The 72,089-nt window shown below is 48.6% G+C and overlaps 1 protein-coding gene across 1 annotated transcript; it reads right to left on the bottom strand.

The window, feature by feature from the left end:
* Window positions 1-20,383: 20,383 nt before the first annotated feature.
* On the bottom strand, window positions 20,384-42,991 carry KLHL11 (kelch like family member 11). Its single transcript, XM_075350029.1, has 2 exons — window positions 42,436-42,991; window positions 20,384-27,179 (listed from the first exon to the last, which is right to left on the bottom strand). The coding sequence occupies exons 1-2, from the start codon at window positions 42,864-42,866 to the stop codon at window positions 25,598-25,600; spliced, it is 2,013 nt and encodes a 670-aa protein (XP_075206144.1). The 5' UTR covers window positions 42,867-42,991; the 3' UTR covers window positions 20,384-25,597.
* Window positions 42,992-72,089: the final 29,098 nt, after the last annotated feature.

Below are 72,089 nucleotides of genomic sequence, written 5' to 3'. Positions count from 1 at the left end.
AGCCTCTCCAGATGGAGATAAACCTGGAAGAGCAGTTGTGAGAAACAACATGATCAATATCACCGAACATCACAGCCGCAGCAAAGAGAAGCAGCTTCAGCCACCACAGTGGGGGTGAATTAATTAATTGTTTGACCAAATATAGCAGAGTGGTTTTTGAAGTTGATAATTTGGTGCGGCCCCCGAAGGTTGGTAGAAAATTCCAAAGGCCCCCCGGCAGTAACAAGGTTCCCCACCCCTGCACTACAGCAATGTCTTTAACTGAGTTGATCACCAGAAACTTTAGAATACCATGAAAGATATGGGTGTGCCAAACCATTTGATCAGCTTCATCAGGAGCCTTTACATCGACTAAGAAGCAACAGTCCAAACGGAACACGATTACACGGAATGGTTCAAAGTAGAGCGAAGCATCAAACAAGGCTACATCCTGTTACCATTTCTTTTCAGTTTATATGAAGAAGCTATTTTCAGGAAGGCTGGACTTGCCGAAACAGAAGGAATCAAAATTGCTGGACAAATCATCAACAATCTTAACTACACAGATGATACAACATTGATAGCATAAAGCATACAGTAGATGGAATGAAGGACTTTTTACAGCTAGGGATGAGCGAACCCAAACGGTAAAGTGTCCAGCACTTGACCTCAAACACAGACTTTTAAAAAAAAGCCTGTGTCAGAATTTGGGTACTGTTTGTATGCTAATAAGGTTTGTTGAACGGCTGCAGCACAGAAAATGAACAAGCTTTGTTGCATGCAGAAGATATCTGTACGCTGCGATGCACAATAAAGAAAAGGAAAAAAATTACGTGAGCTCCCACCTATTTTCAATAACTAGCACAGGTAAACCAGACATCTGGGGCCTGCAGCCCTCAAATGTCGGCTTTACCTCGGCTGGTTATCAAAGATAGGTGGGACCCCACGTCATTTTTTTTATTTATTCCTTATCCATATTTGTTTGCAGGGCAATTGCCCCCATTTTGCTTCCTTTTACCTCTCCTAACCCTTACTACGACCATTTTACAGCACAGACGTTTGAGTCTCCATTGACTTATATGGAGTTCGGGGTCAAGTCTTGGTGCCAAACAGGAGTGGAACAATCGCGGTCGCAGGGGTCATGACTGGACCCGGGGATTGGGGAGCCACCAACCTCAGCTCCTGCTTTAGCTAGATGTGCATCCAAGGGAGCACATTCAGTTGAAATGCATTGCAGCACAGAGACCATTGGATCCGTGCACTGCAAATTGCAGAGGCGCAAGGTCACAGAAATCAGCAGCCGGCGCTGGAACTAACATATGAGCCTGCTGCTAAAGAAAATGCATATGGATATTAATTATTTTTAATAGCAGCACACGTGATCACCCAGCCACCGGCTTCCTGCAGCTGCTGGGCAATCACGTGTGCTAAAGAGAACGATTATTCATTGCTCTCCACGCCCATAATCCCAGGCATGGGGAGCAGCGAAGATATGCCTGCTGATGATGCAGGTGTAAGTGGGCGCGCATGGCAGTGATATCATGCACGGCACCACTTACACGCTGAAGTCAGTTGCCAGTATCAGAAGAGGACACTGCACACCGGGGTAGCAGAGGGAAGATGAGAAGAATCGTTATTTTTTTGGGAATCATATGTACCAGGATGGGGCCATATAACATATATATGAGGATGGGGGAAAAGATACATGTATGGATGGGAAAGCTAAGTGCTGAGGGAAAGAGGCTCTTTCTCTCAGCACCCAGCTTTCCCATGTTCTGCTATACATCTTTCCCTCAACACCCAGCTTTCCCATGATCTAATAATGGGAAATCTAGGTGCTGAGGGAAAGAAGTATACCAGAGCATGGGAAAGCTGGTTGTTGAGGGAAAGATGTATAGCAGAGCATGGGAAAGTTGGGTTCTGAGGTCAAGATGGATATTAAAACAAAGATAAGCTGGGTGCTGAAGGAAATATGTATAGCAGAGCATGAGAAAGCTGAATGCTGAGGACAAAATGGATATCAGAACATAGGAAAGCTGGGTGTTGAGGGAAAGATGTATAGCAGAGCATGGGAAAACCGGGTGCTGAGGGAAAGAGCTCAGTGTCAGCATCATTATCCTGTACCTCGAGTGTCAGCATTATCCTGTACCCTGAGTGTTAGTGTTATTATCCTGTACCCCCAGTGTCAGCGTCATTATCGTGTACCCTGAGTGTCACTGTCATTATACCATAACCAAAGTGTCAGCGCCATTATGCTGTACTCAAGTGTCAGTGTCATTATTGTTGAAAAGATCAGGATGGCGGACTTAATTATTGTATGGGGGCCAGATTGAGGAACATGCATTATTAGTTTTTGTTGGTAATTGGGGGATATACAGTGCCTACAAGTAGTATTCAACCCCCTGCAGATTTAGCAGGTTTACACATTCGGAATTAACTTGGCATTGTGACATTTGGACTGTAGATCAGCCTGGAAGTGTGAAATGCACTGCAGCAAAAAAGAATGTTATTTCTTTTTTTATTTTTTTTTTTTAAATTGTGAAAAGTTTATTCAGAGGGTCATTTATTATTCAACCCCTCAAACCACAAGAATTCTGTTTGGTTCCCCTAAAGTATTAAGAAGTATTTCAGGCACAAAGAACAATGAGCTTCATGTTTGGATTAATTATCTCTTTTTCCAGCCTTTTCTGACTAATTAAGACCCTCCCCAAACTTGTGAACAGCACTCATACTTGGTCAACATGGGAAAGACAAAGGAGCATTCCAAAGCCATCAGAGACAAGATCGTGGAGGGTCACAAGGCTGGCAAGGGGTACAAAACCCTTTCCAAGGAGTTGGGCCTACCTGTCTCCACTGTTGGGAGTATCATCCGGAAGTGGAAGGCTTATGGAACTACTGTTAGCCTTCCACGGCCTGGACAGCCTTTGAAAGTTTCCACCCGTGCCGAGGCCAGGCTTGTCCGAAGAGTCAAGGCTAACCCAAGGACAACAAGGAAGGAGCTCCGGGAAGATCTCATGGCAGTGGGGACATTGGTTTCAGTCAATACCATAAGTAACGTACTCCACCGCAATGGTCTCCGTTCCAGACGAGCCCGTAAGGCACCTTTACTTTCAAAGCGTCATGTCAAGGCTCGTCTACAGTTTGTTGATGATCACTTGGAGGACTCTGAGACAGACTGGTTCAAGGTTCTCTGGTCTGATGAGACCAAGATCGAGATCTTTGGTGCCAACCATACACGTGACGTTTGGAGACTGGATGGCACTGCATACGACCCCAAGAATACCATCCCTACAGTCAAGCATGGTGGTGGCAGCATCATGCTGTGGGGCTGTTTCTCAGCCAAGGGGCCTGGCCATCTGGTCCGCATCCATGGGAAGATGGATAGCACGGCCTACCTGGAGATTTTGGACAAGAACCTCCGCTCCTCCATCAAGGATCTTAAGATGGGTCGTCATTTCATCTTCCAACAAGACAACGACCCAAAGCACACAGCCAAGAAAACCAAGGCCTGGTTCAAGAGGGAAAAAATCAAGGTGTTGCAGTGGCCTAGTCAGTCTCCTGACCTTAACCCAATTGAAAACTTGTGGAAGGAGCTCAAGATTAAAGTCCACATGAGACACCCAAAGAACCTAGATAACTTGTAGAAGATCTGCATGGAGGAGTGGGCCAAGATAACTCCAGAGACCTGTGCCGGCCTGATCAGGTCTTATAAAAGACGATTATTAGCTGTAATTGCAAACAAGGGTTATTCCACAAAATATTAAACCTAGGGGTTGAATAATAATTGACCCACACTTTTATGTTGAAAATGTATTAAAATTTAACTGAGCAACATAACTTGTTGGTTTGTAAGATTTATGCATCTGTTAATAAGTCCTGCTCTTGTTTGAAGTTTGCAGGCTCTAACTTATTTGCATCTTATCAAACCTGCTAAATCTGCAGGGGGTTGAATACTACTTGTAGGCACTGTAATTACTGTAGGAGCAAATTAAGGGACATTATTACTGTTGTAATATAGTTTACTTTTAAGGATACTGTTTTCAATGGAAGGGAGCTCCTGTTACTGTGCAGGGTGGCACTATGTCGCTTTTTTTTCCATCATCTAACGTAGTATAGAAATTGGAGAAAAAGTGGGAAATGGGCTCTAGAAGTGATCAGTGATAAATGACTGTGTGTTATTTTCTGCAGAGATAAGTCCTAGCTGGAAGAAGTGATAGCGGTCTCCGTTAGATGAAGAGGAAAAGCGAAAATGAACAACTTCACCTAGAGATGTCACTGGAAAGTCACAGTATTACCTGTACACTTACACTATACACTATATGCTGTACAGTGTGTCCACCCATATCCTGTCCACCGCCATTAACATGAGAACAGCGGCAGCTATAGGCATAGAAGTGGTGTCTAGTTATAGTAAAGTAGCCATGCACTACGCAATGAAACCACCTATAGCGCCACATGGTGGAAAACAACGGAGTTAGCATTTTTATCTCGAAAACGGAACGAGATAGAGAAAAAAAGTGAATTACAAAGTTGTAGGGCATTATCAATTCAATATGAATCGACACCTTGCATACAGAAATGCTACGATTAGAATGTATAAAACTCACAAGGCTGCGGAAGTGAAGCGATACCTCATGGAGACCTTCCTACAAGTCATTGGGTATGGTGGCTGCGTTGAGTGGCCTCCACGCTCACCTGACCTGACCCCATTGGACTTCTTTCTGTGAGGTCACATCAAACAGCAGGTGTATGCGACCCCTCCACCAACATTGCAGGACCTACGATGACGTATTACAGATGCTTGTGCAAATGTGTCACCTACCATATTGCACAATGTGCAGTAAGATACAGTATGCTGTCCAGAGTCCAGATGTGCATGGCATCAAAGTTAAATGAGCGCCATATGAGTGACCAGCATTCAATGTTTTGGGGGGGGGGGTCATGGGTTTCATATCATAGCATTTCTGTATGCAAGGTGTTGATTCATACTGAATTGATGATGCCCTACAATTTTGTAATTCACTTTTTGCTCTATCTCGTTCCGTTTTCGAGATAAAAATGCTAACTGCATTGTTTTCCACCAGGTGGCACTAAAGGTGGTTTTATTGCGTAGTGCATAGCTACTTTACTATACCTACACTCCACTTCTATGCCTATAGCTGCCGCCGTTCTCAAGTTAATGGGGGTGGATAAGATATGGGTGGACACACTGTATACAAAGCTCCAGTGTATAATGTCACTAATAGTAATGTTAGTGTTATTGGTATTGTGGTTTTTGTTATTACTACAGCGGTGGTAATATGTTGTCTGGTCATGGTGTAGCAGAATTTATATATTGTATGTGGGAATATTCAGTCACTAGTTAGTAGTAATATGTGGTCTGGACTACCAGGCCAGATATACATATGCGGTAGCTATATGCTGTCCCCCTCCAGACGTCTCAGAACCTGATCCCCTCCTGGACTTGCTACAGCACACAAAAAAAAGGTAGAGGTGGAGTAAATCACCTTAGGAGATCACCTCACCCCAGCACAATCCAGTCAACTATGGCAGTTATTAGACCAGTATTGTGGGCTCTTCTATAACCAGCATGACCTAACCACTCTCACTGAACATCGGGTGGACATGAGGACAGCAAGGCCAATTCGACAGGTGCTATACCGAGTGGCATCCAAAGTTTAGCAGATGATTTGGAAGGAAGTGGATGAAATGTTGGAGTTGGAAGTGGTGGTCCCATGGTGCAGTCCCTAGGCAGCCAGCGCAGTCATTGTCCCCAAAAACGATGCTGAATGATGCATACCCCATATGCTGAATAGATGATCTGTCATACCAGATTGGGGAGCAACATTTGCATCTATCCTAGATCTCAGTAAGGCTACTGGCAAGACATCGGGTGCCCAGGAGCATTCAACCTTCTTCACCCCTTTGGTCTGTTCAAATATACAGTAATGCCATTTAGGATGAAGAATGCGCCAGCGACCTTTCAGCGAATGGTGGATGCTATACTTGCACGCTGTCAGGAGTTCTCCCAGGCTTATCTGGATGACATTCCCACATTCAGTAAGACCTGGGAGGAACACCTGTAGCATGTAGCGGAGATACTCCAGTGCATTCAGCAGGCTGTTAATCCATTATCCTTTGGCGGCCAAGTGCCAAATGGGGATGGTGAGGTCTAGTGCCTAGGACACTAAGGAGGAAGAGAACAATAAGCCACGTGTTTGGTCAGTAAGTTGGTGCTGTGACATAGAGGGGCGAGAAACTGTTGTTGTGGCCAGGTCCTGGTGTCCATGAATGAACTATAAAGATTGGAGCCTGATACAAGTGCTATGGTCGTCATTTCTGTTGTCTGAATTTAAGGAACTATCCTAAGGACTGTTGATGCCAGTCGAAGCTGGATACAATTGCTATAGTTGTAGTATCTGTCGGCTGGAGGAGTATAGGTTGTGACTGCAGTCTATGCTGGTGGGGGGTACAGAAGCTGTGGGCCAACCAAAAGTTGTGAGACAGTGGATATCACCTTGAACGGGAGCAGTGAAACTACTGCTCCCAGTTTGGGATCTTGTGGACTGCAGGCACCACATTGTGGCCATCGACGCAGAGTTGCTGTAAGGGGCACTTTGCACACTACGACCTCGCAGGTGCGATGTCGGTGGGGTCAAATTGAAAGTGACGCACATCTGGCATCGCAGGCGATATTGTAATGTGTAAAGCCTTTTTGATACGATTAACAAGCGCAAAATCGTCGTAATCGTATCATCAGTGTAGCCTCGGTCATTTCCATAATTTGGAAATGACCGATGTTACGATGTTGTTCCTCGTTCCTGCGGCAGCACACATCGCTGTGTGTGAAGCCGCAGGAGCGAGGAACATCTCCTACCTGCGTCCTGCGGCTCACGCCAGCTATGCGGAAGGAAGGAGGTGGGCGGGATGTTTACGTCCCGCTCATCTCCGCCCCTCCGCTTCTATTGGCCGCCTGCCGTGTGACGTCGCTATGACGCCGCACGACCCGCCCCCTTAATAAGGAGGCGGGTTGCCGGCCAGAGCGACGTCGCAGGGCAGGTGAGTGCATGTGAAGCTGGCGTAGCGATAATGTTCGCTACGCCAGCTATCACCATGATATCGCAGCTGCGACGAGGGCGGGGACTATCGCGCTCGGCATCGCAAGCATCGGCTTGCGATGTCGTAGTGTGCAAAGTGCCCCTAAGACCGTGTATGGAAGAAATAAAAATTGTTGCATTGCTAACCTGCCTAGGTGATTAATACAATTCACTACCTCAGAGCTTCACAACGTCACAAAGGGCAGCAGTGGAGTGGACAGCTCGATCATTGAGCCAGTGGTTGCAGTGCAGAGTTGACTGACAAATTCTTCCCTAGCGAGATAAAGTCTGGAACTTGGTGTGATATCTCTGGGGGGTGATGGTAGAGTGTCCTTAACAGTCCCATAGTCACATAGTTCAGATAGTCCTGAGGCCCAAGTGATTGTACAGCATTCTGGGCCCAGCCAGTCAAACTAGATCACATGCATTTGGTCTAATCAGCTGTGGGCAACAGGTGCATCAGCATCAGGGTATCAAAACTTTGCAGGTGGTCATCAACCTCAGTGCTGGACTCATTAACAATGGCACATACAGTAATCTATAGTGGAGATGATTTCCTTTTGTGGTGGACCATCTTGGAGGAAGGGGCCGAGGCTGGCGGTAAGGGAACTGGAACTTTAAAACTGATTCCGTAACACAAGACCTCTCCCCACTTGACGCTCCAGGCCCCAATGCGACCAAAAACTCCTGGATGCAGGCTGCTTGGAACTGGGTTGTTGATTTGAGACTGCCACTGGATCCTTGATCTGCCACACAGTTTAATTCCTGTAGGTCAACCTCAGCATTGTCTTCGTCATCCTCTATGACATTCTGGGCATCCCAACAGATCAATTCCTGGATCAAATCCGATCGGGTATTGATGGCCCAGTATTTGATGTTTCGAAGCTGGCACAACTCCTGTAGTTGACATTTTTTGTTGCAGCTCTATATCCAGTTCAGTCTTATTTGCAAGGCCAAGCTGGTGGGGTTGGACATGTTGGCGTCCGAAACCTGCTGTGTAAGCCTCACCAATGGCTTACACAGCAGGAAAGGGAACTTAAAAATAAATTTATACTAAAACTTTATTCCTGTATATACTATATTTTCTGCACCTCCTAGTCATCAATATGGTGGATACATATATCTCTTAATATGTTGCACCTCTTAGTGATCCATATGATGGACACACGTATCACCCTATGAGATGATTTATTATACAGTTAGGTCCAGAAATATTTGGACAGTGACACAATTTTCGCGAGTTGGGCTCTGCATGCCACCACATTGGATTTGAAATGAAACCTCTACAACAGAATTCAAGTGCAGATTGTAACGTTTCATTTGAAGGTTTGAACAAAAATATCTGATAGAAATTGTAGGAATTGTACACATTTCTTTACAAACACTCCACATTTTAGGAGGTCAAAAGTAATTGGACAAATAAACCAAACCCAAACAAAATATTTTTATTTTCAATATTTTGTTGCGAATCCTTTGGAGGCAATCACTGCCTTAAGTCTGGAACCCATGGACATCACCAAACGCTGGGTTTCCTCCTTCTTAATGCTTTGCCAGGCCTTTACAGCCGCAGCCTTCAGGTCTTGCTTGTTTGTGGGTCTTTCCGTCTTAAGTCTGGATTTGAGCAAGTGAAATGCATGCTCAATTGGGTTAAGATCTGGTGATTGACTTGGCCATTGCAGAATGTTCCACTTTTTTGCACTCATGAATTCCTGGGTAGCTTTGGCTGTATGCTTGGGGTCATTGTCCATCTGTACTATGAAGCGCCGTCCGATCAACTTTGCGGCATTTGGCTGAATCTGGGCTGAACGTATATCCCTGTACACTTCAGAATTCATCCGGCTACTCTTGTCTGCTGTTATGTCATCAATAAACACAAGTGACCCAGTGCCATTGAAAGCCATGCATGCCCATGCCATCACGTTGCCTCCACCATGTTTTACAGAGGATGTGGTGTGCCTTGGATCATGTGCCGTTCCCTTTCTTCTCCAAACTTTTTTCTTCCCATCATTCTGGTACAGGTTGATCTTTGTCTCATCTGTCCATAGAATACTTTTCCAGAACTGAGCTGGCTTCATGAGGTGTTTTTCAGCAAATTTAACTCTGGCCTGTCTATTTTTGGAATTGATGAATGGTTTGCATCTAGATGTGAACCCTTTGTATTTACTTTCATGGAGTCTTCTCTTTACTGTTGACTTAGAGACAGATACACCTACTTCACTGAGAGTGTTCTGGACTTCAGTTGATGTTGTGAACGGGTTCTTCTTCAGCAAAGAAAGTATGCGGCGATCATCCGCCACTGTTGTCATCCGTGGACGCCCAGGCCTTTTTGAGTTCCCAAGCTCACCAGTCAATTCCTTTTTCTCAGAATGTACCCGACTGTTGATTTTGCTACTCCAAGCATGTCTGCTATCTCTCTGATGGATTTTTTCTTTTTTTTCAGCCTCAGGATGTTCTGCTTCACCTCAATTGAAAGTTCCTTAGACCGCATGTTGTCTGGTCACAGCAACAGCTTCCAAATGCAAAACCACACACCTGTAATCAACCCCAGACCTTTTAACTACTTCATTGATTACAGGTTAATGAGGGAGATGCCTTCAGAGTTAATTGCAGCCCTTAGAGACCCTTGTCCAATTACTTTTGGTCCCTTGAAAAAGAGGAGGCTATGCATTACAGAGCTATGATTCCTAAACCCTTTCTCCGATTTGGATGTGAAAACTCTCATATTGCAGCTGGGAGTGTGCACTTTCAGCCCATATTATATATATAATTGTATTTCTGAACATGTTTTTGTAAACAGCTAAAATAACAAAACTTGTGTCACTGTCCAAATATTTCTGGCCCTGACTGTATATATACTATACTTGCTGCATGTGTTTGTCATCAATATGGTGGATGCCTATATCCTGGAATATATTATATATGTTGCACCTCCTAATTATCTGCAAATTTGTCAGTTGCACAAGGGTTGAAGGGTGAAAATGGACCTCAAAATTCATTGCGCAATTTCTCCCGAACACAGTGATGCCCTATAAGTCATCAGAAACTACTGCTTGGCCACATGGCAGACCTGAGCAAGAAGAAGCACTATTTGGCTTTTTGAGCACATACTCTGCTAGAATAGTTTGCAGTCACCTCAAAAGTGACCCGAATTGTAGAAATTGTACCTCTCAAATAATTTATCTACAGCTGCAGTTGTGGTGCCCCTGAGGCTCTGGTCGCTACAGGGTACTGCACTCCACTTAGGGTGTAGTACTGATCTTGGATACAGTGGAGGTCGGCGCTGGCTTCACCATACACAACCACATACACACACGTGTTGCCCCTTCCCTACGGGAACTGGGCTAGTGTCGGGCACCGAAGGGGTCGCCTACAGTGTGGCATTTAAAGGATGCCGTCACAACTGGGGACCCAATCTACTAGCTTAGGACCTGGGAGTGGGGAGGGATGACCACTAGGGGGAGTTAGGAGTCGCAGACAGCAATATTGGGGAGTTCTCCAGCAGGAGTGACAGTGAGCAATGTTTTTTCCTGTAGCTCCTATGGGACATAGGAGTTTAACGGTCGCTGTGGAGGATACCGTGTCAGTTCCCCCCGGGGCCAGCGCAGTTCAGGGTGCCGCACCCTAAGGTGGTGCAGTTCCAAGTTGCACCATCAGACTCTGGCGGACAGAGAGGTTTTATAACTCTCTGACCACACAAGTTTCCAGAGCCAAGTGGCACCAGGATTCCAGGGCCTAGATCATGGTCAGTCTCAAGGGGATCCACGCTACTGACATAGGGAACAGTACTCTACCTAGTACGGAAGGGACTCTAAGTGCTTCAAGCCACAGGGACCTGCACAACAAAAGCGCAGTAAGGAAGGGCCCACAGACTACCGCACCGGTTCCGACCTCCCACGGATCCAGGATCGGCTGGAGCCCATTATGGCGGTTACCAGTGCTTCGGGGCTGGCAACTGAAGTTGTGAGTAAAGACAACTTGAACCCGCAGAGACTGTGTCGGGTTGTAATTACCGGCGTTGCCGCCCCGTGCTTAAGTGCCGACCGCCATTTACTCCCTCATCAACCACCCAGGGCCCACTCCGCTTGTGGGGAGCAACACCATCCCAGCTGCCATAACTCCTGCCCCAGCGAGGAATTCTGTAGTGGCGGCTGTTCCCTGGCCGCATACCACAGGTGGCGTCACAACAAACTTTCCCCAACACCCCGCCTTCCCCTCCATTTACTGCACGCCTCGGGGCAACGGAACTCGGCAAGGCTACCCGTGACATCACCTGACCTGACCCGCGACTGCCCGTCAACGAGAGGGTTAAGCACCTGCCCCGTGGGGCGCTGCATTTGGCGTCACAAACAGGATATCGTGCCCATGATAACCGGGTACTGTGCGCCTTATGGACTACCTAGTTCTGGACTGTTTATTTGAAAAAGTTACACTTCAGCGGCCATTAGAAGACAACAAGTGACCAGGGCGTGCCTGCACTTCATGCTTTGGCGGAACAGAGTGGCGTAAAGGTCTGGGCCCGCCCCTTCCCATGTTCCACAAAGAGAAACAAAACTAATAGAGAATGTGGGCGGAACAAACTCTACTGGAGACTGGAAGAGAAGAAAAGAGTTCAGAGAGTCGAGAGTTGGGAGAGCACGGGTGCGGACGTACCAGACCCAACAGAGGTGCAGGGTATCAGCCATGGCATACCCTGGCCGCAAAGGGGGTTCACCGGTGCGCCAAATGTTCTGGAGTGCTTGGGAGATGGAGGAAGAAGTACAGCGGGTAACTCAGGAACTTCAGCGAGCTCAGCTGGGCATCATCCGTGACTGGAGGGCATTCATGCTGGGGATGGTGGGGACCATGTGGGCCTACGAGGAATGGCTGCCACCGATCCTGGATGAGGAGTTGTCGAAGGAAGGGTCTGTGGTGGAGGTGGCCGAGACTCCAGTCACCACTTCAACCAGTGACACCCTCCAGGATCCCTCACTGAAGACCCGGCAGCCGCCATTGAAGTTGCCAAGAACCTGAGAGCCACCCCACTGGTCGCGGAAGACCTGGCGACCGCCCCCCAGGTTGCTGAAGTACCAGTGACCATCCCCCAGGTCATGGAAAGATCCGGCGACCCCCCCCCAGTTGCTGAAGAACCAGCAACTGTTCCCCAGGTCACGGAGGATCCGGTGACCATTTCCCAAGAGACTGTAGACTCGTCTAAGACCAACCAGCTACCGGGAGCTGAGGCATGCACCGAGGCGTCGGGAGAACCCATGCCCGGTCTGGTGTGGGAGAAGGGGCAGTTTCAGCTAAGCTGGGAGACAACAATGAACTGGACCGCTTATCTGGACACCGTTGCCCAGCTGGCCGTGGAGGAGCGGCGTCAACAGAAACAGAGGCTAGCAGTGGAGACCCGAAACCTGGCAGGTAAACACCGGGCCCGCTAGTTCCATTTATCAGAGCGGAGTCCACTACAAAGAGGCACTGTGACCCGGTTTGATCTTGAGCGGGGGTGGGGATTCAGTTCGGAGCCGGGGCTCAGCAAGGAAGTGTTTGTGTCCTGGCTTGATTTTGAATCACACCACCAGCGGGGCCATCCTTGCCGGGATCTCTACCTCGGGGCCTGAGTTGTCTATACAAGGCACAGGGGAGAGCGGGGCTGGTATGCCCTGGATGTGGGACTTTGTCGTCAGTAGGGGGCTGAAACTGAAGCAGAACCCGCTCCAGTCAGGTATCCAGATTCAGTCCCTGCTTCCCACTCAGCACCTCGTGTACTTTGTGTACAGGATCAGTGTATCCAAACTGATGGGGAGGACTCCCGTAGACCGGCTGGTCAGAAGCCAACCAGTCCGCAGTAACATTGTTTTCTGAAACGCCTGACATGATCATGGTTTAATGAACATTTGTGCCACAGGACTGTGGGTGGCCAGGACTCTTCTTGTAAATAATGCATCTGTTGTGCACCGTACCAGAATTAGGGTGACAAAGAACTTAGCTCAGAACAAAAGATGTTTAATAATAGTGAGCGGCACACTGACAAGTGTACATTGTGACTCCGCCATTTTTTATCTGCATTACCAAGCTAATCTGAAAGTGTTTTTGCCTGTCTTATACTTGCACTGTTTTTTTTATTATGATGTAAGAAGATTAATGCTGACATTGATAATGTGCTGATACCTTGTTGAAACTGTTAGAAACATTTGAAATCATTGCTGTCTCCCATAAAGGCATGGGTCCCCAATTCCAGTCCTCAAGGGCCGCCAACAGTGCAGGTTTTCAGGATTTCCTTAGTATTGCACAGGTGATAATTTAATCACATGCACAGTTGATGATTCCAACACCCATGCAATGCTAAGGAAATCCTGAAAACATGCACTGTTGGCGTCCCTCGAGGACTGGAGTTGGGGAACCCTGCATAAAGGGATAAATGTTTTCTGTTGACGTGTTGCATGCATGCATATAAAAATTGCGGTGTTTACTGTGTTTTGTTGCTGCCCGGGAGTGCTGCCATTTGCCGTGGGGAATATGGCGACCCGGAGGCTCTGGTCACCACAGGGTACTGCACTCCACTTAGGGTGTAGTACTGATCATGAATTCAGGGGAGGTTGGTGCCAGTTTCACCATACACAACCACATACACACACGGGTTGTCCTTTCCCTACGGGAACTGGGCTAGGGTCGGGTACCAAAGGGGTCGCCTACAGTGTGGCATGTAAAGGATGCCATCACAACTGGGGCCTCAATCCACTAGCTTAGGACCTGGTAGTGGGGAGGTGCGACCACCGGGGGAGTTAGGAGTCGCACACAGCATTAGTGGGGAGTTCTCCAGCAACAGTAACAGTGAGCAGACGTCTTTTCCGGTAGCTCCTGTGGGACATAGGAGTTTAACGGTTGCTGTAGAGGATACTGTTTAAGTTCCCCCAGGGCCAGCACAGTTCAGGGTGCAGCACCCTAAGGTGGTGCAATTCCAAGTTGCACTATCAGACTCTGCCGGACGGAGAGGTTTTATGCCTCTCCGACCATACAAGTTTCCTGAGCAAAATGGCATCAGGATTCCAGGGCCTAGATCACGGTCAGACTCAAGGGGATCCACACTACTGACATAGGGAACAGTACTCCACCAAATACGGAAGGGATTCTAAGTGCTTCAAGCCACAGAGACCCGCACAACAAAAGCGCAGCTAGGAAGGGCCCACAGACTACCGCACCGGATCTAACCTCCCACGGATCCAGAATCGGCTGGAGCCCATTACGGCGGTGACCAGTGCTACGGGGCTGGCGACTGAAGTTGTGAGTAAAAACACCTTGAACCCGCTTAGACTGTGTCGGCTTGTCCTTACCGGCGTCGCCGCCCCGTGCTTAGGCGTTGACCGCCATTTTCCCCCTCATCAACCACCCAGGGCTCGCTCTGACTGTGGGGAGCAACACCATCCCGGCTGCCATAACACCTGCCCTGGCGAGGAATTCTGCAGCGGCGGCTACTCCCTGGCCACATACCACAGGTGATGTCATGACAAACTTTCTCAAACACCCCGCCTTCCCCTCCGTTTACTGCACGCCTCGGGGCAACAGAACCAAGCAAGGCCACCCGTGACATCGCCTGACCCGACCCGTGACTGTCTAGCAACGAGTAGGTTAACCACCTACCTCTGGGGCACTGCACAGTGACTACTTTTTAGTATCAATGCCACGCTCTTTGTCTGGCGAATTACAAATATGCCAGTTTAGTGCCGATACATTGTGCAGTGATCCTATTACATTGTGCCCAGCTTCTGCTTCTAGAGACACACACCCCATAAATTAATTGCGCTCTCCCCACTACAATAATGACACACATATGGCCGCTTACTGTGGTTTAGCCACAGGGGGGCTCAGAAGGAGAGGGGCATTTGGATTTGATAAATGTCAGCAGCGCCTTATTACGATTTTTGGGAGGTAGAATGAACAAATAGACAGCAATACAAGAACAGGGTTTTTTTTTTTTTATTTATGCATGGTTCACCGTATTAGGCCTGTCACACTCACGTGAAAATCACGCACGTGCCGTGAGACACGTATTTTCCTTGCGTGTTGCGTTAGGTAAGTACGTGTCTCCGGTACGTGTGTGCCATGTGTGTTCTACATGTGCTATCTGAAAGGAGAACCGGCAATTAACATACTCACGTGGTCCTTGCTGCTGTCCAGGGTAGTGATCTTCGGCTCCAGCCCCGCCCACTCCCCGCTGATGTTGCTACCGGCCGAGCGGAGGGGCGGAGATTTGCACCCGTGACAGCATGCCCACCTCCTGAACACGCTCATAATTAGCGTCGGTCGGCAGCAACTGTTTGCAGCGGAATATTCAGCAAGGATTATGGAGGTGTGTTTTTTTTATTTTAAAATAATGACACATTTTTCTCCGGCGCATGTCACACGGGACCGCATCCACACTACATCTGTGTGGTACGAGTGCGGGCCGTGTGACATCCGTGATGCCGGAGAAAAACGGACATGTCGGCGTTTTTTAAACACGTACAATCCACACGGATACACGTTCCGTGTGGATTTACGTTAATGTGCCTGTTACCATAGGGTAACATTGGTGTATGTGTGTACGTGTCTCCGATACGTGAAAAAACTGCCAAACACATACCGGAGGCACGAACAGGTGACAGAGGCCTTAGTGATAGGACGGATTTACCAGATACCAGATTTACCGATACCAGATTTAGATAGAAGCAGAAACGTAAAAAAAACCTATCGCACAGTAAAAATGTTTGTTTCTTTTAACAAATTTATACACAAGAAATTTGTTAACAGGATTAGGCCCCTCCAGGCTATCATAACATGCGGAATTAGGTGATGCATAAATTGTCTGTACAAAAAAAGGGAGCAATTGTTATGATATGATATTTTATACATTGTTTTGATTAGCATTTAAGTAATTTATATATCTTTGATAACTTTGTGTTGTATTATTCAGAAAAGCTATGACATAGCATATTTTACTTTGTATTGTTACATTCATGGTTGGTTTTAGCTAGTTCTTCTCTTTGAAGAAATTCAGCATACTCTATGTTTTATGGCCTTTTTGCTGTGAAACGTATATGCTTTTGGATAAGTACTAAGCTATCCTATTGTTCTGTGGATGTAATAAATACTTGTTTCTTGGGGTCTAAAGGCCCCTTTACACACAACGATATCACTAACGATATGTCATCGGGGGTCACGGAATTCGTGAAGCACATCCGGCGTCGTTAGCGACGTCGTTGCGTGTAACAGCTCCGAGCAAGTGTTAACAATCAAAAATAGTCACCTAATCGTTGACACCGTTCATTTTCAAAATCTCTTTGGTCGTTGTGGACATAGGTTATTCGTCGTTCCTGAGGCAGCACACATCGCTACGTGTGACACCCCGGAAACGATGAACAACGGCTTACCTGCGTCCTCCTGCAATGAGGTGGGCTTGTCGTTAATGCGGCTGGTCTCCACCCCTCCACTTCTATTGGTTGGCCGCTGTTTGACGTCGCTGTGACGGCGCATGAACCTCCCCCTTAACAAAGAGGTTGTTCACCGCCCACAGTAACGTCGCTAGGAAGGTAGGTGTGGCGGGTGTTAGTGATATTGTGCGCTACGGGCAGCGATTTGCCGGTGACGCACAAACGACGGGGGCGGGTACGCTCACTAGCGATATCGTAGCGTGTAAATGGGCCTTTAGTCCAGACAAGCTTATACACTGACAGACAACGGCTGTATATGTTCTTGTCTCTGATGGATCGCTATTAAATGGACCAAGACTGGCAGGTCTGGAGATCCTTTGTATCTCCCTCCAAATTAGCTCTCCCAGGAGGTCATCCATGTGACGTACATGCTTTTTACAAACCCATTGACCGTGTGTCTATGCTGACAGTAAAAAACAGACATGTTGCCGTGTGTTTTACATGAAAACAAATGGTTCACTAGGACATACAACCCATGAGAAACAATCCAAGACAAGGGGAATTCCAGCTCACCCCGCGGAGATTATCGAGGAGGGTGCACGGAAGGAAAGCCACTCCTAGATCCAATCACAAAAACAGTTCCAGCATCCAGTCCAGTAGGTAGAATAGAAACTTTACTGTTTATTAAATTTCCATTAAAATAGCCATTAGTATGGCTTGGTGCGTACCATAACAAGACGCGTTTCGGACGTCGCAGCTTCCTTGATCAAGCACGTGTGTGTTTTCGCTGCATCCAAAACTCTGCATTGTACAATACAAGCACTATGGATTAGATTTATACCAATCCCATGTCTTCTGTGCTTCTTTTCTCTGCAAAAAAAAAACTGACATGAGGCACAGCTTCCAGAGCTGCATCAAGTCAATTTATGCTGTGGAGACATGTGTTCTCTCCATGGAGAAAAGAGCTAAAGTTCACAGTGGTCTGAACCCAGATCAAGGGCAGAGGAGCTGCGTTCTGCTGCAGACAACACTCACATCTCCACAGGAGGGCTGACCCTAGACACAGTATCGACAGTTCATGGGCACCAAATCTAAAAGTGAGAAATATGGTGCTACAACATTTTTGTGAAGTACCTTTGTATTCAAAATGCTCACTATTCTCCTGGATAATATCCTTGTGGGGTCTAGTTTCCAAAATAAGGTCACTTATGTGCAGTTTCTACCTTAGGGGCCCTGCAAATGGGTCACGGTGCCCGGAATTTATTTCAACTTTTCCAAAATACAAATATTGCTCCTTCCGTTCTGAGCCCTTCCATTTGTCCAAACAGAACTGTTTAACTACAAGAAGGGTGTCACTGCGCTTTAGGTAACAAACTATAGGATCCACTTCTTGGTGTTACCTCTTGTAAAAGTGAGAAATTCGGTGCTAAAAAAAACATTTTTTGTGAAGGAAAAAAAAAAAAAAAAGAAAATTTTCAACATGATAACTTAATGTTATCAAATTCTGTGAAGTACCCGTGGTTTCAAGATGCTCAGTAAATCTAGATAAAATCCTTGAGGGGTCTAGTTTACAAAATGGGGTCACTCGTAGGGGGTTTTCTGCTGTTTAGGTACCTCAGGGGCCTGCAAATGTGACATGGTGTAGGCAAACTATTTCAGCCAGATTTGCTTTCCACAATTCAAATATTGCTCCTTTCCTTCCAAACCTTCCCGCTTATCCAAACAAAGGTTTCTAGCTATTTGTGGAGTATCAGGGCTCAGAAGAAAAGTGGGTAACAAATTTTTGGGCCCATTTTGTCATGCTAGCCTTTGTAAAAGTAAATAAATTGAGATTAAAGCAACATTTTTAGGTAAAAATGCACATTTATTTCTTCACTACACTTTGCATTCATTGCTGTGAAGCACCTGAAGGATTAATAAACCTCTTGGATGTGGTTTTGAGCACTTTCAGGAGTGCAGTTTTTGAATGGTGTCACTTTTGGGTATTTTCTGTGACTTAGGCCTCTAAAAGTCACTTCAAATGTGATGTGTTACCTAAAAAAATGGTTTTCTAAATTTTCTTGGAAAATATATGAGAAATTGCTGATTAACTTTGAACCCTTCTAACAAAACAAAAAAAAAAAGTTTAAAAATTTGTGCTAATGGAAAGTAGACATGTGGGAAATGTTAGTTCGTAGCTAGTTTCTGCGACATCTCTCTGGTTTAAGGGCATAAAATTTCAAAGTTTCAAAATTGCGAAACTCTCACAATCTTTGCCAAATTTCTGGTTTTCTACATATAAACGCAAAAATATCGTACTGAATTTAGCAGTAACATGAGATAGATATATCACAAAAATATAAAAAAAAATCTCTGAATCACAGGGATCCATTGAAGGGTTCCAAAGTTATAACCTCAAAGCTACACTGGTCAGAATTGAAAAGAATGGCCTGGTCATTAAGGTGAAAATAGGCTCCATGACCAAGGGGTTAATGGTGCAGTAGTGGTATAGCAATTAAACACAGACTAGATGTCTACTCTAATCTAAGCTCTCCCTCCTAGATCAGCTCTCCCTGAACTGCTTCCAGAGGCGAGTGTGCTGAATATCACGTTACCGGGTCTTATATAAGACCCCATGAAACAATGTGGCCGGCCAATCACCTTAATGAGAGTAGCCGACATGGCTACGGCACTACTGTGTATGGCAGGCAATCCTCAAATGTTGATAGGCTGTATAACAGCAGCTAAACATGCGGGACTCGAGCGTTCGCAAAACTCGAAATAGTAAGAAAACGTACCAGAGCATCCTGATCCTCACTCATCCCTAGTAATTACTGTTACCAGAGTACTGCAGCTGACAATATGACCACTATGCTCTGATCACTTAGGATATGTGCCCACGATCAGTGTTCGCACCATTTTGGATACAACATGCTTCAGCTGCATCCAAAACGAAATCCCACGTCCACTGTGTGTCTACAGTCCGCAGCAAAAACCTGACCTGCGGTGCAGCTCTCCTGAGCCGCAGCATGTCAATTATTTGCTGCAGAGTCGCAAGCGTCCTCCGTAGGGAGAACACAAGCGAGAGACTGGAGCGCTCCGAACCCTCATCGTAGGCACAGGTAGCTGCGGTCTCCTGCAGAGGAGCCTCTTGGCCCCGTAGGTCAAGACCCGCCATGTCAAGGATGCAGCGGGTCCTGATCGTGGGCACGTACCCGAAGTATCACAAACTACATACCATTCATCCTCCCCTCTAAACGCCTCTTGCCTTGTAATTAGTATCATCAACTGCTGTTAGTTGTATTTGTTCCAGGAAAACATACAGTAGATGACAAGTTTCGTAGGAACCACTTTTCCAAGACCCACCTTTCCCAGGAACATACAGAAACCACAGTGCCTGAAAAACCTAATAACTGGAGGAAGTGTTAGAGGGAGGGGGTAGTACATATAATATTAAAATTTTACATTTCTCTAATTGTGCTACTTTTTTGTATACATTCCCTTTAATTCTAGAACAGTATACTTTTTTAGATTTTTATTGTGTAAGTCACAAGTCTTAAGTTTTGGGTTTGTTTTAGTTTTTTATTTTTCTTCAGTCTTATTAGGGACATGATTAGCTGTCAACCTGCATAGGCTTTTATTTTGATTCTGGCTGCCATGAAAATCTATTGGCATCTTGTGATGGTGTTGAGGGAGTCCCCTCCCTCCAATGTCCCCGATACCACTATCACTATTATTGGCAAATAGCATGTTAAATGGGTAGGATCAAACCCATCTATTCCGCCAGTTGTTGGAGCACTGTGTGATCGGTAATATACAATTATTGCTTCATGCTCAGCCTCTAGGTGTTCGACGTGTGGTGTTAACTACCCAGTACCAGCACTGTAAATATACAGGATAGTGATTTAGAGTTAAAAAAAAAAACAATACTAACACAAATTTGGGACAATGGTAAATAGATTTAATTTATATAGTGCATTTGGAAATAAGCAACATAAGGCACAAACTGTAGGATGAAAGACAAAGAAACAAAAAGAGGTAGATAGGACTACCATGCAGTGAAATACATTTTTCTCCCAAACCCTTCTAGGTATCCCATATTATTGCATATATGAAAACTTTAGAGGGCTTGCATCACCCATAGCTGCCATAAGAAACACTTCATATGAGATATCAGTTTTCACGTTACTGTCAAATGTACACACAATCTCATACCGAGCATTCCCATTAGTGTGATGGATGAACCAAGAACTTTCACAACACTTAGCAGAGATGCACAAACTGGCCGAGGGTCTCCTGCTCTGAAATGGACAGCCTCATGTATGACTATGAAGCTTTCAAGTTTGAGGCAGGGTACTATCAGACAGTTCGTGGATAACAGTCCACACGCAGACAGTGAGGCGTGTATGTGTGAACGCGGACCTATACTTTGGACAATACTTAAAATGCGCAAAATTTAACAGTGACTGATACATTTGGTGCATCCTTAACAATACGAGAGGTCGCAAAAATGCTTGGACAAATGTCACTAACACTTGTGTGGATTGTGTTTTTTGCAAAAACAATTAAAACAAAGTCTTGTGCATGGATTACCATATGCGAGACATTTTCAGCATTAAGCTAAGTGCACGCAATGCGCATATAATGCGTTTTTCAATGACAAATATTGTGCAGAAAACATGCAGCATTTTGCAGTACCAGAAAAATAAAAGCTGTCTGAAATGTCATGCAAGTGTTGCTTATTTTTTTACACCGTTTTTCATCCATACAGAGTGGGGAAAAATACAAACAAAAAACAGGCAGTCAAAAAACGTAGTGTCTTTTATACAGCGGCGTGCCTACCAACACATTGGGATTTGCAGAAGGATTTTATGCTGCAAATCCTTACAGTGATAGCCAGCAATACCAGTAAGGAAGCCACAGGAGTTATGGAGCCATTGAGCTGAGCTTCTTCTTTTTGCTCAGGTCAGTGTTGATAACAGCACCAAGCTTCAAAGGAGGAAGAACTATGTATAGTCAGAAGAAGACTACACCTCTGGATCAAACGGCTTTGTCTGACACACAGCAGCGACCATGCACCAGCAGGGGGTGCAGACCTCTATGGGGCTCGTCTGCATGTTGAATGGATAATGGGCGAGGATGCACTATAAGCAAACGTGCGACTTCAGTATTTGGTGCCCAGGAGCAGATCTCTGCATATGCTGATTCTCCAACTCCTAGCAATATTGATGATATTACAGCCATGATTGGGGACAGGATTGTAATGGCTTGCTAGGTAAGTGTGAACGGAGCTTTAGTGCCAGTGTGTATATCCCAGTAGTTATACTGTACTGGGGCTGTGAGGTGAGAACGGCACACTATCTTCTCCCTGCTGTGTGGGATCATCCATTTTGGTGTATGGACGCTATACTGTATATTCAGTAGTCACACTAGTGTTGGTTTGGTGGCCCTGGGAAGTTATGGAGTCCTAGTGGGCCTTATTGCCCTAAGTGGGACGATCCTGGTGGGTTCTGTGGTCTAGGCCGAGGTTAGCATGGCACTGGTATGTTGAAAAAAGTGTCTAACAATTACTGTGGTGTAAAACATCATTTGGTGAACATTAAGAATTCAGGTGAATGTAGTATGGTAAAGCAGACTCATTTTTAGCCCCTGTATTGTGTACCCCTTAGGCATTGTACTAGGCATTATATAAAGAAAAAAAAATAATAGGTGTACCAGTTGTATCTATAGTGTTTCTCTAATATTGTATAAAGTTACTTCATGCTCTAAGTGTAAATGAAGCAAGGAACGATTCTCAACAGCAACGTGAAAGACTGACATGAAGTGTTTGCTATACATAAAATTTTGCAGTAAGTGTTTACAGTACATTTTAGTGGGAAAATACAAAGGAATATCCACTTTAACTGACATGCTTGTATTCCATATCCACAGCACCAGCATATCGTCTCTTCAGCACGTGAATGAGATTTCTTTAAAGGGAGCCTGTCATGTCTGATAATGCTAATACCCTAGAGATATAAGGTTAATCTGCAGGTTAATTGTGTTATAGAGGTGCCAGGGGCTGTAGTGCTGAAAGTGCAGCTCCTGAGAGAAAATGTACTTTTTTTTCGCCTGGGTGCTGCCATATTTCAATCAAGCAAGCGTTACCAAACAATTACAGTTATCGCTCACAACACAGAGGTGGCTGTAACCGCACCTAGGCACTGACTGACAGCCAGCTCAATGCACTACAGAGTCAACTCCGAATCAGTGCTGGTGCGTGCTTACAGTCGCCACTCTCAGTGCTGTGAGCGGTGACTAAAGGTGGTGTCACACATAGCGACGACAACAACGACGTCGCTGCTAAGTCACCATTTTCTGTGACGTAGCAGCGACGTCCTGTCGCTGTCTGTGACATCCAGCAACGACCTGTCCCTTGCTGTGAGGTCGCCGGTCGTTGCTGAATGTCCTGCTTCATTTTTTGGACGTTGCTCTCCTGCTGTGAAGCGCACATCGCTGTGTGTGACAGCGAGAGAGCGACGAACTGAAGCGAGCAGGGAGCCGGGTCTGGCAGCTGCGGTAAGCTGTAACCACGCTAAACATCGGGTAAGCAAAAAGCCCTTTCCTTGGTTACCTGATATTTACATTAGTTACTAGCACCGCCGCTCTCACGCTGCCAGTGCCGGCTCCCTGCTCGCTGCACACGTAGCTGGAGTACACATCGGGTAATTAACCCGATGTGTACTCTGGCTAGGAGTGCAGGGAACAGGGAGCCGGCACAGGCAGCGTGAGAGCGGCGGACGCTAGTAACTAAGGTAAATATCGGGTAACCAAGAGAAGTGCTTTCCTTGGTTACCCGATATCTACCTTAGTTACGCTTCCACGCGTCGCTGTTGGCTGGGGGCTGGTCACTGGTCGCTGGTGAGATCTGCCTGTTTGACAGCTCACCAGTGACCATATAACGACGCAGCAGCGTCTGATAAGGTCAGATCGCTGGTTGTGATCGCTGCTGCGTCGCTATGTGTGACACAACCTTTACTGCTCCAGGCATACCTGCTTGATTGAAAGCTGGCAGCTCCCAGGAGAAGTAGTTACTTTTTTCCCCAGGTGTTGCACTTCCAGTACAGCGGTCGGGGCACCATCATCATAATGCTATTAACCCTATATCTGCAGGATAATAATGTTGTCAGACCTGATAGGATCCCTTTATATTGCACTACCACTGCTGCTAATGTGGTACGTAGCAGACTTTCCACCCACAAACCCACAGCAGAAAGTCCATTGTGTATTCACTCCATTAAAGAAAACTCTTCAGTCTCGATTCATCATAACTGGCGTTTTGCATGCCAGTCTTCATGAACTGAGCTATGGAGCCAAATTCCTTAAGAGGTGTGCACTTTCTTATGAATTTGGTGCATTTTTCAACTGCCGAGTGCCACCGCCTGAAATGTTAAGGCAGTCCAGGTCTGGAATACATTTCTGTCGTCAATTATGTAATTTTTATGATGTAAAAGATGATAAACTTGTTGAGTGTGCTTGGCTTAGATCTCTGTCCACTTTTTAAAAAGTAGTTAGGGTTAAAAAGAAAGCGAGGTGAAATGTTGTTCTCTCAGTATATGCAGTAATCTGTAAACACAAATACTGTACATATATTTTAAATATGCAATATCGGGATATCTGTAAAGGAAAGGGTGAATACATTTAACCAGCAAAATACAATTATAGGACGACAGAAAGGAAATATAGATTTGGTTAAAAAAAACTACGACAAAGATCATCAGATTTGTTATATAAAGCCTAAAAGCCAACAGTATATAACAGTCCAGGTTTAGAACCTTACAAGAGCTTTAGTCATTGAAGAAGGCTTTCAAGACCGACCTTAGTGCTGCATTACAAGAATGAAAGAAAATTAAAAGAAAGAATATTCAGAAATGTACAAACTAGTCCATCAATGTGGATGTGCAACAAATATGAGAATACACAAGAGGCTTGCAGATGAGTAAAATAATAAACAGTGACGTTATTCACCCTATCTAGCTCCAGTGCTGCCTCACGGCTGCTTCTCTAGTCTTTGGTGATAGGCTGCAGTGGTGATGTTATGTTGACTGTGCACATGACTGGGTGAAGGCAATCACTGGGCTAAGCCACCCATGCCATCTACAATCGACAAAATCATTGAGCCCAATGATTGGCTGCAGTGGTCCCATGGGCTTTTGATGTGACAGGCCACTGCACCCTATTACCAAGGATCGAAGCAGCACTGAGACCTGAGCCAGGGAGGAGGAGTAACGGCTCCATTTATTTATATACAATCTACAAGACAACCTTTTGGAGTTCTCTACCTAAAAAGGAGGTAAAAAACAAAACAAAAACAAAGGAATGTCTAAATCTAGGAATGTAAATGAAGCATGTAAAATAAAATTGCAAATCTGCAAAGTATAAAGGAATGCTTATAAAGTTACAGTATACATGTTTAGCACATTTTACCTGTTTTGGCTGCTTTCATTTTGCTAAATTATAAACTTACAGGCCATTACGGCACATGTTTATGGTCCTAAGGCAACACTAACTTTCTGGAAATCCGGCCTGCAAAGACATTTACACCTATTTTTCTTGTTATCAAATTTCCTGCTGCCAATAAAAACTATTAACAAAATTAACCACTTCAAGTTTGCCCAAAATCTGCTCACTGGAAAGTTTTATATACATCACTCATCTGTTCCGGCAGGTAAGACTAGATAAATACATTTTATACACAATATCTCGTGTGAATTAATATACGTATTTTGAAGTGTGAACGCCGACATGCTAAGGCTAAGTTGACATCATCACTGACAATATCGTTGTCTTGTAGCATCGTAGAACGGGAAGATGAAATTCATGCAGAGCTGGACCTGGCACACACCAGACACCGTCCTCACCTTGTCATCTGTTCTGGTGGGTTCTATTATTTGGAGATCAGGAATAGAGCTGCATGCTGTACTAGTGTCCTTGGCAAATATGACGACATCGGTGACAGAGGCTCCTTATGAATGTGTAGAGCCTCCTCAAAGCGTTCACACGTATTAATGAACTAAGCTTTGAAACATACTATACAAAGTAAACTAAAATAAGAGCATCTCAAGTGCCAATAGCATCTAAAAAGATACTGGAAAAGCAATGGAGAATCTGGCTTTAGCATTCGATCTGTGATCGAGGAGTGCGCCGTAAATTCATAGTGTGCCGATGCAATTCTTGCATTTGTCTAATTCTATCTTTCTGCCACATCAAGTTAGGGGGCATGGGGTATTTCTGTGTACCGTGCAGGTATCGGAATGGGATTCTCACATGACAGGCTGTAGCGCGGCACCGTGGCTGAGGCATGGGCGGCAGCAACATCCAGCGTTTGCGTTCAGCACAATAGCGATATGCCTCTTTCCTGTATTGTTTGTCTATGTCATCACTGTTCTTCCAACCCCCAATAATAAAAACATCATCTTTATAGTAGCATATAGCTGCACCTTCTATACCCAGAACTTCTGGTGGTAAGCTCTCAAGGATTTCATTTGAGACTTGCCTAGAAATTTTACTTTGCGCTTCATCAACAGTCACAGAGTAGCTCTTAGGACAGCACGAGGCAGTATTATAGAAATTGGTGCATGCAACAGACATCTGGAATGCACAGTAATTGTCTAGAAGTGGTAACGACTCAATATCCTGCCATCGACTACTTTCGATGTCGTATCGGCAGTTGATTGTTCTGAGGCCATCTTCATTATCACTATCAACCGGTGTACGGGCAGTTATGTAAACATAACGATCTTCTACACTAACAGCTTTCACATCGCGTAAAATCTTGGGAGCAGATTCTAAGATCTGCCATTTATCTTGCTCAGGGTCATAGACAGTGACATCTTTGAAGCCTGGGCTAAAGTTACCATGACCTCCAATACTATACAGGTTTCCTTTCACAGACATAAGACCAAAGGAATGTTTACGAGTGATCAAGTTGCATACTTGCTCCCAAATGTTGCGGCTTGGATTGTATCGCTCAACAGTTTTGGCAAACCCAGGCTCCATGGAGCCAGCCACATATACATGAGCATCTGTAGCCATCACTGCATGTCCATCGAGGTGATTGTGAATGTGGGGCAAGTTGACCCATCGATCTTCATGAATGAAATATCCAACACATTCACTTAAGTAGTCTCCTCCTTCTGAAACGCCTCCAATGACCATAATTACATCCATATTCTGGCCAAAGCGTGGCAAAGACGTCATGTGAGTGGCCAACGACTGCAAGTTTCCAGCTTGTACGTTTTCTGATCGCAAGGCATGGCCCTCAACGGCCTCCGCAACCAACTGTAAGCAGGCATCATTCGCAGCAACTAGCCTATCAGCTTTCACGTGTCTTGTAAGATAAGTGGGTTTCATTTGAGACAGTCGAAGAAGCCTAAACAATTCCTCAAAATATTTCTCTCTCTCATCAGTATTTTTCTGAATCCATTTTAGAATTGCCTCAAAGAGTATCTCTTCAGAGTCCACTGTGATCTCAGGATCGGAAAGCCAGTCTCTAACAAGATGGAATGGAAGTGTATAAAATTCATCATCCTCGATAACCTTGTAAAAATTTCTACGAATCATGTCAGCTGACTTCAGGGCTAGCTGATTGAGGGTGTACATATGAGCCAAACTGTGAATAGCCACACAGTTCGACAGATTCAGCTTTTTCTTCAGAAATTCTCCACAGAACTCCTTCAATCGAAGCAGCAAAAGTCTAAAACGATGAAAAAGTGAGAAAGAGAGAAAAAAAATAGATGTTAGATTACACTGGTGAAATACATTGAAGTTAGCTGTCATGAAATGAAAGTTTTAATAAATACTTGTACTTCTATCCTTTGCCGATCCTCCACATGTGGCTTTGGGACCACGGTGAATTTTTTTGGGGAGTTTTTTCGCTGCATCCATAATGCAGTGCTTAGGCCCCATTCACACATCAGTTTTTTGCCATAGTCACAATCTATCGAATATTGAAAAAAATGGATTTGGCAACTGATGCCACTGGATCCGTTTTTTTCTGACCAATTTGTTTTAGCGACGGATGGCCTCACATTTCATCCGCCATTCGACGGATCCGTTGAAAAATGTTTGTCCGTCGGACAGAGACAACGGCCAAAGTAACGTTTTTTGTGTACGTCGAAAAATAGGACAGCGACGGACCCGTCGCCGTCCGTCGTTTGGTAGAATGGAAGCCTATGGCAGGATCCATCTTAATCTGTCAAATGACGGAATCCGGCGACGGATTCCGTTTTTTTTTTTTTTTTAACTGAGCATGCTCCTATTATTTAGCCCCGAGCTAGTTTGATCCGTCAAAAAATGGATACGTCGCATTAGTTTAGCCACAATCCGAGACAGATTCGTCGAGAAAACAGATTGTGACTGATGGCAAAAAACTGATGTGTGAAAGGGGCCTTACAGGTCCAGCAAAGTGGATGGGATTGATAGAAATCTCCTGCCAACTGCGCTTCTTTTTACATTACGACAACTGGCCGGCAGTGCGCATTTCAAATCCGCAACACTTCAATCTCCCTTAGGCTAGTTTCACACTTGCACTATTTTGACGCAAACGGAATCCGTCACTACAGTACAGTTCATTTATTTACAGTGGAAGCGCGTTACTATGGCGCGTGTGTGTGTCATGCAGTACCCGCTTGTGTCCACATGATGTCGAGCTTCCACTGTAAATAAATGAACTGTACTACATTAGTGATGGATTCCGTTTGCGTCAAAATAGCGCAAGTATGAAACTAGCCTTACGGGTGTGCTGAGGTTTATGTGCAGATTGTCCCCATAGAATTGTGTTAGGTACGGAAAATTTGGAGGAAAAAAAAGGCACGTGTTTTAGAAACAAATGTAATCTATACATGAATGTATAGTTTTAGTTCTGTCAAAGCCAAATACCAGGAAGTATTAAAAATACTCTCCTCCTGTACCGGTGTGACTTGTTCACAGATGTTGTACTTTTTTTTATTATATACACCCCTTGTCATATGTAAAGCGCCATGGAATAAATGGCACTATAATACCAACATGGGGAAAAAAAAATTAATTACCGTAATTTACATAGTAGGTGTGAAGTGCTGCAACATCAAAAACTCACCAAAAGCTCATTATGGGGATGTAGCCTATAACACTGCAAGCTGTTTTAAAAGATCATTGCAGATTTAGGCTGTGTGCCCACGATCAGTGTTTGCAGCATTTTCCATGTAGCGTGTTTCTGAAGCGTCCAAAACGCTGCGTTGTACAGTACAAGGATTTCTAGAAACCCGTGCCCACTGTGCTTGTTTTTTCCATAGCAAACACTGACCTGCGGTGCGGTTTTCCAAGCTGAAGCATGTCAACTGTTTGCTGCGGATTCGCATGCGTCCTCCGTAGGGAGAACATAAGCGAGAGACCGCAGCGCACTGAACCCCAATCGCGGGTACGATGAGCTGCGTTCTCCTATGGAGGACACTCGCTGCCCCGCAGGTCAGGACCCGCCACGTTCAGGATGCAGTGAGTCTTGATTGTGTGCACATACCCTAAAAAGTTGTAGGAGCAAAAAGTCGGCTGTCAACCACGGCCAGACAGCCAATAGGGAGAAGACAGATGGTTAATTACAATCTCTGCCTTCTTGATTGCTGTATACACAGCACAGAACAAGCGCTGTGTCTACCATATAGCACACAAACATTGATTCTTCCTCTGGACCCAGTGATCATGTGCTCTACAGCTGCCAGGAAGAAGCAGGAGCTGTGGGGTCCTAGACTCAGCTCAGCAGTGGTCTTAGGAGGGAGAATTTACCTTGTAACTAGGGCTAATATGCCAGAATCAGCTACAGAGAGAATCAGTAATAACATTTATATTTAAATTCCTCCAGGAACTTTTTTATGACCTTATGAGTGAGGGCACAATGTATGGAATAAACAACAGCATTATAAATGCCAATTCAAAATGCTGGTTGTGCCCAAAAAATAAATAAATTAAAAAACATATATATACACACACACATATACATACATATACACACACACACACACATATACACATATACACATACAGTGCCTACAAGTAGTATTCAACCCCCTGCAGATCTAGCAGGTTTACACATTCGGAATTAACTTGGCATTGTGACATTTGGACTGTAGATCAGCCTGGAAGTGTGAAATGCACTGCAGCAAAAATGAATGTTATTTCTTTTTTTAAATTGTGAAACGTTTATTCAGAGGGTCATTTATTATTCAACCCCTCAAACCACCAGAATTCTGTTTGGTTCCCATAAAGTATTAAGAAGTATTTCAGGCACAAAGAACAATGAGCTTCACATGTTTGGATTAATTATCTCTTTTTCCAGCCTTTTCTGACCAATTAAGACCCTCCCCAAACTTGTGAACAGCACTCATACTTGGTCAACATGGGAAAGACAAAGGAGCATTCCAAAGCCATCAGAGACAAGATCGTGGAGGGTCACAAGGCTGGCAAGGGGTACAAAACCCTTTCCAAGGAGTTGGGCCTACCTGTCTCCACTGTTGGGAGTATCATCCGGAAGTGGAAGGCTTATGGAACTACTGTTAGCCTTCCACGGCCTGGACAGCCTTTGAAAGTTTCCACCAGTGCCGAGGCCAGGCTTGTCCGAAGAGTCAAGGCTAACCCAAGGACAACAAGGAAGGAGCTCCGGGAAGATCTCATGGCAGTGGGGACATTGGTTTCAGTCAATACCATAAGTAACGTACTCCACCGCAATGGTCTCCGTTCCAGACGAGCCCGTAAGGCACCTTTACTTTCAAAGCGTCATGTCAAGGCTCGTCTAAAGTTTGCTCATGATCACTTGGAGGACTCTGAGACAGACTGGTTCAAGGTTCTCTGGTCTGATGAGACCACGATCGAGATCTTTGGTGCCAACCACACACGTGACGTTTGGAGACTGGATGGCACTGCAACGACCCCAAGAATACCATCCCTACAGTCAAGCATGGTGGTGGCAGCATCATGCTGTGGGGCTGTTTCTCAGCCAAGGGGCCTGGCCATCTGGTCCGCATCCATGGGAAGATGGATAGTACGGCCTACCTGGAGATTTTGGACAAGAACCTCCGCTCCTCCATCAAGGATCTTAAGATGGGTCGTCATTTCATCTTCCAACAAGACAACGACCCAAAGCACACAGCCAAGAAAACCAAGGCCTGGTTCAAGAGGGAAAAAATCAAGGTGTTGCAGTGGCCTAGTCAGTCTCCTGACCTTAACCCAATTGAAAACTTGTGGAAGGAGCTCAAGATTAAAGTCCACATGAGACACCCAAAGAACCTAGATAACTTGTAGAAGATCTGCATGGAAGAGTGGGCCAAGATAACTCCAGAGACCTGTGCCGGCCTGATCAGGTCTTATAAAAGATGATTATTAGCTGTAATTGCGAACAAGGGTTATTCCACAAAATATTAAACCTAGGGGTTGAATAATAATTGACCCACACTTTTATGTTGAAAATTTATTAAAATTTAACTGAGCAACATAACTTGTTGGTTTGTAAGATTTATGCATCTGTTAATAAATCCTGCTCGTTTGCAGGCTCTAACTTATTTGCATCTTATCAAACCTGCTAAATCTGCAGGGGGTTGAATACTACTTGTAGGCACTGTAATATATATATATATATATATATTACAGTGCCTACAAGTATATGTAGTATATATATATGTATAGTATATATATATATATATATATATATATATATATATATATATATATATATATATATATATAGCATCATAGGCTATGTTTTGAGGGGAAATTTTAACCCCGCGCTTTACAGTTATTCACCAAAAAAACCTGCCTCCATTAAAGTGAATGGAGCTGGGAGCCACAGTGCAGCCAGAACTTCAGAAGAATGCGCAGCCACGCCCTTATATGGAATGTTGGCGTGTGACAATGCAGCCAGGCAGGGAAAGAGAGACACAGACAGGGTAAGAAACAGACACAAAGAGACAGACACAGACAAAGAGAGACTGACAGGGAAAGAGAGGGAAAGAGACAGACAAAGAGACAGACAGACACAGGGAAAGAGACAGACAGGGTAAGAGAGAGAAAGACAGGGAAAGAGACAGACAAAGACAGACACAGGGAAAGAGACAGAGAGGGAAAGAGACAGACAGGGTAAGAGAGAGAAAGACAGGGAAAGAGACAGACAAAGACAGACACAGGGAAAGAGACAGACAGGGAAAGAGACAGACAGGGAAAGAGACAGACAGGGAAAGAGACAGACAGGGAAAGAGACAGACAGGGAAAGAGACAGACAGGGAAAGAGACAGACAAAGATAGAGAGAGAGACCGAGAGATATATACAGAGCGGGAGACAGACATTACATTATAATTACATTTATATCTATTTGTTTTGTGGTTTTTGTGTGCAGAATACTTTTTTGTTAATACATTCTATTTTGTTAACAGCAGTTATTAACCCGGGCGAAGACGGGTAGTACAGCTAGTATGTATGTATGTATGTATGTATGTATGTATGTATGTATGTATGTATGTAATATATATATATTATTCTAAATTATATATAAAATATTATATATATATATATATATATATATATATATTATATAAAATTATATAAAATATATACATATACACACACGGAATAATTGAAACAAACAATATACCGTATTTTTCGGACCATAAGACGCACTTTTTTTCCCCCAAATGTTGGGGGAAAGTTGGGGGTGCGTCTTATGGTCTGACTGTGGCTGCGGGGAATGAGGGTGCTGCGGTGGAGCGGGTCATCGGGGGCACGAGCAGGCTACTATAGCAGCCTGCCGTGACCACGTGTGCCCGCTCATTACATATGCACGCCCATCCTCCCGCCCATTTCTCAGCGCAGAAGCCGGCGCTGACAGGCGGGCGGGAGGACGAGCGGGGACGCGCGCATAGTAAAGAGCCGGTCCACATGATCACCCCTGGCAATTACAGCCTGGAGTGATCATGTGCGGCTGTATTCACTGCCCCCCGCACATCATTATCAGCGCGGGGTGCAGTGAATCAGTACACTCACCTGTCCCCGTGTGTGGAGCCGTTCCCCCGCAGCACGCGATGTCTTCCTGTCTGTGCCGGTAAGCTGATCTGTGCTGATCAGCTGATCGGCACAGACAGGAAGACATCGCGTGCTGCAGGGGAACGGCTCCACACACGCAGGTCAGCGGCGCAGAGAGGAAGATGATCGGTGCTGGAGGGAGTGAGGAAAAGGTGAGTATAAACGTTTTTTTTTTTCTCTGTGCTATAGGATACAGGCCATATACTAGGATGGTATAGGAGCACGATGGGGGCATATAGCAGGATGGGAGTATATGAGCAGGAGGGATGGGGGGTATATGAACAGGATGGATGGGGGGTATATGAACAGGATGGGGGTATATGAACAGGATGGGGGTATATGAACAGGATGGGGGTTTATGAACAGGATGGGGGTTTATGAGCAGGATGGATGGGGGGTATATGAACAGGATGGGGGTATATGAACAGGATGGGGGTATATGAACAGGATGGGAGTATATGAGCAGGACGGATGGGGGTATATTTACAGGATGGGGGGTATATGAACAGGATGGGGGGTATATGAACCGGATGGGGGGTATATGAACCGGATGGGGGGGTATATGAACAGGATGGGGGGGTATATGAACAGGATGGGGGGGGTATATGAACAGGATGGGGGGGGTATATGAACAGGATGGGGGGGGTATATGAACAGGATGGGGGGGTATATGAACAGGATGGGGGGGGTATATGAACAGGATGGGGGGGGTATATGAACAGGATGGGGGGGGTATATGAACAGGATGGGGGGGTATATGAACAGGATGGGGGGGGTATATGAACAGGATGGGGGGGTATATGAACAGGATGGGGGGGGTATATGAACAGGATGGGGGGGTATATGAACAGGATGGGGGGTATATGAACAGGATGGGGGGTATATGAACAGGATGGGGGGTATATGAACAGGATGGGGGGTATATGAACAGGATGGGGGGTATATGAACAGGATGGGGGGTATATGAACAGGATGGGGGGTATATGAACAGGATGGGGGGTATATGAACAGGATGGGGGGTATATGAACAGGATGGGGGGTATATGAACAGGATGGGGGGTATATGAACAGGATGGGGGGTATATGAACAGGATGGGGGGTATATGAACAGGATGGGGGGTATATGAACAGGATGGGGGGTATATGAACAGGATGGGGGGTATATGAACAGGATGGGGGGTATATGAACAGGATGGGGGGTATATGAACAGGATGGGGGAATATGAGCAGGATGCTGGTATATAAGCAGAATGGGGGTTTATAGCAGGATCATATACAAGGCAGGAGGATCATTACCAGGATGGGGTACCTTAGTAGAGAATTTGGGGACATTACCCCCATAACAGTGTCAGCAGCAGATCCTCGCCCCATAACAGTGTGTCATGACCACATTTTTTTGCTTAAAGTTTTATTTTCCTATTTTCCTCGTCTAAAACCAGGGTGCGTCTTATAGTCCGGTGCGTCTTATAGTCCGAAAAATACGGTACATACATGCATACCATTAGGGTATGTGCACACAACATCTTTCAGACAGATTCTGAAAATAGTTTCAAAATTAAAAAGCGCAGAAACAAGTAAACATAATGGTCAGCAATGTTAAAACAACCGAGCTCCACACATGTTCAGTCTTGTTACTTTTATCTGCTTCAGAGTTCAGAAATCACGTGGTTAAAAGAAGTAATGTGTTCATTTACTAAAAGAAAAAAAAAAAAAAAAAACCCAAAAACACGAGTAAGGCTACATCCGCATGCTGCGTTCCGGTTTGACAACAAAACAGACTTTTGACAAATGTGAATACTGCGCTTGACAAAATAAAACCCGTGACCGTGCTTTAGCCGCGTTTTGGACAGTGCATTTTCAGATTGAGAAATCAATGGGTGGAAAATGTTGACAAAACGCAATGAAGAAGTGACCTGCTGCTTTTTTTGTCAAAGATTTTGACAAATAAAACGGTGAAAAAAAAACTGTGCGCATGGAAATTCAGACTTCTCATAGACTTTGCTGGGGAAGCAAAAGCATGCAGTTTGTCATTAGCACAGTGCAGTTTAAAACGCGACAAAAACGCAATGTGCGCACATGGCCTAAAGGTGCTTCAGGAAGAAGATGGTCAGTTTTTTCGGAAACAGACTAGGAGAGCCTTGGCAGGTGCACCCAGCGTCAAAGACATAGTGTGCACAGGCTCTTACAGCCTCCGAGTTCTTCAATTTACATTTTATGACGTTTTTACTTTCGTTTAATCGAGTCTCTGAGAATTCGGCATAGAAATAAATGCATGTAAGGCTAAGAGGAAGGGGTAGTCTTCATACAATAGAGGGCAATGGTGGACAATATGTTAAAACCAAGAGGTCGTTCAATAAATACAAATCCATACCAAAGGTAGATCAGGTGACAAATGTTCTTCACAGCAGTCATCAAAGTTAGTATGTATGGGGACAGATCCAAAAGTTGCAAACAAAAAAGGGCCCTTTACACCTAGAGGAAGCGATCAAAGAATAATACACTGGACTAATTGTCCACAAGTCCGGTGTCTTCATGAGAGCAAGATGGCCCCCGGCCTACTCCCTCTACAGTGGTCATGTGCAGGGACAGTTGTTACAGTTTAACCTCCACCTGTGCACACACTGGCTTAAAAGTGGTATTCCCATCTCCAAGATCCTATCCCAGTATGTAGTAGAGGTAATAATAAGAATATTAGCAAATACCTCCAATTAGAAATGTAGTATAGACTCCTGATATAGCCATGTCTCTTAGGCCGGTTTCACACATCTGGCTTTTTGCCGGTTTGACAGCTACAGTACACTGTCAGCGCAACAAGCGCCGGTCACATGCTGTCATGTGAAAGGAGCATGTGACCCGAAAGTTGCGGCGCTGCCACTGTACTGTATACACTGTACTGGCGTGCGCCGCATCGGTCAAACCGGTGAAAAGCCGGATATGTGAAACTAGCCTAACCTCACGTGCAGGGTTTTGTACCTTAAATAGCTATGGTTACGTCCACTCATATAGTGACAGTTAGTTGCTGTGGTCGTAACCATGGTTTCTAAACTGTAATGCCCTGCACATGATAAAGAGACATGGCTATATCAGGAGAACTATACTACATTTCTATAATACTTTGCTCATCATCATTATACCTGCTACATATTGGGATGGGAGGTGGGCATACCACTTTAAAGGGAACCTGTCACCAGATTTTTCACTATAAACTAAAAGTGTCACCTTCTGCAGCTCCTGGGCAGCATTCTATGAAGGTGCACCTTGTGCCCTGACTCCCCTTTCAGATCCCAAAAAGAACTTTAAAAAACATGACCCCCACGTATGCTAATTACCGGTGGGGCTCAGATGGGCAGGCTCATTTTTTGCTCCTGTCCCCCCTTCTGCCTCTGATCACCGTCCTCCTTTCTTGATTGACTTGATGCCGCCTCCGTCATCATCCTCGTATTTTCCAATCTCGCAGCTGTACAGAGTCGTGTCCGCTCGCACAGGCGCAATTCCCTCTGCCATATCGTGCGCAGAGCAGAAAACATAGCTGCCCTCATGCGCGCCGGTGAGCTAAATGTGCAGTCGCGAGATTATGGTCAGCGCTGTGCATGACCTCACCAGCGCCAGCCTCGTACCCGCCCATAATCTCGCTCCTGCGCATTTAGCTCACCTGAGCGCACGAGGGCAGCTATGTTTTGTGCTCTGCCCGCGATATGGCAGAGCAAACTGCGCCTACGCAAGCCGACATGACTGCACAGGCGCAAGATTTGAAAATGCGACGAGGACAATGACTGAGGACGTCATCACGTCAATCAAGGAAGGAGGACACCAAACAGCGGCAGGAGGGGGGACAGGAGCAGAAAATGAGCCCGTCCATCTGGCCAACCAAGGTAATTCGCATACGTGGGGGTCATGTTTTATAAAGTTACTAGCTGTACTGCCCGGGTTAATAACTGCTGTTAACAAAATAGAATGCATTAACAAAAATGTATTCTGCACACAAAAACCTCAAAACAAATAGATAGAAATGTAATTATTAAAAGGCAAAAACTAAGCTAATAGAAGCATTTCACAACATATATTTCAACACCACAGATATTCCACACAGATTTAACTAAACTGGCCAAGTAATGTGCCCCATCTGCCTCTTTCCCCGTCTGCCTCTCTTTTTCACCGTCTGCCTCTCTCCCTGTGTCTCTATCAGTCTCCCCTCCGACATCTTATTACCTTACATATAAGCTTCTTCTACTATGAATGTCTTTTGTTCCTATAGCAACCACTTACAGCTCCTACTAATAACCTGTAGTTCCAGGCTCCATTTACTTTAATGAAGGCATGTTTTTTGGAGAGTAACTGTAAAACGCAGGGTTAAATTTTCCTGTCAAAACATAGTCTACGACGTTCCCTGGGTCACATGAGGTGTCTGTGCAAAATATTGTGATTGTAAATGCGACGGTGCGGATACACTTTTCGTTTCACTTTTTCCCCCATTATATAGATAGGGGCAAAATTGATTGGTAAATTGGAACGCGCGGATTTAAAATTTCGCCTCACAACATAGCCTATGACGCTCTCAGGGTCCAGAAGTGTGAGTGTGCAAAATTTTGTGGCTGTAGCTGCGATGGTGCAGATGCCAATCCCGGACATACACACATACAGCTAGTTTATATATCAGATTTTTGGGGTCTGGAAGGGGAGTCAGGGCACAAGGTGCACCTTCATAGAATGCAGCCCAGTTTAATAGTGAAAAATCTGGTGACAGGTTCCCTTTAAGGGTTTTTATAGTGTTGTGGCAGTTCTATATTGGATTTTTTTCAGTCAAGGCTATTTCTGAACTATTTATTGGGTTATAAACTTTGATCTATGATACGGTACGTGTTACAGTAAAGAGCCTGTAATAAATAATATACATGATGTTGTTAGGTAATTGTGAGTTAGACTCTTGTTCCTCTCTAGCCCTGAATATAATCGATTCATAACTTAACAAAATCCTGGAGCCTCCTGGACACTTTGGATTCACCAGAATGCCAATTTTTCCAGATTCAGTTCAAGTGGATCCTGGTGACCGGCAGGTTGCCATTTTGCTGGAGTCTTTATAATAAAAAGAAGGACATGGAAGGGGATCAAACAATAAGCTTATACACCCACCTGTCCTAGCACCGCCGCTCCCCACCAGGTCCTCTTCTCGCTCCCTAAGGTCATTCTCTGGATTTTCAGACATTAGGCCTCAAGGTCACATTGGGCACGCCGCTCCCCATAACGGTGTAAGCCATACTGCTGGAACATCCAGTCACAGGGAGCGCCATGCCGAAAATGACCTCAAAGCTTACTGCCTAAGGCTATGTGCGCACTAGTGCATTTTACCCGCGGATTTGCCGCGGAAATTTCTTGAGAAATGTCTGCAATCTTTGTGCAGACATTTCCCAGCAAATTCTATGGTAAAAAAAAAAGCTGTGCGCACTGGTGCGGATTTTTCTCAAGAAATTTCCTTGAGAAGAATTTCTCAAGAAACTTTCTTGAGAAAATGAACATGTCCATTATTTCCGCAGGTACCCTGCGGATTTCGGCAGTACAGCCTGCAAAAATCCGCAGGGAACCACCCGCGGGCAAATCGCGGCAATTCCGCGGCAAATCCGCATGCGGATTTGGTGCGGATTTTTCCCGGAGGTCCGGAAATCTTTCACTCCAAGAAGTTTCTCAAGAAATTTTCTTGAGAAAATTCACATTTCTAGTGCGCACATAGCCTAAAAATCCAAACAGTGACCTGAGGGAGCAAGAAGAGGACCTGGTTGGGGGCGGCGGTGGCAGAACAAGTGGCTTATAAGATTATTATTTTTTAGATCCCTTCCATGTTCTCTGTATAAGGCCCTGTGCACACGCTGCAGTTTTTGCTCCGATTTTGCTGCATGAATTGCTGCAGAAAGTGTTCAGAACCTTGCTGCAGTCCTTCCCCAGCAAAACCTAAATGGTGTTTGCACACTGCGTTTTTTCCCCTACAGGTTTTGCTGCATAATTTCTGCAGCAAAAGAATGAGCATGTCACTTCCTTTCTGCAGGTACCTGCGGGTTTTGCCATAGATAATGGTTAAAGACCATAGGGACCAACCCGTGGAAAAACCGCTGCAAAAACGCGGGTGCGGATTTTTCTTACGAAAAGTCCATTTTCTAGTGCGCACATAGCCTTAAGCACCACCCACCTCAGCATGTTTTTTTCAGCACTGGAGTGGTGCTTTAAATCTAAGTCTCCTACCCCTTTGTTATAGTCACCTGCCACCGTCTTCATTTGTTTCCAGCGCTACTCTGGTCGCTCTCCTGTGATCTGTAACCTGCCGGCAGCTAAAGTGTTTCATTGAGCGTACTGGAGGTCAAAACTTAAAAAAATAAAAGGCTATGATGTCAAAATGTGACAGCGCAATTTAAATGCCCCCTGCGGGTAACACGCACTTACCCGCCGCCATTGGAGGCCCCGTGACTTGATCATGGAGAGCCGATGGTTGACATGGTAGCACAGGGTCATGTGATGAGTCCTGTCGCTATCATGACTTACTTCCCGTTACAGCCGGCAGAGCACTGGCTGTAACAGAAGATGAGCATTTCTGCTGATCTGAGCCGTGCAGGTCATATCAGGAGAAATGAATGAGTGGTCAAGACTGCTGAACCTTATAGTCCCCTAGATCAGAGGTTCCCAACTCCAGTCCTCAAGGCACACCAACAGTGCATGTTTTCAGGATTTCCTTAGTATTGCACAGGTGATAATTTAATCACCTGCAAAGGTGCTGAATCCAACACCCATGCAATGCTAAAGAAATCCTGAAAACATGCATGGTGTGCCTTGAGGACTGGAGTTGGGGAACCTCTGCCTAGAGGGACTAGTAAAATTAAAAAAAAAAAAAGTTTTAAAACAATAACAAAAAATAAAAAAGTTCAAATCGTCCCCCATTCGCTCCATTGAAAATTATAGGGGAAAAAAAAAAAATATACACACAATTGCTATCGCTGCGTTCAGAAATGCCCAATTAAAATATAAAATCAAATCTGATCGGTAAATGGTGTAGCGGCAAAAAAATTCCAAGTACCAAAACTATGGTTTTGGTTGTTACAAATTTTGAGCAAAATGCAATAACAGGTAATCAAAACGTAGCATCTGCGCAAAAATGGTACCGTTAAAAAAAGTCAGCTCAAGACACAAAAATATAGGTCGTCACTGAGCCCTATCGTTACGGGTTGCGGAAAAAGGCACAAAAAGTGTGCCACTTTGTTTTAACAAACTTCTGAATTTTTTTAACCCCTTAGATAAAAGTAAACCTAAACATGTTCATTATCTATGAACTCGTACCAACCTGAGGCATCACACCGAAACATCAGTTTTACCATATAGTGAACAGTGAATAAAATATCACGAAAACAGTCATGCAATTACACTTTTTTTTGCAATTCTCCAGTACACTATATGATAAAACTCATGGTTTCATTTAAAAGTACAACACGTGCTGCAAAAAACAAGCCCTCACATCGCAATATTGCCGAAAAAATAAAAAAAAAAAAAAAAGAAGTTACTGCTCTCAGAAGAAAGGGAGCAAAAAAAAAAAAAACGGAAAAATCGGCCAGGGATAAATGTGTTAAAGCGCCATTGCAGCCTGAAAAAAGAAAAAAACCTGGACTGGTGCTTTAAAGGGTACGTTCACACAATCAGAATTAGCAGCGTGTATCCAAAATGCTGCGTTGTACAGTACAAGCACAGTGGATGAGATTAATAGAAATATCCTGTCCTTTTTAATGCTGAGTAAACATACACGCAGCACAGCTTTCCGAGCTGCAGCATGTCAATTTATTTGTGCGGAGCTGTGAGTGTCCTGGGCGTTAGAGAATACAGCGAAAATACGCTGCTCCCAGAATCCTGATCGTGGGCAGGGACGCTGCGTTCTCCCACACAGGACACTAGTGTCTCCACAAGAGAAAACACGCTGCATCCAGAACGCTGGCACTACGGATCGCGGGCACGTAGTCTAATACATTGCCGCACACACTGCTTCTGGACACAGGTTGTCTTCTCCTGCAGAGGAGCGAGTGTTATCCACAGGAGAACGCAGTGTTCGTGCTATGGTGAAAGTTTCGTCCGCTTCAGACTTTCACGTCTCCACAAGCATGAACTGATATGCTGCAGCTTGTAAAGGCACTCCGCAGGTCAGTTTACACATTACTAAAAAGAAGCTCAGTGGGAAGGAGATTTCTATAAACCCCATCCACTGTGCTGGTACTGTACAACGCAGCGTATGGGGCACAGGAAAACACAGTACAAAACGCGACTGACCCTGATCATGGGCAGGTACCCTAAGGTTTGGGTCTGCAGAGACCGCAGAACATCAACCCTTTCTCACAGAATATTATTCGGACGGTCAGACTTCACGGGAGCTTTGCTCTCCACTGTGCGGCCGATGGTACAGCTAGTCATCACGGACAGCCGGCCCACGCTACAGAGCCGCCACACTGCGCCCACAGCGCTACACCCAGCCACAGCCCACACACTGTGCTACAGCCGGCCACGATCCAGAGCCGCCACACTGCGCCCACAGTGCTACACCCAGCCACAGCCGACACACTGCCCCCACAGCCGGCCACGGCCCAGATCCACCACACTGCCCCCACAGCCGGCCACGGCCCAGATCCACCACCCTGCCCCCACAGCCGGCCACACTGCCCAGATCCACCACCCTGCCCCCACAGCCGGCCACACTGCCCAGATCCACCACCCTGCCCCCACAGCCGGCCACACTGCCCAGATCCACCACACTGCCCCCACAGCCGGCCACACTGCTCAGATCCACCACACTGCCCCCACAGCCGGCCACACTGCCCAGATCCACCACCCTGCCCCCACAGCCGGCCACACTGCTCAGATCCACCACACTGCCCAGATCCACCACACTGCCCCCACAGCCGGCCACACTGCCCCCACAGCTGCCACACTGCCCCCACAGTCGGCCACACTGCCCCCACAGCCAACCACGGCCCTGAGCCGCCACACTGCCCCCACAGCCGGCGACACTGCCCCCACAGCCAACCACGGCCCAGAGCCGCCACACTGCCCCCACAGCCGGCCACGGCCCAGAGCCGCCACACTGCCCCCACAGCCGGCCACACTGCCCCCACAGCCAACCACGGCCCAGAGCCGCCACACTGCCCCCACAGCCGGCGACACTGCCCCCACAGCCAACCACGGCCCTGAGCCGCCACACTGCCCCCACAGCCGGCCACACTGCCCCCACAGCCGGCCACACTGCCCCCACAGCCGGCCACACTGCCCCCACAGCCGGCCACACTGCCCCCACAGCCGGCCACACTGCCCCCACAGCCGGCCACACTGCCCCCACAGCCGGCCACACTGCCCCCACAGCCGGCCACACTGCCCCCACAGCCGGCCACACTGCGCCCATAGTTGGCCATGGCCCAGAGCCGGCACATTGTGCCCACAGCGCTACACCCAGCCACAGCCGACACACTGCCCCCACAGTCGGCCACGGCCCAGATCCACCACACTGCCCCCACAGCCGGCCACACTGCGCCCATAGTTGGCCATGGCCCAGAGCCGGCACATTGTGCCCACAGCGCTACACCCAGCCACAGCCGACACACTGCCCCCACAGTCGGCCACGGCCCAGATCCACCACACTGCCGCCACAGCCGCCCACACTGCGCCCCCCACAGACGGCCACACTGCGCTACAGCCGGCCACGGCCCAGATCCACCACACTGCCCCCACAGCCGGCCACACTGCGCCCCCCACAGCCGGCCACACTGCGCCCCCCACAGCCGGCCACACTGCGCCCCCCACAGCCGGCCACACTGCGCCCCCCACAGCCGGCCACACTGCGCCCCCCACAGCCGGCCACACTGCGCCCCCCACAGCCGGCCACACTGCCCCTCACCTGTCCGACAGCTCCAGCACCTCATGCACGTTCCCGGTGCACACTCGGATCTGCCCCGTGTACATGTACTGGATCACGGCCTCCACGGTCTCCAGATCCGGCCCAGGCTCCGAGCTCCATTTCATATCCACCCGGCCGGAGCGGGACTCCTGGAAGTGGCCGCACAGCAGCGGGGTGAAGTAATCGGTGGCCGCAGCCAGCACGGAGCGGTGAGCGGGGAATTCGCGTCCTCCTCCAACGAACACCAGCGTCATGTCACAGAACAGGCCCTGCTTCCTCTGCTCGTTCTGCCGCCATGCCAGCTCCGAGCAGTGAGTCTCCGCCACGAACACCTCAGCCTCTCCATCTTCTACCGCCCCATCTCGCTGCTCTGCGTCCTCCTGCATTGGAAGTTGCGGCGACAACGACGTCACGGCCATTGCCGCAGCCATCTCGGCCTCCAGGGTGGAGAAGCCTCCGGGTATCCGGCCTGACAGCCGCTACGTCACCACGGCCTGTCACTCCGAGCATGGAGGCGTGTACAGGAGCAACGAGCGCATACGTCACCACGGCCTGTCACTCCGAGCATGGAGGCGTGTGCAGGAGCAACGAGCCCATACGTCACCACGGCCTGTCACTCCGAGCATGGAGGCGTGTACAGGAGCAACGAGCGCATACGTCACCACGGCCTGTCACTCCGAGCATGGAGGCGTGTGCAGGAGCAACGAGCGCATACGTCACCACGCCTGTCACTCCGAGCATGGAGGCGTGTGCAGGAGCAACGAGCGCATACGTCACCACGCCTGTCACTCCGAGCATGGAGGCGTGTACAGGAGCAACGAGCGCATACGTCACCACGGCCTGTCACTCCGAGCATGGAGGCGTGTACAGGAGCAACGAGCGCATACGTCACCACAGCATGTCACTCCGAGCATGGAGGCGTGTGCAGGAGCAACGAGCGCATACGTCACCACGGCCTGTCACTCCGAGCATGGAGGCGTGTGCAGGAGCAACGAGCCCATACGTCACCACGGCCTGTCACTCCGAGCATGGAGGCGTGTGCAGGAGCAACGAGCGCATACGTCACCACGCCTGTCACTCCGAGCATGGAGGCGTGTGCAGGAGCAACGAGCGCATACGTCACCACGCCTGTCACTCCGAGCATGGAGGCGTGTACAGGAGCAACGAGCGCATACGTCACCACAGCATGTCACTCCGAGCATGGAGGCGTGTGCAGGAGCAACGAGCGCATACGTCACCACGCCTGTCACTCCGAGCATGGAGGCGTGTACAGGAGCAACGAGCGCATACGTCACCACAGCATGTCACTCCGAGCATGGAGGCGTGTGCAGGAGCAACGAGCGCATACGTCACCACGCCTGTCACTCCGAGCATGGAGGCGTGTACAGGAGCAACGAGCACATACGTCACCACAGCATGTCACTCCGAGCATGGAGGCGTGTGCAGGAGCAACGAGCGCATACGTCACCACGCCTGTCACTCCGAGCATGGAGGCGTGTACAGGAGCAACGAGCGCATACGTCACCACGCCTGTCACTCCGAGCATGGAGGCGTGTGCAGGAGCAACGAGCGCATACGTCACCACGGCATGTCACTCCGAGCATGGAGGCGTGTGCAGGAGCAACGAGCGCATACGTCACCACGCCTGTCACTCCGAGCATGGAGGCGTGTGCAGGAGCAACGAGCGCATACGTCACCACGCCTGTCACTCCGAGCATGGAGGCGTGTACAGGAGCAACGAGCGCATACGTCACCACAGCATGTCACTCCGAGCATGGAGGCGTGTGCAGGAGCAACGAGCGCATACGTCACCACGCCTGTCACTCCGAGCATGGAGGCGTGTACAGGAGCAACGAGCACATACGTCACCACAGCATGTCACTCCGAGCATGGAGGCGTGTGCAGGAGCAACGAGCGCATACGTCACCACGCCTGTCACTCCGAGCATGGAGGCGTGTACAGGAGCAACGAGCGCATACGTCACCACGCCTGTCACTCCGAGCATGGAGGCGTGTGCAGGAGCAACGAGCGCATACGTCACCACGGCATGTCACTCCGAGCATGGAGGCGTGTGCAGGAGCAACGAGCGCATACGTCACCACGCCTGTCACTCCGAGCATGGAGGCGTGTGCAGGAGCAACGAGCGCATACGTCACCACGCCTGTCACTCCGAGCATGGAGGCGTGTGCAGGAGCAACGAGCGCATACGTCACCACGCCTGTCACTCCGAGCATGGAGGCGTGTGCAGGAGCAACGAGCGCATACGTCACCACGCCTGTCACTCCGAGCATGGAGGCGTGTGCAGGAGCAACGAGCCCATACGTCACCACGGCCTGTCACTCCGAGCATGGAGGCGTGTGCAGGAGCAACGAGCGCATACGTCACCACCGCCTGTCACTCCGAGCATGGAGGCGTGTGCAGGAGCAACGAGCGCATACGTCACCACGCCTGTCACTCCGAGTATGGAGGCGTGTGCAGGAGCAACGAGCGCATACGTCACCACGCCTGTCACTCCGAGCATGGAGGCGTGTACAGGAGCAACGAGCGCATACGTCACCACGGCATGTCACTCCGAGCATGGAGGCGTGTGCAGGAGCAACGAGCGCATACGTCACCACGCCTGTCACTCCGAGCATGGAGGCGTGTGCAGGAGCAACGAGCGCATACGTCACCACGCCTGTCACTCCGAGCATGGAGGCGTGTGCAGGAGCAACGAGCGCATACGTCACCACGCCTGTCACTCCGAGCATGGAGGCGTGTACAGGAGCAACGAGCACATACGTCACCACAGCATGTCACTCCGAGCATGGAGGCGTGTGCAGGAGCAACGAGCGCATACGTCACCACGCCTGTCACTCCGAGCATGGAGGCGTGTACAGGAGCAACGAGCGCATACGTCACCACGCCTGTCACTCCGAGCATGGAGGCGTGTGCAGGAGCAACGAGCGCATACGTCACCACGGCATGTCACTCCGAGCATGGAGGCGTGTGCAGGAGCAACGAGCGCATACGTCACCACGCCTGTCACTCTGAGCATGGAGGCGTGTGCAGGAGCAACGAGCGCATACGTCACCACGCCTGTCACTCCGAGCATGGAGGCGTGTGCAGGAGCAACGAGCGCATACATCACCACGCCTGTCACTCCGAGCATGGAGGCGTGTGCAGGAGCAACGAGCGCATACGTCACCACGCCTGTCACTCCGAGCATGGAGGCGTGTGCAGGAGCAACGAGCCCATACGTCACCACGGCCTGTCACTCCGAGCATGGAGGCGTGTGCAGGAGCAACGAGCGCATACGTCACCACCGCCTGTCACTCCGAGCATGGAGGCGTGTGCAGGAGCAACGAGCGCATACGTCACCACGCCTGTCACTCCGAGCATGGAGGCGTGTGCAGGAGCAACGAGCGCATACGTCACCACGCCTGTCACTCCGAGCATGGAGGCGTGTACAGGAGCAACGAGCACATACGTCACCACAGCATGTCACTCCGAGCATGGAGGCGTGTGCAGGAGCAACGAGCGCATACGTCACCACGCCTGTCACTCCGAGCATGGAGGCGTGTACAGGAGCAACGAGCGCATACGTCACCACGCCTGTCACTCCGAGCATGGAGGCGTGTGCAGGAGCAACGAGCGCATACGTCACCACGGCATGTCACTCCGAGCATGGAGGCGTGTGCAGGAGCAACGAGCGCATACGTCACCACGCCTGTCACTCCGAGCATGGAGGCGTGTGCAGGAGCAACGAGCGCATACGTCACCACGCCTGTCACTCCAAGCATGGAGGCGTGTGCAGGAGCAACGAGCGCATACGTCACCACGCCTGTCACTCCGAGCATGGAGGCGTGTGCAGGAGCAACGAGCGCATACGTCACCACGCCTGTCACTCCGAGCATGGAGGCGTGTGCAGGAGCAACGAGCCCATACGTCACCACGGCCTGTCACTCCGAGCATGGAGGCGTGTACAGGAGCAACGAGCGCATACGTCACCACGGCATGTCACTCCGAGCATGGAGGCGTGTGCAGGAGCAACGAGCGCATACGTCACCACGGCATGTCACTCCGAGCATGGAGGCGTGTACAGGAGCAACGAGCGCATACGTCACCACGGCATGTCACTCCGAGCATGGAGGCGTGTGCAGGAGCAACGAGCGCATACGTCACCACGGCATGTCACTCCGAGCATGGAGGCGTGTGCAGGAGCAACGAGCGCATACGTCACCACGGCCTGTCACTCCGAGCATGGAGGCGTGTGCAGGAGCAATGAGCGCATACGTCACCACGCCTGTCACTCCGAGCATGGAGGCGTGTGCAGGAGCAACGAGCGCATACGTCACCACCGCCTGTCACTCCGAGCATGGAGGCGTGTGCAGGAGCAACGAGCGCATACGTCACCACGCCTGTCACTCCGAGCATGGAGGCGTGTGCAGGAGCAACGAGCGCATACGTCACCACGCCTGTCACTCCGAGCATGGAGGCGTGTGCAGGAGCAACGAGCGCATACGTCACCACCGCCTGTCACTCCGAGCATGGAGGCGTGTGCAGGAGCAACGAGCGCATACGTCACCACGCCTGTCACTCCGAGCATGGAGGCGTGTGCAGGAGTAACGAGCGCATACGTCACCACGCCTGTCACTCCGAGCATGGAGGCGTGTGCAGGAGCAACGAGCGCATACGTCACCACGCCTGTCACTCCGAGCATGGAGGCGTGTGCAGGAGCAACGAGCCCATACGTCACCACGGCCTGTCACTCCGAGCATGGAGGCGTGTACAGGAGCAACGAGCGCATACGTCACCACGCCTGTCACTCCGAGCATGGAGGCGTGTACAGGAGCAACGAGCGCATACATCACCACGCCTGTCACTCCGAGCATGGAGGCGTGTGCAGGAGCAACGAGCGCATACGTCACCACGGCATGTCACTCCGAGCATGGAGGCGTGTGCAGGAGCAACGAGCGCATACGTCACCACGGCCTGTCACTCCGAGCATGGAGGCGTGTGCAGGAGCAACGAGCGCATACGTCACCACGCCTGTCACTCCGAGCATGGAGGCGTGTGCAGGAGCAACGAGCGCATACGTCACCACGCCTGTCACTCCGAGCATGGAGGCGTGTGCAGGAGCAACGAGCCCATACGTCACCACGGCCTGTCACTCCGAGCATGGAGGCGTGTGCAGGAGCAACGAGCGCATACGTCACCACGCCTGTCACTTTGAGCATGGAGGCGTGTGCAGGAGCAACGAGCGCATACGTCAGCACGGCCTGTCACTCCGAGCATGGAGGCGTGTGCAGGAGCAACGAGCCCATACGTCACCACGGCCTGTCACTCCAAGCATGGAGGCGTGTGCAGGAGCAACGAGCGCATACGTCACCACGGCCTGTCACTCCGAGCATGGAGGCGTGTGCAGGAGCAACGAGCGCATACGTCACCACGCCTGTCACTCCGAGCATGGAGGAGTGTGCAGGAGCAACTCAAATTGTCCCGCCAGGGAGGAAGGAGACAAACTCTAGCGCCACCTATTGGAAGTAGCAATACTAAAAGTCAAAAGTGACTTTTTAAACAAGCCTTTTCATAAGATTTAGGATTTAATTCAGATCAGAATTCTAATTTGCAGACACGGTGTTTCAGGGTGATTGCCCCTTGTCAGTGCAAAGTATGGGATCTGATCTGGCTTATGAGAAGCTATGTGAGAGGAGGAGCAACAGGAGCAACTACCACATACCTCACCACAGCCTGTCACTCTGAGCATTGAGGCATGTGCAGGAGCCATGCGCACATACGCAGGGGCGTAACGACCACTGCGACCGGGCCCCAGGATGCAGGGGGCCCGCTGGCCGCAGCCCCTGATCTAGATAGATGTGTGTCGGAGGCTTCGCATAACACTGACACATGCTGGTCTGTGCCGCCATGCCAGCGTCGCAGGAGGACGGCGGGGGAGCGCAGGGCAGATGAGTGCCATGGCCAACAGTCGCTCAGGGCCCCTTCCGGCAGACAGCATACACACACATCAGATTGCATACAATCACAGATCAGATTGCATACACACACACATCAGATTGCATACACACACACATCAGATTGCATACACACACACATCAGATTGCATACACACACACATCAGATTGCATACACACACACATCAGATTGCATACACTCACATATCAGATTGCATACACTCACATCAGATCACATACACTCACACATCAGATTACATACACACACATCATATTGCATACACTCACACATCAGATCACATACACTCACACATCAGATTACATACACACACATCATATTGCATACACGCACACATCAGATTGCATACAGACACATCATATTGCATACACTCACACATCAGATTGCATACACTTACACATCAGATCACACTTACACATCAGATTGCATACACTCACACATCAGATTGCATACACACACACATCAGATTGCATACACACACATCAGATTGCATACACACACACATCAGATTGCATACACTCACATATCAGATTGCATACACTCACATCAGATCACATACACTCACACATCAGATTACATACACACACATCATATTGCATACACTCACACATCAGATCACATACACTCACACATCAGATTACATACACACACATCATATTGCATACACGCACACATCAGATTGCATACAGACACATCATATTGCATACACTCACACATCAGATTGCATACACTTACACATCAGATCACACTCACACATCAGATTGCATACACTCACACATCAGATCTCACTTACACATCAGATTGTATACACACACATCAGATCACACATACACATCAGATCACACATACACATCAGATCACACATACACATCAGATTGCATACGATCACACTTACACATCAGATTGCATACACTCACACATCAGATCACACACACCACATATCGCTCATACAATCGCGCCAGCACACACTCACCACATCCAGTGATACCACTTGTTTCCACCCGCAGGTTCTGGAAGCTCCACTGCACATTGCACAGTGTCACAGGTCCTTAAGCCGCCCAGAAGCAATCAATATTGCTGGATGTGGTGAGTGTGTGATCTGATGTGTGTGTTCCGCTGCTCCCGGTCGGTGTCTGGTGAGTATGATTGCGGGGTCTTCTGTCTTCTCTCTTTTGGGGGTGTCTGCTTTCTATAATGAAGTGTCCTACAGTATCTTTTATCTTTTTTAGCTGCATGTACACTTCATTATTGAACTGCATCTAGGGCTTATTTTCAGGGGATGTCTTATATTTAGACCTTGCTGAAAACTCCTGCTAGGTCTTATTTTCGGGAGAGGTCTTATTTTCCAGGAAACATGGTAATACCACCACTGTGCCCCTTACATGGTAAAATGCCTCCTTTGTGCCCTCTAGATGGTAAAAAAAATTAATGGTAGAAAATATTAATGCCCTGAGCAAGTGCCCTAGAAAAGTATACAGTCCCTGACACAAGTTCTGTCGCTTATCAATATTATGTAAATAAAAGCTTATAACCTGACTTTAAATTCATCCATTGGTTTTATAAATTACTCTTTTGAAAGCTGAAACCCTCCCAACTTTGGTTTAGGTTATGAAAATAAAGTTGCTGCAAAGCTGAAATATTGATCATTTAATGAACACAGAAAGGTCAGATTTTAGCAAGACAAAAATTTTGTTGCCTTGTCATATAATGCACCCAATCCTAGTTTACATCCTCACTTGTGTCCACATTTTCCTCCTAGAAAGTAATAGTAATGCCCCATGTGCTTCTTTGATGGTTACAATACCGAGTGCCCCTATAACAGTAATGGTTCTTAAGTGGCTTCTTAACATTTAATAATGTCTCCTAAGTCTCCCCATATGAACCTCCCCTATACACAGTATGATGGGTCAACAGCTCCCCCAAAAACAATAGTCCACACACTGTATAATGGCCACCACAGTAGCCGACACACTGATTGTCCCAACAGTAGTTCCAACATTGTATAATGGCTTCTACAGTAGTCCCCACACTGTATGAGAACCCCCAAAGTAGTCCCCACAGTATATGACAGACACCCCCCTACATTAGCTCCCATCTTGTATAAGTGCCCCCTATACTGTATAGGTGCCCCCTACACTGTATAAGTGCCCTTTACACTGTATAACTGGGAAGGGGGCTCTGCATTTCCTGGGGGGTAAACTTACCCCAAACCATGTCTCCCCGAAAATAAGCCCTCTCCCGAAAAAAGATTTAGTGCTTTTTTTCAGGGCAAAATAATATAAGACAGTGTCTTATTTTCGGAGAAACACAGTATATGGGGCAGTAAGAGGAGCGCGATTTTTGTGCCACACAGCAGGTGCAGTAATAAGGGCACATACAGCAGCATCGGCTCAGTATTGGGGTATCAGGAGGATGAGGTGTTTGTGCAGGTTGGGAATAGTTGAGACGGGGTTGGAAATGTGAGGTCAAATGTGTCTTTTTTGTAATCTCTGCAGATAAGTTGTTCCTGGAAGATGTTATGTCAGTCTGGACCAGATGGAAAAGATGGGAAAAGTGAACAATTCCATCCGAAAGAACATCAGCTGTAAGTCACCATCTATAACTGCACTGTGATCTCTTGTATGTGCTGCAGCACCGATATCTACCACTATATAGTCACCATGTAGCGGTAATATCAGTGTCCTCTGCTGAGGTTCCACTATACCCACGATTAGTCTGCCACACCGAAGTTATCATGGTTACCTGGTTAGGGGCCCACTCAGATGTTTCACCCTCCTGAGCTGAACCCCTAGCTACCTCTATATTACAATCATGAATCGTGGTATCTGTTAAAGGGGCCCACTGGGAATCTTTCCCCCAGGGCCAACAAAAACCTTGAGCCAGCCCTTCATCTGGCATTTGCCAGAGTTGCTAGATGGCCAGTCCGGCCCTGATTACAGCTCCTGTCATTGTGCCCCTTGCTCCTCTGATACTATCCCTGGCATTGTGCTCCTTGTGCCCCTGCTGCTGCGCCTGGCATTGTGACGCTTGCCCCTCTTCTACTGTTCCTGGCATAGTACCCCTTACCCCTTTGCTACTACACATTGCATTGTGTCCCTCGCCCCTCTGCTGCTGCGCCTGGCAATGTGCCAGTCTTTCACTACTTGCGCCTTGCAGGGTGCCCCTCTGCTACTTGCGTATGGTAGGGAGTCCCTTGCCCCTGTGCTAATTGCGTCAGGCAGCATTCCCTTCGCTCCTTCGCTCTGCTGTGGCAACTGGCAGCACATCTCTCTGCTACTGCGCTGGGCGGCGTGTCCCTCACCTCTTTGCTATTGCACCTGGCTGCTGGCCTCTCTGTGCCTGCACCTGACAACATGGCCCTCTACTACTGAACAGGCAGCGTGCCTCTCTGCTGTGGCACCTAGCAGCACACCACTCTGCTGCAGTGCCTGGCAGCATGCCCCTCACCTCATTGCTATTGCACCTGGCTGCTGAACCTGGTAACGTGCCCCTCTGCTACTGTGCCTGGCAGTGAACCTCTCTGCTGTGGCGCCTGGCAGTGCGCCACTCTGCTGCAGTGCCTAACAGTGCCCCCACCACCCCTTTGCTACGTTCGCCTGGTAGAGTGCCCCTTACCCCTCTCCTACTGCACCTGGCAGCACGCCTCTCTCTTGTAGTGGCTGTCAGTGTGCCCCTCTGCTGTGGTGCTTCTCGAACCCTTTCTACTACTTGCGCCTGGCAATGGTCCCCTTTCCCTCTGCTGCTTGAGCCTGGTAGTGCAGCCCACCCCCTGTGCTGCTGCGACGTACCACAGGTCCAGGGCTGCATCTACAGAGTAGCTGCTGGCTGGAGGAGCAAGCTTGAGGCTACAATGAACCCTTAATGAAAAAACTGTCTACTATGACTCTCTTGTTAAGCTGGGTTTACACACTGCAACATCGCAAACGACATCGCTGTAACGTCACCGGTTTTGTGACGTAATAGCGACCTCCCCAGCGACATTGCAGTGTGTGAAACCTATCAGCGACCTGGCCCCTGCTGTGAAGTTGTGATCGCTACAAATCGTTCAGGACCATTCCTAGGTCCTTTGTTTCCCGCTGTGCAGCATGCATCGCTAGCAAGTTTCAGTGTGTAAAGGGGACTTTACAGCGACTCCGCGGCTCTGTCTGTGTAGCGTCCTGATTAGCGGTCACCGGTGAAGCCAAAAAAGGAAAAGCAGCCGGAGCAGTGTTAACGCCGTGCAGCGCCGGTGATCGGGGATCGGTGAGTATGAGAGAGGGGGGGAAATCACCAGCAAATGAGGTGAGTAACGCGATCAGCTGAACTGTCACTGAGGTTACCCGCGGCCACCGCTGCATCCACCGCTGGATCCAGGTAACCTCAGTGACAGCTCAGCCGATCACACGGCTCTCTTCATTAGCTGCGTGCAGGTGACAGGAGCGGCTGTGTCTTCTGCTGCTCTTGTTACCTGCATGCAGCAGAGCTGGATGCGACGCTGGAGGACCGTGGATTACGCCGGACAAGGAGGGCTTTGTTGTGGGTAATAAATTGGTAATGAGGGAATTTGTTAGTGTTTTTTATTTCTCATAAAGGATTTTTCGGGTGTGTGTTTTTTAACTGTAATTTACAGATTAATCATGGAAGGTATCTCGGGGAGACGCCTGACATGATTAATCTTGGACTTATTGGCAGCTATGGGCTGCCAATAACTCCTTATTACCCCGATTTGCCAACGCACCAGGGCAAATCGGGAAGAGCCGGGTACAGTCCCAGATCTGTCGCATCTAATGTATGCGGCAATTCTGGGCGTCTGCTGGCTGATATTGTTAGGCTGGGGGGCTCCCCATAACGTGGGGCTCCCCATCCTGAGAATACCAGCCTGCAGCCGTATGGCTTTATCTGGCTGGTATTAAAATAGGGGGGGACCACACGCCGGATTTTTTAATTATTTATTTATTTACACGGCACACAGAGCCGCGCGGCATTAAATGAAGTCGGGTGAAGTTCACCTGCTTTTTTGACACGTCCCCAACGACCAGCTAGTCGCTCTGCAGGTCCGGATCGCTGTTAGGTCGTTGGCCAGGTCTGCCTGTTTGACAGCTCACCAGAGACTTTGTAGCGATCCCGGCTAGGTTGAGATCGCAGGTTGGATCGCTAGAAAGTCTCAGTGTGTAAACCCAGCTTTAGACCTGTTTGAGGCTGTCGGCTCAAAAAGGCTTCCTCAGACAGACTTGATACTAGCCACTCTATCCTACAGGTTCCACAGAAACCTTGTCCTTCACTTTTACACCCCTGTACAGAGATAGAGACTTACAACAGGCAATGGGTGGCATCTACAAAGTAGCTGCTGTCTGGAGGAGCGAGCTTGAGGCTAGTGGTTGATTCAACAACAAGTTAAACATAGCAAACGAAAAGGCAACAGTATTTATCTGCTCAGGTCACAGAAACTGATGCACTAAAAGGATACAGCAACCCTCCTTGATAAAGATGAAGGCAGCACAGGGGCAAAATACTTATGAGACAACCACTCACAACCTACCAATTCATGGAGGGGGTGATTGCTCATTATAAAAATTGTACAGGCATCATGCTTGTGTCGCGGGCGGAGGGGACGCGCTCGCCACGCTCGGGTCCGGGGCTTCTGCTGCTGCTCAGTGGCTCGAGCGGTGGGCCGGACCCAGGGACTCGAGCAGCGCTCCTCGTCCACGAGTGAAAAGGGGGTGGTTTGTTTAGGGAGATAGTTCGTGATGCCACCCACGGGTCGTGGTGATAAAGGGCACCACCGCTGCTGGTGTCGGGAATTCCGGGAGCAATGGTAGGGAGCAGCTAGGATGTTGTCCCCTCTGTGGGTAGGGTCGGTGATCCCGGGGCCCGGTGGTGTAACGGGGAGGCTGGATGGCTGGGGTGCAGGGGCAGCGCAGCGCGGTGCCGGATGGCACTGGTGTACTCACTCAGGCGGTCAATGACAGAGTCTCTGGTAAACCAAACGGCTGGATGGACGGGTCCCGCAGCCGGCTGCAGTGTTTGTGCTCTCTCCCCGGACAGTGTGATGGTGGCTGTCTTTCCCTGCACCTGGTTAGAATGTTCTGACTCCTGTGGTTGCCCACCGGTAGTCCGCTCCCCGGCGTATAGGTACCAAAGGAGCCCGTTTTGCCCACAGGCGCTGGCCCTTGCTTGGATCTCTAGCCTATGGCGGTGGCTGTATATCCTCACGGTGTGGGCTGTTGCCTTCTATCGGGTCTTTGTTGTTAGGAAACCCCTGGGGTTCCGGTCACACTCGGATTTGACCGTTGTCGGCGGCTCCAAGCCTAGTCAGGGTCCGATGGCCCTGCCTTTGTGCTTAGCTTCACTCCACTGCCCGGTTCGGTACCGGCGGGCCACCGCCCGACCCCGGTCCCAGGGTTCCATAGAGATCCACTAACTCCTGCAGATGGCCACCACCGTCTGCCAACCTTGCTGTCAGTGCCTGGGCTCCGACCCAGACACTTGCACTTTCACCTCCAAACTCTAACTCCTCCTCACTCCTCCACTCCAAAACTGAACTCCACTGCTTTTTCCCGCCTCCAGGCCTGTGAACTCCTCGGTGGGTGGGGCCAACTGCCTGGCTCCGCCCCACCTGGTGTGGACATCAGACCCTGGAGGGAGGCAACAAGGGTTTTTGTCTGACTGGTGTTACTGTCCAGGGGAAGGGGTGTGTAAGGTGTAATGTCTGTGACTACCTGGTTAGTCCAGGGCGTCACACTTGTATATGGGGCGGGTAATTTAGTGCACAGGGCGCCTGGCTTACAGCCTATTACTGAAGCCCCTACTATTAGATCAAATGGACTACCCAGCACTCCATCATTGCACTCCATCGGAACAGACACCCTACCCAGCACTCTATCATTGCACTCCTCTGGGTCAGACACCCTACCCAACACTCTTTCATTGCACTCCATAGGGACAGACACCCTATCCAGCCCTCTATCATTGCACTCCACAGGGACAGACACCCTACCCAGCCCTCTATCATTTCACTCCACAGGGACAGACACCCTACCCAGCACTCTATCATTGCACTCCACAGGGACAGACACCCTACCCAGCCTTCTATCATTGCACTCCACAGGGACAGACACCCTACCCAGCCCTCTATCATTGCACTCCACTGGGACAGACACCCTACCAGCACTCTAACATTGCACTCCACCATGAAAGACACCCTACCCAGCCCTCTATCATTGCACTCCACTGGGACAGACACCCTACCCAGCACTCTATCATTGCACTCCACCAGGAAAGACACCCTACCCAGCCCTCTATCATTGCACTCCACAGGGACAGACACCCTACCCAGCACTGTATCGTTGCTCTCCACAGGGACAGACACTCTACCCAGCCCTCTATCATTGCACTCCACAGGGACAGACACCCTACCAGCACTCTATCATTGCACTCCACCAGGAAAGACACCCTACCCAGCCCTTTATCATTGCACTCCATTGGGACAGACACCCTACCCAGCACTCTATCATTGCACTCCACCAGGAAAGACACCCTACCCAGCCCTCTATCATTGCACTCCACAGGGACAGACACCCTACCCAGCACTCTATCGTTGCACTCCACAGGGACAGACACCCTACCCAGCCCTCTATCATTGCACTCCACAGGGACAGACACCCTACCAGCACTCTATCATTGCACTCCACCAGGAAAGACACCCTACCCAGCCCTCTATCATTGCACTCCACAGGGACAGACACCCTACCCAGCCCTCTATCATTGCACTCCACAGGGACAGACACCCCACCCAGCCCTCTATCATTGCACTCCACTGACACCCTAGTTTACAAGACCAACATAGATGGGATTGGCTGTAATCGAGAATCGTGTACATAAAAATATAAATAAATGAGGTATTGGTTAATATTTTGGCCAAAATATGCAAGCTCACAACCCAACGTCAAGGGTGCTCATTATTTTGTGAGTCCCTATACTAAAATTATAAGCAAAGCCACAGAAAAATTAAAATTTCCCAAAATTTCATAAGTTCAATATAGCAAAAACTGGGCAACAGTATTTACCTGCCCAGGTCACAGAATGTAATACAGTAACCGAATGGAGCAGCCCTCCTTGATAAATATGGAGGTAACACAGGTGCAAACACTGATGAGACAACCAATCACAACCTGCCAAATCATGGAGGGGGTGATTGCTCAGTATTAACATTGCACACAGAGAAGGCCTGTACAGGAGGCTGGTCACACACATGAAGTGCACAGTGGCTGGGCTTACAGCCTATTAGTGACGCCCATAGTATTAGATTAGACAGGCTGCCCAGCACTCTATCAGTGCACCCCACAATCACAGACACCCTAGTTTACAAGGCCAACATAGATGGGCTTGGCTGCATCCTTCATAAAATGAGATATAATGTGCAAAAATATATAATTTATGTGGCATGGGTCAATATTTTGGCCAAAATATACAAGCTCGCAACCCACGTCAAGGGTCCTCATTATCTTGCGAGTCCCTACCTAAAATTAAATGCAAAGCCACAGAAAAAGGAATTAAAATTCCTCGAAAGTTCAATATAGCAAGAAAAAAAACCTAAATCTTTCTGTGGCTTTGATTTTAATTGACCCTTAAAGGGATTTCTCGACGAATAAAGTTAAACTTAATCAATTGAACAGGATCACAGCTGATTCTTTTTGTGAGGTAAAACATTTCCCTACTTGCTTTAAAAAAATCTTTTTCCTCAAAGAAAGAATAATTTGTGATCCTATGCTGTAATGTCTGCATACTTTTTTAAGTCCTCCCCTGCCTAGGAGTATGATCAGACCATGTCCCTGTACGGTCAGACACAGCCGTTACACAGTGTATAGCAGAGGCACATATATAAGATTATCTTAGCACAGGAACATTTTTTTTAATTACATCCAATTTTGGAAATTATTATTATTCCAAGATCAATTGATTAAAATTTATGTTAAAATTAAGTTTGCTCATGGGAAAACCCCTGTAACTAACTAAAGCTTTTTCCCCCCTAAATGTTGGGATCTGTCTAAGGACATCAGCTCAAAAAGGCTTTCTGGGATAGACTTGGAACAAAACACTCCATTAATGCTGGTCCCAAAGAAATCCCGGCCTACACCCTGAGCCTCAATACAAAGACCGTTTCATAGCTTTAAGGTTGAAAGACCTAAGTCCATCAAGTTCATTCTAAAAGCTAATGTGCTGATCCAGAGGAAGGCAAAAACCCAATGAGGCAAATGCTAATTGCCCCATATTAGGGGAAAAATTCCTTCCCGACTCCACATATGGCAATCAGACTAGTTCCCTGGATCAACGTCCCATAACAAAATCTAGTAACAATAACCTGCAATATTCTATTATTCACAAAAGGCACATATGCCATCCATGAACTTTTTTCTTTCAGCCGGGTTAGTAATGAAGGGGTCTGATAGACACCTCTCCATTACTAACCCCCGGGGTTGATGCCAGCTGTCAATTCACAACTGACATCAGCCCCAAAAGTATTAATCCGAGTGCCACCACACAAGGGCAACCAGGAAAAGCTGGGCAAAGCACCAGAATTGGTGCATCTAATGCATGTGCCACTTCTGAAGTGGCTGGGGACTGCTATTTTTAGGCTGGAAAGGTCCAAATTGTTAGCCTTTCAACAAACTTTAGTAGCAAACGATCAGCATTCAAACTTGGACACAGACTTTTTTTTAAAAGTCTGTGTTGGAGTTCGAGCCCTGAACACCGTGTCTGGTTTGATCCCCAAACTTTACAGTTTGGGTTCACTCATCTCCAGTTATAACACAATATATTATAACTGACATGCAGATACTTAGCCAATATAATATTAGAACTTGTGAAATATTTTAATCCGGTACCTTGCAATTTAGTATAAATTTTAACATATCTGTAGATAATAGCACTCGAGTAATTTACTTCAGTACTTAAGACAATGTCTCCGACAACAGACATGGAGAATGTACAGGACAAGATGAGATAAAAGTTCCCTCGCACTCTTAGACCTGAAGTGCTGAGATAAAGTCCAACGACACCGCCTCTTTATCCAGAGATGTTCCCATTCTTAAAATCAGGTACTCAGAGTACCACCAGCGCGGACTCTACTAACTCCACAGTGATCATGACAAGGTCCCACTCGACTGCCACAGGTCTGACGCTGAGTCCACTTTTGAAACGTGGAGGTTTCAGTCACTCAGTGTTATTAATAGAAATTCACATATAACAATACCTATATAGGTATACAGTATAAGACAACAAGAAATATTATAGGGAATCAGGGGGCGTGTACCTGGGGTGCAGTGTATAATACCCTATCATTTGTCTTCAGTCCACAAATGACTGTTGACCACACCTAGTTGGACTCCCTTATACACATTCAGGATTTATAGGTAATCCGTATACATTCACTCAAGTTTCCATTCAAGGAGACTCATTGTAACATAAAACAGATATTTTATGGCGTTTTAGTTTTACAATTTTAAAAGATGGACAAATAGAAACGATAGAAATTACCAGGAGACAAAATCCAACAAGGTACCGGAATAAAATATACAAAAATTCATCTTATTTTGGATTTCTTAATTAGTATTATGTTTTCTTGGTTTACATAGGTAACATCACCCATTATTAGTCTGCAGGTTATATTATATATACACCTGTTGTACTGTAATAACATAAGGGTATGTGGGCCCCCGATCAGGACCAGCTGTTGTCCTAGACTCAGCGTGTCCTGACGTGCGGGGCAGAGAGTCTCCTCTGTAGGAGAACACAGGAGACTGCAGCGGCCCGTGCCCACAATCAAGATTCAGGGCATTGCGATCTTTTGCTTGTGTTCTCCCTACGGAGGACACTTGCTACTCCGCAGTAAACAGTTGACATGCTGCAGGTCAGTTTTTACTGCTGGCCACACACACACACAGTGGGCACGGGATTTCTAGAAATCCCATCCACTGTGCTTGTACTGTACATCGCAGCGTTTTGGACGGAGCTGAAGTATGCTACATCCAAAACGCTGCTAACTCTGATCGTGGGCATGAAGCTTAAAGGGTGCTTTACACGCTGCAACATCGCTAACGATATATCGTCGGGATCACGGTGTTTGTGACGCACATCCGGCGTAGTTAGCAACATCACAGCGTGTAAAACACCTATGAGCGACCTTAAACGATTGAAAAAGAGTTAAAAATCGTTGGTCTGTGACACGTTGTTCATTTACCAAAAATCGTTGTCTGGTCAGTAGCGATGTTGTTCGTCGTTCCTGCGCACCACACATCGCTACGTGTGACACCGCAGGAACTACGAACATCTCCTTACCTGCCGTCCACCGGCAATAAAGAAGGAAGGAGGCGGGCGGCATGTTCCGGCCGCTCATCTCCGCCCCTCCTCTGCTATTGGGCGGCCGCGTAGTGATGCCGCAGTGGAAAGGTATGTGTGTGTGATGCTGCCATAGCGATAATGTTCGCTACGGCAGCGATCACCAAATGTCGCACGAACGACGGGGGTGGGTGCTATCGTGCACGACATCACTAGCTATCGCTAGCGATGTCGCACCGTGTAAAGCACCCTTAAGAGTTCACTCCTCAAGCAGTTTGCACCAGAAATTTTACAAGGGGAATTATTTACTTTAAAAGGGATTTCCCGTCGTGGACAATCATTTTATTATATTTAATATATAATAAAATGTCATTTTTGTCTTAAAGGGGATGTCCAGGCTTGAGGTTAACGACAGACTTTTGAATCCTAACAGGAACTGCACTGTGCGCTATGAGGATTCGCCTGTGTCGGTAGCGGGCAGTCATGACCACACGTATGTGACTTGCATACATGCGTTCAGGTGCAGACACCCAGAGCAACTGCAGACTATTATCTCAAGCCTGGAAAACCCCTTTAACAAACCTGAATTAAAATTCTGGAAAAAAAAATATTTACATATAGATTTTTCACAGGACTTATAACCAGAAAGCTAAAAAAAAATCGCTAATTGTTTTGCATATTTTACACTGCACTCTGTACATGAGTCTCCCAAGGAGCTGAAGATACAATGAGAAGTCACAAGAGACCCTGATTCCAGTGATGTGTCACTTACTGAGCTGTTTGCTCTCATCTTGATAAAATCAATGTTTTCTCTGCTGCAGATCTAGCGCTTATACAGAGCTTATTAATATGCTGGACTAACTGGCAGCATGTCAAGTAGTCCTGTAATGATAATTTCCTGCTGATTACACAGTGATTTTATCAAAACTACACTAAGCAGCCCAGTAAGTCACACATCACTGGAATCAGGATCTCTGCCTGTACATTATGCAGATTAGGTGGCAAAAACCTCCTGACTGATTCCCTTTAAAAGATGAGTCCAATTCATTAAGAGGAATTTAATTTGGTACATCTTACTCAAATGGGCGCTTCATGAAGGGTGGTATAGAAAAACACCAGCCTTGATTAAACACCACTAAAGGGTTACATGACATTAGCAGATACAGAGCAGGGGGGTGGTATACGTCACCAGGTGCACATCATGGTCCTGGGTCGTCCAACATCGGCTCTTTTTTCATTCTGATGAAAATGTAGCATTCTTATCCTGTTTCTCTCCAAAATGGCAATAAGGGTTCAGGGCTCCACGGTTTATAATCCAAAGGCTCGATCTTGTACTTTGTCCTATATAAGAAAGTAATATTGTTGCAGGGCTCCAGGTTTATATTCCCAGAGCTCCACTTACGTCTTTCTGGCTGCCATGGCTCGGCTCTATCGTCCTGCCTCTATAGTAAAAAGTGGCAAATGGCTGTAAAGTTCCCAGGAACGGTTTGTTTAGAGCCTTTGATCATTGTGACATCACAAAGTGATGACATAGGCAAGTGGGCGGGGCACCTTTATGTAGTCATCGGGTGTGGTCAGATACAATTTGCATATTCTATGAAGTTGGATGGAATTTGCATATTTCATGGTGCTATAAACCTCTGATGTCACTACAATGAGAACAGACATGAACATTCCATTTGGGGCCCGGCCGTCATCATCATCTGAACCATTCATGACTGCGGCACAGATGTCAGTGTTCTGTTTTCTTGTCTAGTTACAAAGCAGAGGACTTAGTGCTATAAAAGGCAAATGTGCGATCAATGGTTCCCTGAATTCACAGCTCTAGAGCCCGAGGAGCAGCCACTAAGGATTCTGGGAAAGTTGAGTGACAGATGTTAAAGTAAATAAAAGTCAGACCATGATTAAGACAGTTTGTTGAAACGCGTCGCTCTGACCTGGGCATCCTTTATTTTTATGCTGCATGTACCTTTTGGATTTTATGAAAAACTATCAACAAAGAAGACAACTTTTTAATATTCCATGTGATTGCGCTGGATTTATATTTTATAAAATATATAAATGGTATCTCCAATAAACTATATCATGGGTGTAGTGTCTCACAACAAGTCTCCTTTTGGTGAATTTGGTTCTGCTGTCATACTTTACACTGTACATCTCCTCTCTTATCCCATTATATACAGCTACTTACTATAGTACATCACTCCTGTCAGCCCCATCCTGCAGTACATAGCTCCTCTCATCTCTATACAGCCTCCTCTAGTACATGGCTCCTCTCATCTATATACAGCCTCCTTCTCTAGTACATGTCTCCTCTCATCTATATACAGCACCCTCCTCTAGTACATGTCTGCTCTCATCTCTATACAGCCTCCTCCGCTAGTACATGTCTCCTCTCATCTATATACAGCCTCCTCCTCTAGTACATGGCTCCTCTCATCTATATACAGCCTCCTTCTCTAGTACATGTCTCCTCTCATCTATATACAGCACCCTCCTCTAGTACATGGATCCTCTCATCTATATACAGCCTCCTCCTCTAGTACATGGCTCCTCTCATCTATATACAGCCTCCTCCTCTAGTACATGGCTCCTCTCATCTATATACAGCCTCCTCCTCTAGTACATGGTTCCCCTGCCTAATCCCCCACTTGGGCAGGACAGCGCCGCTATCAGTTCCTCTTCAGAGCAGTTGAGCCCTATGCTGGGATACAGGAGGCTCCGCTCCTTCCTGCGACATCAACATCGTTGTAGCCACGACCGAGCTCCTGCGCCGTTAGTTCACTTTTCCAGTAGTAAAGATGTCGGAGCATATGGACATGACAATGGGAAAAGTGAAGAAAACCTTCTCTATGATCTGTAGATCAGAAACACAAAGTGGCCTCTGGACCCAATGAGCAGGTGAGTGGCTGATACCAGAGAGTTGTGATCAGTCAGCAGCTGTTCTCAGTGCGGACAACACATTGGTGGACTGGACAGGACGCGTAGCGATGAAATCACAGGAGTCTGGCAGTTGTAGTTCCAAAGTTTGATACGTCTACCTGTGCCTATAGGAAACATAGAAGTGCACACTTGGTATAGTGACTGCCTGGGACACCTCCTGGTCAGCAAACCCCTCACCCCCCACTGCTGCGGCTGCCAGTGCCTTGCCCGCCTGCAACTGTCTCTGGCAATGTGTCTCCTCATCCCTCTGCAACTGTGCCTTGAAATGTGCCCCTCTGCTACTGAGCCTGGCATTGTGCCCATCGCCCTCTGCAACTGCATTTGGCCTTGTGCCCCTTTGCTTCTTTCGCCTGACAGCACACTCCTCTGCTCTAACGCCTAGCAGGCTGCCCCTCTGCTACTGCACCTGACAGTGTGTCCCTCATCCCTCTGCTACTTACACCTGGCAGCACGCCCCTCAGCAACTGTGCCTTGCAATGTGTCTTTTGCCCGTCTGTAACAATGACTGGCATTGTGCCCCTCACCCCTCTTCAACTGCACCTGGCATTATTCCACTTGCCCCTCTGCTACTGTGCCTGGCATTCTGCTTCTTGCCCCTCTGCTACTGGGCCTGGCATTGTACCCCTCACGCCTCTTCAACTGCACCTGGCATTTTGCCTCTTGCCCTTCTGCTACTGCGCCTGGCATTGGGCCCCTTTCCCCTCTTGCTATTTGCGCTTGGCAGCACACCTCTGTTACTGCACCAGGCAGCATCTGCAAATGCGCCTGGCGGCTTGCCCCCCCACCTCTCTGCTGCTGTGCTTGGCAGCATGCCCCTCTGCTGCGGTGCCTGACAGCGCACCCCTCTGCTTTGGCACCTGGCAGCACACCCGTCTGCTGGGGCGCCTGTCAGTGCACCACTCTGCAGTGGCGCCTGGCAGTGTCCCACCCAGCTGCAGCACTCCCCCTGCTGCGGTGCCTGGCAGTCCTCACCCCTCTTTTACCATGGCTGGCAGTCTGTCCTTTTGCTGCAGCACCTGGCAATATGCCCCAGCGCTGTGGTGCATACTAGAGCACTCCTCGCCCTCTGTTACTTTTGCTTGGCAGCACGCTCCTTGCCTCACTGCTACTGCGCCTGCAGCGTGTGCCTCGCCCCTCTGCTACTACGCCTGGCAACATGCCCCTCTATTACTGCGCCTGGCAGCTTTCTCCTCACCCCTCCGCTTCTGTGCCTGGTAACATGCACCTCTGCTACTGCACCTGGCACTCTCTGGCAGCAGACCACTCTGCTGAAGGGCCTGGTAGCGCACCCCTCTGCTACTGCATCCTTCTATGGCCTATTTTTGGGGTAGGTCTTATTATCAGGGAAATAGGGTAGCTATTGGCCGAATTGACAGCTGCAAGTTATCTCTCCAGACTCTCCCATACACAGAATAACTTGCTCAATTGAACTGTCCTGTGTTTTATATGAGAAAGCCGCTTCCGAACAACTTTGGTGTTGGCTTATCTCACCGGGAACAAAAGGAACGGCAGTCCAAAATCGGACAGACCGGATCCTTAACGTCTGCAATGACTAATCTAGGACTTAGTGGCTGTTTGGTGCTGCCATTAACTCTTTATTACCCCGATTGCCACCGTACCAGCGTAATTGGGATAAGCTGGGTAAATTCCCGGGATTGTCACATCTAATGGATGGGACAATTCTGGGCGTTTGCTAATATTTTTAGGCTGGGGGGCTCCGAATAACGTGGGTCTCCCAAGCCTGAGAATACCAGCCCCCAGCTGTGAGGCTTTATCTTGGCTGGGTATCAAATTGAGGGGGACTGCACAACGTTTTTTTTAATTCATTTATTTTACTGTACGATATACACTACAGTTCAAAAGTTCACTTGGATATTTCCTTATTTTTGAAAGAAAAGCACATTTTTTTTCAATGAAGCTAACATTAAATTAAACAGAAATACACTCTATACATTGTTAATGAGGTAAATGACTATTCTAGCTGCAAATGTCTGGTTTTGAATGCAATATCTATAGAGGCCCATGTCCAACAACCACCAGTCCAGTGTTCTAATGTGTTTGCTATCTGTGTTAGAAGGCTAATGGATGTTTAGAAATCCCTTCAAAACCTTTGTGCAAGTATGTTAGCACAGCTGAAAACAGTTTTGCTGATTAGAGAAGCTATAAAACTGATGTGTACTACTCCCTTCAGAGGAGAGCACAAAGTCTCCAACCAGAGTAGAAAGAGAAGTGGGAGGCCCCGTTGCACAACTGAGCAACAAGACAAGTACATTAGAGTCTCTAGTTTGAGAAATCGATGCCTCACAGGTCCTCAACTGGCAGATTCTTTAAATAGTACCCGCAAAATGCCAGTGTCAACGTCTACAGTGAAGAGGCGACTCTGGGATGTTGGCCTTCAGGGCAGAGTGGCAAAGAAAAAGCCATATCTGAGACTGGATAATAAAAGGAAAAGATTAATATGGGCAAAAGAACACAGACATTGGACAGAGAAAGATTAGAAAAAAGTGTTATGGACAGACAAATCGAGGTGTTTGGATCACACAGAAGAACATTTGTGAGACGCAGAACCACTGAAAAGATGCTGGAAAAGTGCCTGATGTCATCTGTCAAGCATGGTGGAGGTAATGTGATGGTCTGGGGTTGCTTTGGTGCTGGTAAAGTGGAAGATTTGTACAATGTAAAAGGGATTTTGAATAAGGAAGGCTATCACTCCATTTTGCAATGCCATGCGGACAGCGCTTGATTGGACAATTTCAACTTACAACAGGACAATAACCCAAAGCATACCTCCAAATTATGCATGAACTATTTAGGGAAGGAGCAGGCAGCGGGTATTCTATCTATAATGGAGTGGCCAGCCGCCACATCTCAACCCTATTGAGCTGTTGTGGGAGCAGCTTGACCGTATGGTACGCAAAAAGTGCCCATCAAGCCAATCCAACTTGTGTGAGGGGCTTCTGGAAATATGGGGTGTAATATCTCCAGATTACCTCTGCAAATTAACAGCTAGAATGCCAAAGGTCTGCAAATCTGGAATTGCTGCAAAAGGAGTATTCTTTGATGAAAGCAAAGTTTGAAGGAGAAAATTATTATTTCAAGTAAAAATCATTATTTCTAACCTAGTCAATGTGCCATGCCATGAATAAGACTCTCTGGTCGAAACGCGTTGGATAATCCACACTTTTCACCTGTGCCTCTGTGCCCACTGCACAGTCTGCATGTTTTTATTCTGCTACAATAAAATCAAGTTTTATTTCTACAAAATCTCCATGATGCTGGATTTTTTCCTTTGCTATTTACCATTAGGCACCCGTGGTCCGGTGCCTGGGGCGGCAGGTTGCGGGGGGTGGCACCTTCTGGCAGCCAAAAAAAAAATGTATTTAAATTTTTTTTTTTTTTTCGGAGGGGGGAGGGGGGGAGAGGCGCACCTCCATTTATTTGTGTCCGCGTCAATTAAGACGCAAATGCAAACAAACTGCGGCCGCCGAGCACAGGGAGCTGATTGACCCCGGAACTGCCGGCGCCTGCACTTCCGGGGTCACAGGCGCGCGCCAATCAGCTCCTTCCTCTGGGCTGCATCCACTGCTGTGCAGACGTCACATGCAGAGCTCACAGCAGGACGCCGCGGAGGACGACGCGATGGAAACCGGTGTCAGAAGAGGATACTCACGTGAGCCAGAAAGATGGCGGCGGGCACTGGATCAGGTAAGTGCTCGCAGAGCTGAAGATTCATAAGGAGCGAGGGGGTGTCTCTAATGCGCATGCGGGGGGGAGGCAGAGGCTGATACTGGGGGGAGGCTGGAGGGAGGCAGAGGCTGATACTGGGGGGAGGCTGGAGGGAGGCAGAGGCTGATACTGGGGGGAGGCTGGAGGGAGGCTGAGGCTGATACTGGGGGGAGGCTGGAGGGAGGCAGAGGCTGATACTGGGGGAGGCAGAGGCTGATACTGGGGGGAGGCAGAGGCTGAGACTGGGTGGAGGCTAGAGGGAGGCAGAGGCTGAGACTGGAGGGAGGCTGAGGCTGAGACTGGAGGGAGGCTGAGGCTGAGACTGGGGGGAGGCTAGAGGGAAGCGGAGGCTGAGACTGAGGGGAGGCTGGAGGGAGGCAGAGGCTGAGACTGGTGGGAGGCTAGAGAGATGCAGAGGCTGAGACTGGGGGGAGGCTGGAGGGAGGCAGAGGCTGAGACTGGGGGGAGGCTGGAGGGAGGCAGAGGCCGAGACTGGAGGGAGGCTGGAGAGAGGCAGAGGCTGAGACTGGGGGGAGGCTGGAGGGAGGCAGAGGCTGAGGCTGGAGGGAGGCTGAGGCTGGAGGGAGGCTGAGACTAGGGGGAGGCTGGAGGGAGGCTGAGACTGGGGGGAGGCTGGAAGGAGGCTGAGACTGGGGGGAGGCTGGAGGGAGGCAGAGGCTGGGGGGAGGCTGGAGGGAGGCTGAGACTGGAGGGAGGCTGAGACTGGGGGGAGGCTGGAGGGAGGCTGAGACTGGGGGAGGCTGGAGGGAGGCTGAGGCTGAGATGGGGGAGGCTGGAGGGAGGCTGAGGCGGAGACTGGGGCAGGCTGAGGCTGGGGGGAGTCAGCGGCTGAGACTGGGGGAGACAGACTGATGCTGAGAGAAGATAGAGGCTGATGCTTGGGGAGGCTGGGGGAGAGAGGCTGATGCTGAAGGAAGATAGAGGCTGATGCTGAGAGAAGATAGAGGCTGATGCTGGGGGAGAGAGGCTGATGCTGGGGGAGAGAGGGGCTAATGCTAGAGACAGAGGACAAGGGTTGAGGGATAGTGCAATGACAAAATCGATTGGGTGGGGGGAGTGTAAGGACTCAGAATAAGAGGGGGGCAGCATTGGGAGCTCATTATGGAGAAGGGGCAGCATGTGTGGGATCAGTATGGAGTGGAGCAATGTAGGGGAGTCAATATCAAGAGTGGAGTAGTGTGTGTTTGGGGGGGTGTCTCAGCATAAACGTTAGTGTTGTGGTCTTAGCATGAGTGGGGCAACATGGAGGTGTCATTATGGAAAAGAGGAAGGCAGCATTAGGAGCTCATGGAGAGGGGCATAATGCATGGGACATTGTGAGAAGGGGCAGAATGCATGGGACATTGTGAGGAGGGGGCAGCATGCATGGGACACTGTGAGAAGGGGGCAGTATGCATGGGACATTGTGAGGAGGGGGAAGCATGCATGGGACATTGTGAGGAGGGGAAAGCATGCATGGGACATTGTGAGGAGGGGGAAGTATGCATGGGACATTGTGAGGAGGGGGCTGCATGCATGGGACATTGTGAGGAGGGGGCAGCATGCATGGGACATTGTGAGGAGGGGGCAGCATGCATGGGACATTGTGAGGAGGGAGCAGCATGCATGGGACATTGTGAGGAGGGGGCAGCATGCATGGGACATTGTGAGGAGGGAGCAGCATGCATGGGACATTGTGAGGAGGGGGAAGTATGCATGGGAAATTGTCCTCACATCATGCTGCTCCCTCCTCACAATGTACAGATCATATTTCATAATCGAGGAAGGTGTGGTGGGTATATAGTAGTTTATAAGTGAGGACAGTGTGGTGTTTGAGTTTATTAGGGGCAGTGTGACAGTCACAGTGTATAAGTGGGGATGGTGTGGTGGGAATATTTTATACTCATGCTATGTTTTGATGTGCCTGTGGTGATCCCCAATTGGGGGGGTTAGTGCCCTTCGTTTCTCAGTGATACTTTTTAAAGTGTTTTACATAGTAGATCTGCCTTAAACAGATGTCGTGTGTGAAAACTCAGTTTTACGTTGTCACTAAGGGGCGCGACCACTTAAAGTGCCTAGGGCAGCATGAATGCAAAATACAGCCCTGCCTACGAGCGACTCCAAACGATCGTAAAACTAGCGAAAATCGTTGATCGTTGACACGTTGTTCATTTTCAAAATATTGTTCGTCGTTTTGAACGCAGCAGACATATTGCTACGTTTGACACCCTGCCAACAACGAACAACATCGTTAGTGCGTCCTTCATCAGCGATGCAGGCGTGTCGTTACGAGCAATGCTCCACGCGTCCTCCACTCTGATTGGTGTAATGCCAGGGTGTATGTGTGAAGCCCCACAAGTGCTGTGTCGGTGCATTACCTTCAGGGACTCCACGTAGATGGATCTGTCTGGTCACAGGTAGGAAACCTTCTTTGTAGTTTGTCGTGACGCCACTCTCAGATTTGCGGTCAGTGGGGGACCGCCACTGCAGGTTAAGGGATGCCTGGGGCTGATGGTGGGTGCAGCCAGTTGTAGTAGCCTCCTGAGAGTGAGGCAAGCCCCAGGGCCCTGTGTAGATGCGTAGAACTACAAGGCGCAGAATGACTCAACACAGGCAGGATGTCTTTCAGGGTTTTTACTCACAGTTGATGGCAGGGTGAGTGACCCGGGCGTAGCTGGGATGAACCAAGTGGGAACCAGGTGTCCTTCAGGCTGACTTGTGAGGGTGACTACTAACTCGCCTTCCTTAGCCCTTGGTGGTTTGGGGTAACCCCGACTTTGAGTCCCTATGGGGGTCACCCAGGGAAGATGCTGCAGCCTCTCTCCCCTTCGTTTGCCGTTTGCTTGTCGCCTGGACCAGGCCACTCCAGCTGCTTGCCTCCTGTGACCTATGGGCCCTAACTGTGGCTACGTGGCTGCGGCTTTTGTAGTGTTGTGGCGTGGGCTTTGAGAGCCCCACACCGGCAGGTTTAGCAAAAGAAAGCTGGATCTATCTCCGCTTCGGGATCTGCCGCCCGTTTGGGCCTGGTACTCTCTAGCAGTCTCCTTACTTCCCACTCCGTGCTCTCTCTTTAGCTGAAGATGGATTTCGGGTAGCCCTCCTAGTTGACCGTTCTCCCCCGTCAGTAGCCACTGCGCGGGCGCTGTCAGACTGCACAGCCCCAGGGATCTGCTCCTCACTCGAGCTCCCTGGACTCTACACTGCCCTGGCTCACTGCCCCTCCTCTCCTGTTCTTGCCTACGCCACCTAGCAACCAGACTCTCTTACCACACCCCTTGAGAGGAGATGGAGGCTTTTGGCCCCCTCCACTATTCCAGTGAAGGTGAAGGCTTTTCCCCCTCCTGGGATCCCCAGGGGTCCTCTCATGGGTACATGTGTGAGACCTGATCACTATGCGCCTGTGTTCCACACCCCGGTCAGCCTTCTGGATTACCTGTATTGTACTGTCCCCAGCATGGGTGCAGTACTCAGTGGTGCCTGACCAGGTCAGGGGCGCCACATTCCCCCTTAGTTATCACCAGCACGTCCTCGGGCTGCAAGACAACATTTTTAAAATGCATAAAACATTAAAACATGTAAAACATTTTTAAAAGCACCAGGTACCATACATCACCACCCTCCACCCACAAGTCCGTTAACCCACCCAAACCCTTTCAGGAGGCAGGTCACCGGTCCTTTTGGTAACCAGATCTGGGCCATCTACTTCCCCAGACCTTTCCTCCAATCTGCCTCTCCCGTTGGCCGCGGCTTCAGCCACTTCTGGCAGGATGTAGAGGCGGCTTTCATGGGCTGGTGGTTTCAGGGTATACCTGGCCTGATGGATCCGCGCCTTCAGCCTCTTCTGGCAGGATGCAGAGGCGGCCTCCACAGTTGGTGCTGACCAGGTACCCTCTTTGTGGTGGAGAGCCAGGCCCCATAAACAGGCATGCTCTCTGGTCGCAGGCGAGCCAAGGCCCTATATACGGACGGGCTCCTCCTGGTTGCAGACGAGCCAAGCCCCTAAACAGGCTGACTCTGGTGGCGGTGGTGCCCTCTGGTGTAACTATTTACACTGCGAGAGTTTGTGGCTATAGCCAGTTCATAGCCTTAAGGTTTATTTCTCACATCAGTTTATGTGGGCACATTCTTGAACTTTAAAACGTTGCAAAACAAACTTTCCAAACTGGTCAAAACTTGCTGTACTTCACTTGAACTTATGCAGACTCCTCTTCACCAGGGCTTGGGCCTGTAGGGCTGCGGCACCTGTTGCTTTCTTGACCTTTTTCCTCATCTGTAGTTGTCTCGTCATTAGGTCTTTGGTCTTTTCTTTCTTCTTCTTTGGGACATGGCACTACATCTAGGGCATACCACCCTCTTTCTCCTTGGTGCATGGTGAACTGTACGGAGTCTCCCATCTTTAAGTTTCTGCCAGGGTGTCCTCTGGGCAGATTAGCTCTGACGTCTCTCCTATTAACAAAAATGCCTTCTTTGATACCAGGTGCTACGATGAACCCGTATCCTGACTTGAGGCTGAAGTCCTCCACTACTCCTCTGCAAAGGGGTCCTCGGACCTGTGCTTTGGCTCTTCTCAGGAACCTTTTTTCTTGTAGGTCTCTGGCCGTGATGTCATCTCTCTGCTCTGGGGATGGCGGTGCAGGGGAAAACTGAGTTCTGCTGCGGCGCTGTGTCTTGCAGGCTGGATTCTGCGAAGTGCAGCTTACAAGCTCCCAGGTAGGGCGGTTGGGCAGGTCTTCTTCGTCAGCAGGAGGTGTCAGGTCTTCCTCGTCCCAGCGGGAATATGGCAGCATCTCCGGCTCTGGGACTAGCACTGCTGCTGGCTCCGGGGGCAACTCCTCAGCTTCTTGCCCTCCTCTCCCCCTTAGTTCTTCGCTGCACTCTGGTCGTGGCAGCGCTAGGGATGAGTGTTCCTCAGCTGGCCCAGGCGGTGGACTCTTCAGCGTGGTTGCTGCAGGGGTTGCCTTAGGGGTGTGCGGAGGGAGCATATACTGGTCCACCATCTCCTGTGGAAACTTGGCCTCCATGTCAGCCTTCAGCTGCCAGTATGCGGAGTCTTCACCTATCAGGGATTTCCTAGTAGGGACTTCCTTAGGCTCGGGAGCGGTGTCTGCTCTGGCCTTGCAGGCCGGGGTAAATGGTGATTCAATCTCTTGGCGGGCCGCGCCCTGTATGGCGGCGGCCTGGTCTTGGCGGGCCGCGCCCGGCATGGCGGCGGCCTGGTCTTGGCGGGCCGCGCCCTGTATGGCGGCGGCCTGGATCTGCGTCGCTGTTGCGGCCAGTTCTTGGCGGGCCGGACTGGGCATTGCAGCCGCGGTCTGGATTGGCGTCGCATCCTCAATGGGGTCCGTGCAGGTGGAGCTGGGCGTCGCTGCAGTGATCGGGGCTTGACGGGCCGCACCTGGCGGGGCTGCGGCCTGGTTCAGCATCTCACTTGCGGCTCGGACGAGCGTCGCTGCTGCGGTGGGGTCTTGGCGGACTGGGCTCAGCAGGGTGGCAGCCTGGGTCAGCGTCACACCTGCGGCACGGATGAGTATCGCCGTGGCAGTCGGACCTTTGCGGGCCAGGCGGGGTGTCGCTGCGGCGGCCTGGATTTGGCGGGCCGCACCTAGCGTGGCTGCGGCCTCGCTCAGCGTCGCCGCGCCAGGCGCCTCTTCTGGGACCGCGGTCGTAGCAGCAGGGGTCGGAGCACTTGCGCTGGC

This window comes from Anomaloglossus baeobatrachus, chromosome 5, assembly GCF_048569485.1.
Source record: "Anomaloglossus baeobatrachus isolate aAnoBae1 chromosome 5, aAnoBae1.hap1, whole genome shotgun sequence".
In the NCBI taxonomy this organism is placed as follows: Eukaryota; Metazoa; Chordata; class Amphibia; order Anura; family Aromobatidae; genus Anomaloglossus; species Anomaloglossus baeobatrachus.
This window is presented reverse-complemented; position numbering and strand designations above follow the sequence as displayed.

What these genes read in the sequence shown, in the direction of transcription:
- KLHL11 (XM_075350029.1), bottom strand. Translation starts at nt 42,866, where the DNA reads ATGGCTGCGGCAATGGCCGTGACGTCGTTGTCGCCGCAACTTCCAATG. An exon ending in GTGCTGGAGCTGTCGGACAG is followed by an intron (nt 27,180 to 42,435) that starts GTGAGGGGCAGT and finishes TCATCGTTTTAG; the next exon opens with ACTTTTGCTGCTTCGATTGA.